The following is a 68286-nucleotide window of genomic DNA, read 5'->3' on the forward strand; positions in this document are numbered from 1 at the left end:
TACTTCCCTGGCACTGATGTGTGACAATGTGCATGGGGTATTGCCAAGAAGGGAGGCTCACCTGAACCTTAGCATTGAGAGTTTTTACTGGGGCTTGGTGACACACACATGACCACCTGCACGACTGACCTTGATCTCCAGCCTCTCCACAGATTGAGTAGATGCCACATGGCCAAAAGCGCCTACCATAAACCATAATGTTACCGTAGACTGGCTCTGAGTAAACAAAAACACTCAGGGAGGACACTCCAGCCCCCCAGAATCCTAGGGCAAAGGCTACCCCTCTCTTGGTGTCAAGTTAATCCTTTCTGCACAAGTGGGTCTTATCCTGGGCCCACTTCTATCTGTTCTGTGACCTTGATCCAATTACATCCCTTCCTTAGCCTTGGCTTCTGACATGTAGATGAGAATATCACCATCCACGTCACAGGGCTACCTTGAAAATTAAATGAAATCTACAGGAAGACCAGCCTAGCATTCAGTTCTGTCTAGTCTGTATTGGAAGTTAGTACAACTCTGAACAGGTGCAGCTATCATGGGAGGCAGGGGACCACAGAGAGCAACAGGCTAGGGGAGCTGCTCACCTGCCACAAGGAGACAGAAATGCTCCCCAACCCTAAGTGATCATGGAGAAGCTCAGCCCACAGTCATGCAATGCGTGCAGGAAACAAGCTGAGGCAGGGTAGGGCACAGCTGGTACCGAGCGAGGACTCATTTCCCTCCTCAGCATGAAAGGCCACACGGCCACCTCCAGCAGGGACTCATGGACAGCCTAGAGGTCACTAAACTCAGGGGGCACCTGCAGACTGGTCCAGCCCTTGAGGAAGGGTGGGAGGGCCCAGATCCAGCTATCAGTGGCCCTCTGGCTCAGATCTGATGCCCTGCCTGGGTCCTTCTGCCTTAGGGGTATGTACAGGGCCACCCACAAAGGTGTGGGCATGGGTACCACACATGCACACTGTGAGCATAACCTTACCCAGACTTACCATGACCTCTGGGTTAGGTGCTATTACCTATTTTACCTGGGGATACTGACTCAAGTCTTCCCTAACAGGCCAGGGTCCTCAGCTGTCTGATCCTCTGACACCAGTAGTTCATCTCCCTGATAACTGCCCAGAGCTATTGACAATTATTAATAATCACCCTGTGGTCTGAAATGACATTGTTCCCAAAAGCCCTTTGCCATCAGCAGGCTGACAACTCAGTTTCTAATCCTGTGAGCTGAGGAGGCAATAGGACACCTGCAAGGAGTTAACCCACCAGACACCCAGGCATGACTGTACAAATGGCCCAGTGGAAACATCCAGAACCAATGAGTCCCTTTGCCTGCACTCCCTCTCATTCTTATATGGGCTTGACACTTGGCCCCTGTGAAAATGTGTCACCAATTCATGTTGCCAGCCCTCTTAAGCCAAAACCAAACAGCCAAGAGAACTTGTCAAACCAAATGTTCTCTAGTTTTGCACAATGAAAACCACCAGCATCTTTTTTTTTTTTTTTCCAGGCATTTCCATTAAATATGCTTCTTCAGACTACACTGCCTCACCACACCTCCCTGGCCCCACTAGCCCTCCCAGCCAGAGCTTTAATGCTCCCTTCCAGGCCACAATCCTTTGGGGATGCCACTGGTTTAGAGGACATTGACACTGATGGGAGGAAGGACCCCCAGAGCAGGGGTTCTTAACAAACAACCCAATGAGAAAACATCTGGGCCACAAGCAGCGACAGGGCAGAAGATATGAAAGGAGAGATGGTTCCTATAAAAACCAACACAGAGAAATACAGGTTTCCTGAGTAATCAGTCAAATGCAACACCAGCCAAAGTCATGCCTATTTAATTAGCAAGCAGAGGTTAAAATTACAATATCCTGTACAGGGGGGATGTGTGGAACTCAGACATGCTCTGCTCAAGTTTACATCCTGACACAGAAGATAAATGTTTACAATGATTCAGTGCTGGTGACATGGTATATTGGGTCAGCCACCCTACTTATATACATCAGTGTCCATGTCATGCAGGAATCCATCCCTCCACCTAAACAGCTATTTGGCTGACAAGAATTGTCTGAAGTAACTATTCTGGAACACCAGAGTCTAGTCAAACACTTATGTGCAGCTTCCAGGAGTGAACCTGATGAAGACGGTAGTAAATTTCAGCAGATTTCAGTGAAATTCCACCTACCATGCCCACCTCTTATCCCATGGCATGCAGCCATGTGGATAGCAGTCTGAATTCCTGGTGTGGCTTGCTGGAGCCAGTATGGACAATAAGGGCCTGGTCCTCCAAATATCAGGGTTGTGTGTTTTGATGGTTTATTGCCATTTTTTCAATCACTGAGGGGCTGGCATAGGTTTAGCTGCCATTGTTTTAAATGCTGAAATAGTTTCTGGGAGAGAGTAGAAAGATTAGAGATAATGCTTGTTTCTTCCATTTTTGGGAGACAGACACCTAACAAAATCTTTTTCAGGATGCTGGATGACCACACACATAGCAGAACAGAACAGAAACATCAGGAACCACACACATCAAAGAATAAACACTTTGCAAAAAAATAAATTGAAAAAGTCACAGATGGCTCTAGCCATCAACAAGCAAGATTCATCAATCTCTGAGAGTTGGGAGACTCAGAATTTCAGAACGCTCAAAATGTCCAGTTCTCAACAAAAAAATATTACAAAATATACAAAGAAACAGTAAAGTATGGCCCATTCACAGAGAAAAAAAATAACTTGACAGAAAACCCTCCTGAGGAAGTCCAGACACTGGAATTATTAGTCAAGGATTTTAAATTAATGGTATTAAATATGTTGAATATGCTAAAAGAAGCTCTAGAGAAAAAAACTAAAGGAAATCAATAAAATGATATATGAATATTAATAAAGAGACATAACTTATAAAAAGAAACCAAACAAATTCTGGAGCTGAAAGTACAATAACTAAAATGAAAAACTCACTGGGGCAGTTCAACAGATTTGAACAGGCAGAAAAAAGGATCAGTGAATTTGAAGAAAGGGCAACTGAAATTACCCAGTATGAGAAGCAGAAAGAAAACATAATGAAGAAAAACAGATCCAAGAAACCTATGAAATGTGATGAAAAGTACCAAAGTACACATTATACAATTCCAAGAAGGAAAGGACAGAAAGGAGCAGAAAAAGGTATTTGAAGAAATAATGGCTAGAAACTTCAAAATCTGAGGAGACATGAAAATACTTGTCTAAGAAATTCAGTGAACTCCGAACAGGATAAACTAAAAGAGACCCACACTGAGACACATTATAGTCAAATTGCCAAAACCCAAAGATAATGAAAATGTTGAAAGAAGCAACAGAGAAACAATTCCACATGCACAAAGGAGCCTCAGTAGGATTAACAACTGATTTCTCTGAAGCCAGAAGGCAGTGGAGGGGTGGGGGGTGGGGGGGGTATTAATAAACTTGAAAGGAACAAAGTTGTCAACCAAGAATTCAATATCCAAAAAAACTATCCTTCAAGAATGAAGGTGAAATGAAGACATTTCCACATAAAGGAGCACCTGGATGGCTCAGTTGGTTGTGTCCGACTTCAGCTCAGGTCATGATCTCACGGTTTGTGGGTTCGGGGCCCACATCAGGCTCCATGCTGACAGTGTGGGGGACTGCTTGGGATTCTCTCTCCATCTCTCTGTCCCTCCCCCATTTGCACTTTCTCTCTCAAAATAAATGAATATACTTAAAAAAAAAAAAAAAAGAGGAAATGATGGGGCGCCTGGGTGGCTCAGTCAGTTAAGTGTCCAACTTCAGCTCAGGTCATGATCTCACGGTCCGTGAGTTCGAGCCCCACGTCGGGCTCTGCTCTGACAGCTCAGAGCCTGGAGCCTGCTTCAGATCTGTGTCTCCCTCTCTCTATGACCCTCCCCCATTCATGCTCTGTCTCTCTCTGTCTCAAAAATAAACTTTAAAAAAAAAAAAGGAAATGAATTGTTTAGAAATTCTGGAGGTCTAATAACTTTTAGGGAGAGGAAAGAAGGAAGGAAGGAAGGAAGGAAGGAAGGAAAGAAAGAAGGAAGGAAGGAAGGAAGGGTGGGTAGGAGGGAGGAAAGTTGACAGAGCTCATTAACAGTACACCTGCTCTACAAAAAATACTTTTCAGGAGGCACCTGGGTGGCTCAGTCAGTTAGGCGTCCGACTTCGGCTCAGGTCATGATCTCGTGGTCTGTGAGTTCGAGCCCCGCGTCAGGCTCTGTGCTGACAGCTTAGAGGCTGTAGCCTGTTTCAGATTCTGTGTCTCCCTCTCTCTCTCTGACCCTCCCCCATTCATGCTGTCTCTCCCTGTCTCAAAAATAAATAAACGTTAAAAATTTTTTGAAAAAAAAAAAATGCTTTTCAGGCTGAAATGAAAGTACATTGCACAGTAAATCAAAGCCATAGGAAAAAATAAAGAACACTAGTAAAAGTAAATAGGTAACTATAAAAGATAGTATTACTTCACTTCTGTTACAGTTTGTAATTTTTCCTACATGATTTGATATTCAACTGCATAAAATAATAATCATAAGTCTCTTAGTGGGCATAAAACATAAATGTGTGATCTATGACCATAACAATGTGAAGGGGGAAGGTCAGCATTAAATATGAAGAGTGTTTATACTATTAAAATTAAGCCAGTATTATTCAAACTAGGTTGTTCTATTGGGGCACCTGGGGGGCTCCATTGGTGGAGTGTCCAACTTCGGCTCAGGACATGATCTCACAGCTCATGGGTTTGCAGCCTGCGTCGGGCTCTGTGCTTACAGCTCAGAGCCTGGAGCCTGCTTCTGATTCTGTGTGTGTCTCTATCTGCCTCTACCCGCTCGTGCTGTCTCTCTCTGTGTCTCTCGAAAATAAACATTAATAAATAAAATCTTAAAAAAAAAAAAAAAAAAAAAAAGAGGGCACCTGGGTGGCACCATCGGTTAAGCAACAGACTCTTGATTTCTGCTCAGGTCATGATCTCACAGTTCATGGGTTCAAGCCCCACATTGGGCTCTGCACTAAGTGTGGAGACTGCTTGGGATTCTCTCTCCCTCTCTCTGCCCTTCCCCCTCTCACACGGTCTCTCTCAAAGTTAACTTAAAAAGAACAAACAAGTTGAAGGACTCATTTCCTATTCTAAACTTCCTAGAAAGCCACAGTTATCAACAGTATGGTGCTGGCATATAGATGAATTGAACAGAACCCAGAAATAAACCCTTGCACATATCAATTGATTTTAGATAAGGGCACAAGACCATTTGTTATGAACTGTTTGTGTTCCCTCCCCCCGTCCCCATTTAAACATTGAAGCTCTAACCCCCAATGGGACTGTATTTGTAGACAGGGCCTGTCAACTGGTGATAAAGTTTAAATAAAGTCATAAATATGGGACCTAATCTGATAGGGCTGATGCCCTTATAGAAGTAAGAGACATCTGAGATCTCCTTCTCTACCATGTGAGAGCACAGTGAGAAGGCAGCTGTTTGCAAGCCAGGAAGAAAATCCTCACCAGGGTTGAATCAACCAGCACCTTGATCTTGGACTTAGTCTTCAGAACTATGACAGATTTGTTTTTGATAAATTTGGTTTTTAAGCCACCAGTTCTATGGTATTTTTATGGCAGCCTGAGCCAATACAGGCATACCTCGTTTTATCATGCTTTGCTTTATTGTGTTTCTTACAAACTGAAGATCTGTGACAATCCCATGTCAAGCAAGTCTATTGGCAGTATTCTCCCAACAGCATTTATTCACTTTGTGTCTGTCACATTTTGGTAATTTTTGCAATACTTCAAACTTTTTCATCATTATTACATTTGTTATGGTAACCTGTGACCGTGATAATGATTCACATGATGACTACCATTTGTTTGAAATAAACTGTTCAAGGTATGTACGCTGGTTTTTTAGACATGCTATTGCACACTTAATACGCTGTCCCGTAAATGTAACTTTCATATGAAATGGAAAACCACAAATTCATTTCACTTGCTTTTACGGACATATGTGCTTTATCACAGTGGTCTGAAACTGAGCCCTCAAGATCTCTGAGGTATGCCTATACACCATCCGATAAGGAAAGCCAAGTCTTTTCAAAAAATGTTGTAGGATGGGGCGCCTAGGTGGCTCAGTCGGTTAAGCACCTGACTCTTGGTTTTGGTCATGATCTCACAGTTTGTCGGTTCAAGCCCCACATTAGACTCTGCGCTGACGCACAGAGCCTGCTTAGGATTCTCTCTCCCCTTCTCTTTGCCACTCCACAACTTGTACTCTTGCTCTCAAACATATATGAATAAACTTTTAAAAACAATGTTGTAGGGAAAATTGGAGGTCTACTTCCAAAAGAAGGAATTTGGACTCTTACCTTATACCATATTAAAAAATTAGCTTAAAATGGATCAAAGACCTAAAACTACAAACCTCAGAAAAAAACAGAGGGGCAAATCTTCCTAACCTCGGACTTGGCAATTTCTTGAGTAGGACACACAAAGCACAGGCAACAAAAGAAAAAAATACACTGAACTTCATAAAAATTAAAAACTTTTGTGCAACAAAGGACACTAATAACAGTAGACAGAACTCACAGAATTAGAGTAAATATTTCCAAATCATATACCTGATAAGGGATTACTATGCAAAACATACAAAGAACTCCTACACCTCAACAATAAGAAAGAACCCAATTCAAAAGTTGGCAAAGGACTAGGACAGACATTTCTCCAAAGATGATATACAAATGGCCAATAAGTGCCTGAAAAGATGTTCAACATCATTAGTCATCAGGGAAATGCAAACCAAAACCACAATGAGATACCACTTCACACTTATTAGTATAGATATTATTTTTAAAAATGGAAAAATTGGGGTGCCTGGCTGGCTCAGTCAGAAGAGCATGCGACTCTTGATCTCAGGGTTGTGAGTTCAAGACCCATGTTGTGTATAGAAATAAATATATCAAACTTTAAAAAATGGAAAATAACAAATGTTGGCAAGGATGTGGAGAAATCTATTCATTGCTGGTGGGACTATAAAACGGTACAGCCACTGTGTGGAAAAGTCTGGCCGCTCCTCAAAAAGTTAAACGTGGAATTACCATATGATCCAGCAATTTCACTCCCAGGATTATACCCCAAAGTACTGAAAGGATCCAAAAAATACTTGTATACAACACCCAAGTGCCCATTAAGAGATGAATGGATAAATAAAACATGGTATCTACAAATCAAGGTCATATTTTTCAGGCATAAAAAAATGACATTCTGATACAGGTTACAACATGGATAAATCTTGAGGACATTATGCAAAGCGAAATAAGCTAGATATAAAGGGCAGATACTATATGACTCCATACCTGAAGAAGCCAGAATAGGCAAATTCACAGACAGAAAACAGAACAGACTGTCAGCAGCCGAGAGAAAGGGAGAGTTATTATTTAATGCGTACAGAGTTTCTGTTTCAGATCATAAAACGGTTCTGGAAATAGTGGTGATGGTTATACAACATTGTGAGTGTATTTAATGCCACTGAGCTGTACACCTAAAAACAGTAAGATGGTAAGTTTTAGGTTATGTGTATTTTACCACAATATCACCTCTATTAAGATACACGGAAAAGCATGAACATTATGCTAATCTTTTTAAATTACAATATGTAAATATGTAGAATTTTTCCAGTGTGAGTTTTCTAGGATCGGGGAAATAACAAAGGTGAAGATCCTCTGTGCTGCAATGACAAGCACGTAGTATTTTCTTTTGACAACGTGCTGAACTGTGTGAAAGGAAGCTTATACTAAATCAGCAGTAATGGATTCATTTTCTAAACGGGGGGAATCACAAGAACTTCTTTTTGCCTACCTCTCTCTCAATTTCTCTAAAATGAACATGCACGGCTTCGGGATTAAGGAAAGAGTTTCGTTTGTTTTTAATTAGAAATGCCCTTCATCTGTGACAACACTGTACGGACAATAAATAAAGGGGTGGGGTGGGTCATATGGAGAAGTGCACAGCAGAACTCATGGGCCCTCGTCCACAGTCACCTCGCAAAGTCCTCCCGGAGGTGAATCCTCTGATGCTGGCACATGTTGGAACTGTGCCGGAAGGCCTTCCCACACTTGCTGCACTTGTAGGGCTTCTCCCCAGTGTGGATCCTCCGGTGCTGGATGAGGTAAGTACCCTGGCTAAAGGCTTTCTTGCAATCGCTGCATTTGTACGGCTTCTCTCCGTGGTGTGACCTTTGGTGGTGGATGAGTCTGGAACTGTTGTGGAAGGCCTTCCCACACTCACTGCACTTGTACGGCTTCTCTCCCGTGTGGATCCTCTGATGCTGAATAAGGTGTGTGCTTTGGCTGAAGACTTTGCCACAGTCATTACACTCATAGGGCTTCTCTCCAGTGTGGCTTCTCTGATGTTCAACCAGTTTGGTTTTTTGGATGAAGGCTTTCTCACATTCATTGCATTTATAGGGTTTCTCCCCAGTGTGAATTCTTTGATGTTGGATAAGGTTAGAACTTTGGGTAAAGCCTTTGCCACATTCTTTGCACTCAAATGGCTTCTCTCCAGTGTGAGTCCGACGATGCCGGATGAGGATTGAGCCATCGCTGAAGGCTTTCCCACAGTCATTGCACTTATAGGGTTTCTCTCCAGTGTGGATTCTCTGGTGGTAAATAAGGGAAGAATAGGCACTGAAGTGTTTCCCACAATCACCACACTTGTAGGGCTTCTCCCCGGTGTGAATCCTCTGATGCTTCATGAGGTTGGGCCTTTGGTTGAATGTCTTCCCGCACTCACCACACCGGTAGGGGATCTCCCCTGAATGCATCCTTCGGTGACTGATGAACTCGCAGCTCTGGCCGAAGGCTTTCCCACACTCTTCACACTTGTAGGGCTTTTCTTCACTATGAAGCCGCTGGTGCTTGACGAGGTTAGCACTGTACCTGAAGGCTTTCCCACAGTAACCACAATGATGCAATTTTTTCCCAAGAGGAATTATCTCAGCTTCTTTAGCCAGATTTGCACTGAAGAATTCCCCGGAATCATGGACTACATTTATCTTTTTTGTCCTGTGTACACGCTTATGGTTATTGAGGTATGATCTCTGTTCAAAACTTTGTTCACATATATCACATTTGTGAGGTCTCTGGTCAGAGATCGGGCTTGACTGGAAGCTGAGGCTCCCTGCAGACTCCTGGATGCTCTCCTCATTAGTCCATGTGACTGGCCTCAGGCATCTCTGTTCCACAGGCTCGTCCAGGCTGTCCTCTGGCTCCCGGACACACGCACGGGCCTCTCCGGGCTCAGGTCCCTGGGAAACGGCACTCTGGAGTCGATCCAGTTCTTCCCCATCAAGCATTTCTCCTGAAGACAACTCACTGTACTCAGTCCTGGTCCCACGAGCTGAAACAACAAACACATCTCTGGACCACCTGTTCTGACTTCAGAAGGAAGGTACGAAGATGCTGCCAACCATCGGTGCCGTACCGATTCCACCATCTCCAGGGTTACAACACCTTGCAGAGAGGAGAGCCGGTAGCTCAGAGGCTTAAAGAACTTACCCAAGGCTGCAGTCATGTGGCAGTGCAAGTATTTAAACCAGGCCTGACGAATTCTTCCTGCCCGCCTTCTGCCCACAAAACCTTCCTAAGTGGGGCTATAGGGCACAGGTCCTCATTACAAAGGGACAGAACATGGAAGCTTCATGCCACCATGGAGACCAGGGGGCCCTGAGAGTCACAGAGGACATCTGACAAAGAAGTTAAGTGAGGCCACTTAACAACAGCTAATTCACCCCAAAATTCAGGGTAGGAAAACCAGGTGCCTCCTCAGGACATCAGAAGGCCAACCTCGTGCCAACCGTGGGCCTTGGTGTCCCTGAGCTCCCCCTAGCAGGCTATACCCATTCCTGTGTCTTTTCTCAGGGGCCTGAGAGGCAATTACCAGCCCCTTAAACTCAAGGTGCCACACAGAATGGTTCCTGATACCTTCCTGATACCCTCAAGCCTCCTCTCCTTCCTGCCTTGACCAGACATTCATACACCAACTACCCTTGCAGAAACATACCACCAGAAAGGCACTTTCTGTGAACCAAGAGAAACATCCACAACGACCCCAAAACGGGGACAACCAAATGTCAACAAGAATGGAAAATATCTTGGAGTGCCTGGGTGGCTGTCGGTTAAGCATCCAACTCTTGATTTCAGCTCAGGTCATGATCTCACAGTTCGTGGATTCGAGCCCCACATCAGTGTGGAGCCTACTTGGGATTCTCTCTCTCCCACTCTTTCTGCCCCTCCCCTGCTCTCTCTCTCTCTCAAAATAAATTAAAAAAAAAAAAAAAAGGAAAATAATTTGTGGTAGATTCACATGGCAGAACATCATGTGGCAACGCAAGAGAACAAACTGAGTACACCACAGCAGCCCTCACAACGTTCAGATGCGTGAGACAAGACACAGAGCTAAGGGGCAGAGTGCGGTCCCCAGGAGTCAGAGAGAAGCGTCCTGTGAGGAGCAGTGGGAAATGACAGGAGGCCCAGTGGGCTCCCAGGGAACTAGAAAAGTTCTACATCTTGATCTGGAAGAGGATTTTTATAAAAATTCACTGAGTTATAAACAAGATTTACCCTGGTTCTAGAAGTATTTATATTTGAATAAACAAATTTACAAAAGAGAAATTCAAGTCCTTTGAACCAAGAGTTGCTTCTTAGGACATCACCAAGACGTGCAAAATAACGCTTATCAGAGTTGTTCATGGCAATGAAACTACAGAGCACCCTTCCCACTGGCACTTCCAACAAAACCAGTGACTTGTGCATAAAGATGGACACTCACTGAGTGAAAAAGGAGGTGACAGCAGTACACTTGGGAGCACTGCATCCCTGTCAAGAAGCAGCATTCGTATGGGCGTGAAACAGCACAAGAAAGGTGAGAGTAGGAACACACTGGTATCTGGGTGATGACATATTCTCTCTTTCTTGTAATGGTCCGTGGTTGCCAAGTGGCAATTTTAGTAAAGGAGAATGAAGCGATGGTCTCCATACTATGGCCCTGCCTGACCCTCCTCACAGGGCATGAGCTCTGGAGGGCAGGGCTCCATGAGGTCCCATGGACCCAGCCTTCCCTCACAGCACACCCGAATGCCCTTCCCTCTTCTCCTCTGCCAACAATGCCCCCTCTCACCCTCCTAGAAGATTCAGCTCAAGAATTACCACAATGAGGTACTCAGAATAATGCTGCCCCAAGGCACCTTGTTCTCAATTCCGGAACCATTAACCATACACCCTGGACTCCAACAGATGCCTGTTCAGCAGCTGTTGGGGAAGAGGCCCCCCTTCACGCACCTGAGACACTGACTCTCGGTCGCCCTTTCCCTTTGGCACCCTGTGCATCCAGGACCCATGGTTCATCCCCTCGCTCCAACTGTGTGATCACCCCAGGCTTGGGACCTGCACGTCCAGCTCCTAAGAAGAAAACAGGGCCTGGGGTTGGTGCCAAGGAACAGGGCTGCACTGAGCATGATCTCACAACATCTCCTTCCTGCGGCAGGAAGAGAAGCACAGGCAAAGTGGGGTGATGGGGAGTCTGGACACTCTGGAGGGCTGGGGGCAGTCGTAAAGAGGCAAATTGAACACAGGGAACAAAAGTGCAGAGGGCTCTCTCCTCTTGGAAGGTACACAATCCCTCTGGGGAGGGACCTGTCTCGGGTCTGGAGCAGGAGGCACTCTTATCTGGGAGCTCAGAGTCAGATGACAGAAGCACAGACCCAGCCCTGCCTGACCCCTCCTCTAGCAGACCAGGCCTGCCCAGGACCAGGGGGAAGAGGCCCCCAGCCCAACCCCTGCTGAGCCCTCAGTTCCCGGGGCTGTTCCCTGAGCTGCATCCTAGTGAGGGGCCTTACCCAGGGAGACCAGATTCCTGTAGGTCTCCAGCATCACGTCCCTGTAGAGGCCCCTCTGAGTAGGGCCCAGACGGCCCCACTCCTCCCGGGAGAATAGCACGGCCACGTCCTCAAAGGTCACCTCAGCCTGGAATGACAAGGGCTGCTGCAGGCCCAGGTGCGACTCAGCAGGGGCCCTGGGGGCAGGTGCCGCAGAAGCATTCTAGGAGCAGCAGCACGGGGCAGCTACAGGAATGATCCCCCAGCATGACCCAGGGGAGTGGCCCGGGCCCTTGGCTGCTAAGCCAGCTAACTAAGGAAGGCCGGGGGAATCCCAGGGTCACTCCTCCTCTGCTCAACGCCCCAGACCAGACATGCCTCACAGTGCCTGCTGAGGCCGCAGAAGCAGGAAAGCCCTGTGTGGAGACTTCACACCTCCCAGGGAAAACGGATGCTCACCTGGGGCAGGGCAGACAGGTGCAAAGTTGCCATCGCCTGGCACCCTGGTCTTCCAAGGGGAGGAAGTCAGCTGTAAGCCACACTGGTGCTGAGGGAAGAGAAAGGAACACGTGGAGGCCCAGCCTGGCCTCTCCTGTGGGCACCTTCAGGACCATGTTCATCCCCATCAGGGCACAGCTGGCCTCCCAGGCTGACTCTGCTCCCTGCCTGGGGCGACCCTGCCCAACTTGGCACCCAGTACACAGACACGTGCACAACTCCTCGGGTCATCTGCTCCCCTCAACCTCCCTGACACGCCAAGCTGTCTCGTTCAGGAGAAAGACGGAGATACCCATTCACTTTACATGAAAGAGTAAAGACAACACGTTAAGTATCGAGGAGAAAGAGAAAAAGAAAATCAATGGAAGGCATAGAACAAAGTCAAAGTACAGATGGCAAAAAATACAACAGTAGTAGAAACAATTCAGTGGATGAGTAACGATAAGAAATAAAACAATTAAACTCACCTACTAGAAGCACAAGACTCCAACAGATGCACACAACGCATCTACATAACCTAAAATAAAGTAACACAAAGGCTGAATGTAAGACAGATTAAACAAACACTAATTAAAATAAAGCTGTAGAAGATATATACCTTTTCTTTGCCTTTAAAGCTCTTTATTGAAATATGACATTTATGAAGAAGAGTTGAGAAATCCTGAACACACAGCTCCGGGGGCAATCACAAGGGCCCACACCCACAGAACCAGCACCAACGTCAGCCCTCCTGCCCCTGCAGGCACTGCTTCCTCCCTGAACTCCCAAGAGTGAAGCTCTACCCTGAATGCCACCACCACAGATCAGCTGTGCCTCTGGTGAGTTTTTTATCAAAGGAAATATAAGCTGTCTATACTCCTGACTTCTTCCCCTCATTCATGATATTTGTGAGCTTTTAATATGCATTGCTATGTGTGGATCAGCATTTACTTAAACCAATTAAAACAGAACTGAAAGCAAAAATTATAGGAACAAAAATAACAACACACGTTAATAAAAGGAAAACCCACCAAAAAGACGTAATTACAGACATGTATGTATCTACCAACAAAATCCAAATGTAGAAAGCCAATGCTCTAACTGAAGCAGCAAAGAGGAACCTGGCAAAGCTCCACTGGAATGAGAGATTCTAACACATATCCCTCAGAAGCAAGAGGACTGAGTAGAGAACTGCCACTTAAAACATAGAGAATAGACACTTTCCAAGATGCACATCCAAAACTATTAAAATAACATCACGAACCAGGCAACAATGAAAGTTTCAACAACTTCCAAAGGCTGACATCATTCGGAAAAACATTCTCTCACCAGACTGCTGTTATGCTGGAAATATATGCTAAAAACAAGTACCCCTTTCCAGAAAACCATAAAAATGGAAACAAAGGCCACCTAACAAAAAAATATACATTCTTTAAAAATTTTGTTTTAATGTTTATTTATTTGGAGAGAGAGAGCACGAGCAGGGGAGGGACACAGAGAGAGAGGGAGACAGAGAATCCCAAGCAAGCTCCGCACCATCAGTGCAGAGCCCAACGAGGGGCTTGAACTCACCAAACAAGAGATCATGACCCGAGCTGAATCCAATAATCAGACATTTAACCAACTGAGCCACACAGATGCCCCGAAAAATGTGCATTCTTAATGCACTTATTTTAGCATAAGAGAGACTGAAATAAACTATCTAAACATTCAATAAGAAATTAGACACAGACTGAGAAAAGTGGATTCAAGGAAAGATTAAAAAAAAAAAAAAAAAAAAAAGAACACCACTCAATTTAAAGAAACAAAATAATATCTGGGGCACCTGGGTAGCTCAACTGGTTAAGAGTCTGATTTGATTTCAGCTCGAGTCATGACCTGACCTCACAGTTTGTGAAATTGAGCCCCGAGATGGGCTCCACACTGACAGTGTGGGAGCTTGCTTGGGATTCTTTCTCTCTCTCCTCTCTCTGCCCTGCACCCCCCTTGTGTGTGCTCTCTCTCTCCCTCTCTCAAAATAAGTAAACATTTTAAAATACATAAAATAAAGAAACAGAAAATAACACTGGTCCTTTAGAATGCTAATAACAAATATCTGGCAAGTCCAATGAGGGGGATGCAACAGAAAAGATAGAAAAAGAAATACTAAAGTCAGGGAGGGGGGCACCTCAGTGGCTCAGTCAGTTAACCGCCCAACTCTTGATTTGGGCTGTCATGATTCGAGGGTTGTGGGATCAAGCCCTGTGTCAGGCTCCATGCTGAGTATGGACCCTGCTTAAGATTCTCTCTCTCCCTCTCCCTCTCCCTCTCTCTCTCTCTCTCTCTCTCTGCCCCTAGCCCCTCTCCCCTACTGACGAAATGACATGAAATGACATGAAATGACATGAAATGACATGAAATGACATGAAATGACATGAAATGAAGTGAGGGACACAACTCTACATACCATACATTCAACAATGGCCATCAAGTGTTGTCCAAAATGCCAGGGACAAAATGGTAAAACTTCACTGAAGGACATCAAAAAGACCTACGGAGAAACAGACAGTATTCATAAATAGGAGGATTCGATTTCATAAAAATGTCAACTCTGCTCAAATAAACCTATTAATTCTGTGCAATCAAAACTGCAACAGGACATAACACGAAACCCGACAAAAATGACTAAATATCAAAATAATCCACGATGAACTAAGACAATGCCAAAAAAGAACTAAGGTAGGCAGAGGCATGCCCTACCACTTATCAAGACTTACTGTAAGGCTACGGTAATAAAAGCAAAGTGTAAGCAAAGTAAAGAAGATAAGGAACAGACCCATGCATATGTTAATGACATGCTATTCATAATGGTACCAACACAACTGATTTTCCTTAGGAAAATAAAATTCAATCCCTGCCTCCTATGGCCAACAAAAATATATTTTAAGCACATAGAAGACCTAAATATTTTTTTTTTTTCAAATTACAGCTACTCTAGGAAAATAATACACAAAATACAGTCCATAGAGGGAAAGTTGCTTAATTTTACTCCAAAAATTTTCTGTACAAAACACAAAATTAAAAGACAAGATGCAGAGTGAAAGATATTTGCAGACATAATACATAAAAAAAGATACACAGAATATATCTTAAAACACACACACACACACAAAGGAAAAGACCATTCATTTAAGAAACTAAACACAGAATGACTTGGTATGTCACAGATGATGAAATCAAAGAGTCCATTAAACATTTGAAACGATCTTCAACGTCATTGAGAATTGGAGAAATGCAAATTCAAGACTTCTCTCCCCACAGTTTGGGAAAAATATAAAATGCTTCGCAATATCAAATGTTGAAGACATAAAGAACAATGAGATTCTCAGGGTCCTGTGGGAGTATAAACTGGTACAGTTACTCTGGAAATCCACCTGGCACCACCTGGAAGAGCTGAAACCCTGTAAATTCAGTCAGGAAACCTAATTCTAGGTATGTGCCCTATAAAAACTCTTGCTAATGCACACAACAAGATACACAAGAATGTTACCATGTGGCTGCGTGTACCAAAACAAACAAACAAAAAAACACCCCAAAATCAGAAACTTCAGTATCTACTATCAGGGAACAGTCACGGTCACAGCGATTGAAAGAAATGAACCACATCAATGTCAGAGGCAATACAAAGCTATAAGGTTGAATGAAACTGTTAAGTGTAGAATATCAATAGTACATAATGTACGGTATGCAGACTTTTAAACACAAAAACTGTAGTGGGTATGTAAAGGTATAAGAAAATGTGTTGACAGCAAAATAATAATCAACAGAGTGAAAAGGCACCTAAGGAATGGGAGAAAATATTTACAAACCATGTATCTGATAAGGAACCAAGATCTAAAATATATAAAGACCTCACACAACTCCACAGGTTAAAAACCAAAAACCCAACTTAAAATGGGCAAAGAACCTAAATTTCTCCCTCAAAGCATACAAATGACCAACAGGTACATGAAAAAGTGCTCAACGTCACTAGAGAACTGCAAATAAAACCACAATGAGTTATCACCTCACACCTGTCACAATGAGCATTATCAAAAAGCAAAAGATAAGTGCTGGTGAGGATATGGAGAAAAGGGAGCCCTTGTGCACTGTCGGTGAGAACGTAAATTGGGGCAGCCATTATGGAAAACAACGCAGAGGTGCTTCAAAAAATTGAAAATAGAACTAGCACATGATCCACCAATCCCACATCTTGTTATATTATCCAAAGGAAATGAAATCACTCCCTGAAAGAGAGATCTGCACTCCCATGGTCACTGCAGCATTATTCACAATAGGCAAGACAAGGAAACAACCTAAGTGTCCAACGATAGATGTAGGGACACAAGATGTGGTACGTATACACAACGGAATGTGACTCAGCCACAAAGAATGAAATCTTGCCATTTGCTACAACATGGGTAAACCCGGAAAATATCATGCTAAGTGAAATAAACCAGACACAGAAGGACAAATACTACATGATCTCACTAACACGGGGTATCTAAGGGCCCAAATCACAGGAGCAGAGAGTAGAATGGTTTGGCTGCCAGGGTTTGGGGGTTGGGAAAAATGGAGACATATCCACCAGAGTACAAACTCTGAGTTGCGCTAGATGGGTAAGTTCTGGAGATACAACATACAGCACTGCGACTACAGTTAACATGACTGTATCGTAACTCTGAAACTTGCTCAGAGGGTAGATCTTAAATATCCTCACCACAGAAAAAACAAAAAAAGGGCACCTGGGTGGCTCAGTAGGTTAAGCATCTGACTCGATATCAGCTCCAGTCACGATCTCACTGCTAAGATTGAGACCTGCATCGGGCTCTGTGCAAGGAACATGCTTGTGATTCTCTCTCTCCCTCTCTCTCTGCCCCTCCCCTCCTAGTGCTCACTCTCCCTCAAAACGAAAAAAAGAAAACAAAAAAAGCAAATGGTGCCTATGTGAGGTGCTGGATGTGATTATCTCACAAGGGACACCTGTATCAAAACATCAAGTGTACACTTAAAACTTCCACAATTCCTGTTTGTCAATTACACCTCCATAAAACTAAAACAAAATAAAAAACTGCTGAAAGTATGTCCAAACTAAGGGTTGCTTAGGGAAGCAAATGGGACTGGGGACCCTGCCTCTAAGGGCAATTTCACTTCAACAGCTTTCTTAAAAAAAACAAAAAAACAAAAACTAGGAGCGCCTGGCTGGCTCAGTCAGTAGAGCATGCAACTCTTAACCTCTCAGGGTCATGAGTTCAAGCTCCAGTTCAAGACTCTCATGGGGTCTACTTTAAAAAAAAAAAAAGGAGGGGGGGACGCCTGGCTGGCTCAGTCCCTATAGTATGCTGCTTCCTTAACCTTGGGGACACAAGTTCAAGCCTCACATGGGGCATAGAGATTGTTTAAAACAAATAAATAATGTATTTTTTAAAAATTGAAAGCTTGAAATACACGTGGCAAACCCAGTCACTAGGGTTTGCTATAGGGTTTGCTAATCTATTCTCCATATTTTTAAGTTTTCTCTAAAAAAGATTTGTTTTAATGTTTTCAAAGCACAAAAGCATGGTGTATTTTTTTAAATAATTTTTTAAAATGTCTTCAGTTCCTGACCTTGAATAGAGGCCTCTAAGAAGACACATAAAAACGTGGCTGCTAGGGGAGCCTGAGTGGTTCAGTCAGTTGGGCGTCCGACTTCAGCTCAGGTCATGATCTCGCAGTCTGTGGGTTCCAGCCCCCATCGGGCTGTGTGATGACAGCTCCGAGCCTGGAGCCTGCTTCGGATTCTGTGTCTCCCTCTCTCTGCCCCTCCTACACTCACGTTCTGTCTGTCTGTCTGTCTGTCTCTCTCTCTAAGATAAAACAAACATTAAAAAAATTTCAAAAAAAAAAACAAACCCAAAAAACGTGGCTGTTAAGAGAAGTCCTTGGAGCGCCAGAGGCAAAAGAGGATGGTTAGGAAGGTACATCGGTGGGGCAGGCATTTCGGGGAATTGCTAAAGGCAAGAGGGAAGCGAGGGGCACGGGAAGGGGGATGGTAAATGGGAAGGACAAGAGCCGAGGAGAAAGAGTGTGTTTTGGCATTAACTGACCGAAGCTAGAGACCCGGTGAGGAGAGAGATGGGGCTAGGGACAGGGAACAGGACGACTCAGTGGAGAAGCGGGGGAGGGGGGGGTGGGCTGGGGAGGAGTGGGGAATACAACCTGGACCCACATGCGAGGGAAAGACTCGGCTCAAGCCGGGGGCTGTGGTAGCGGGGTTTATTTGGAGAGCTGGCTTACCGTCTGCGAGGTGGAGAGGAGCTGGCAAGGAGAGGGCCTCGAGTCACCAGGCCATGAGGGTCCCGGGCATCCGGGGACGCAGCCCTCTAGGGCGACCTGGGAAGAGGAATGCGGTGGAGAGACGCCGAGGCTCCCGGAGTCATAAAACCCGGGAAGGGGAGTCTCGGGCGGGGCAGGGGCCCGGCAAGGAATGACTCCCGGCCAGGGCGATCGGAGAGCGGGACGCCAGGCTTGGGGAGGACACCAGTCGGGCTTTGGGACCCATCGGAAAACGCCGGAGCAGGAACAGGGCTTTTCGTGAGGACTCCGAGAGTGGGGAGGGAGCCTGCCCGAGGGACGCCGGGCGGGAAAGGTCGTCGACAGCGGGGTGGGCCCCGGCCCGAGCATCGCGTTGCTACAGGGAAGCGCTGGCACCCCGCGCCCGGGAGACCTCGCGGTCACCGCCGCCCCCACCCAGCCACACTCACCTCAGCACCGCAGAGGAGCCGCCGCCGGGCCAGGCCCTAACAGCCCCACCCGCGGCAGCACGGCAACCCAACCGGAAGTGACCTCCCCACCCCGCGTCCGAAACCGGAGGTACCCTGGGGCCGCTCTGGGAAACGGACTCCTCGTCTCTGTAGTCTCCTTAAGGAACTGTAAACTCCGTGCCGGAAGCCGGGAGCGCTGCCACTGGGTGGCAGCCTGGAACCATGACCCCGAAGCTTCAGATCCGAGGCAAGGGGAGGCTTAGGAACCCATTTCGAAGATTAATAAACTACAGCAATTTTCAGGGGAAAGCTCTCTAGTAATTCCTCAAGGCACTGCCACCAACAAAAGAACAGGTCCTTTCCTTTACAGAGAATGGCAGAGAAGCCACGTGACGACCAAGAAAGATGCTTATTGGTTAGAGCCCCTTTAGTTCAGCACACTGAACGCAAGCTGCGTCCACTCTACCTGGGATAAGGGGTTCCCTGGTGCTTGCGAGTAGAACAAAGCCTCCCTGGGGCCACTTCTTGGCCAAGGATCCAGACCACTTTATCCAGAAGGGGAAAGCAGTGGCAGGCAGGTTATTCTACAGATCAGGTGACCAAGACTAGCCCTCTTTCGTTAAAGAGGAAACCCCAGCCTCCTGTATGTTCTACCCACTACCAAGGGCTAGCCCTGCTAGGTTCACTGCCTAGGTGTGGTGGGTGGTCAAGAGGCCAGTGGAGACCGGGAAAGCAAGACCTGTGGGCAAGGTTCATGCTAGAGACAAGTGCAGACCCCACCAAGAAGCCACCTGGCAACAACAAAAAGGTCTGCTCTCTGGTGGGAGACGCCTGACTGCACACAGCCTCTCGAAACAACCCTGAGGTGACTGGTTCTGATGCACTCTGGGAGATGGTCCCCAGGAACTCTCAGTCCCTTGCCTTCCTGCCCGTGGTCCGTACAAGGAGTGTTCTACTTCAAACAGCCACCCACCTCTCTGCCCCCAGCCTTCCTGCTTCAAGGTATCACTTACAGAGGGCTGCAGCCCCTGCTTTTTACACAGGTTCACAAAGGGAACCACTGGGGCAGGGAGCTCTGGGAAGCAAGTGTCCTGGTTCTGAGGCTGCCATTACCATCTCTGCGCCGGACTGGCTCAGCATTATCTGCCTTGGATCTACCACCTTTGATGAACTGTCAAAAGTTTGGGACAAGGTACCATAAGCCAAACAGGGAGCCCATTTGTCCTGAGAAACTAACCTATCCTGGTCCTGGCTTCCCACTGTAGGATGGCTTCCTGGCTCTCCAGCCTGCAGCTTCAGGAGCACCACTCTCACCCCAAAGAATCCATACCCTGACCTAGATCCTCCAAACACTCGAGAGAAGTTAACACAGATGTGGGCAGAATTCTCTGCTCTGTGTAGTGCACGGCACAGTAGTTTCCAGGAATCAAGGTGTGAAGATCCCTAGCACCCCACCTCTTCTTTCCAGAGCTTTCACTGTTCACTGGTGCATCTAACTTCATCTTCCTTCTCCTTACACAAAGAGCTCCATGGAGGTCCTCCCGGCAAAGACCCTTCCCTCTGAAACCACAAGCAAGCACAGCTTAGTGGCAAAAGGACAGATTTTATTGAGCTCCTCGTCCCTAGTTTTCTTTCTCCTGCACAGTCTTGGTTCCCCGCAGACGCCCGGTCCGGCGGGCAGCAATAAGACCCACTTTGCGGCCAGCAGGAGCATCTCTGCGGATAGTAGAGGGTTTGCCAATGTGCTGGTGGTTGCCACCTCCAAAAGGATGCTCCACAGGCTGCAAGCAGAAAAAAGTGGTATTAACATAGGGATGTGGACCCCGTCTACCTGAGGACTTGGTAAGAGCAGGATCAACTGACATGTGCCAACAAACCGTAACACAAAAAAGGCTCACGTTACGTACCCTCTACCACAGAGAGGAGACACTCCAGGAAAGCACCTGTCCATCCAGCCTCCCAGCCCCCAAATCTCTCAACACCCCAACTGCCCGATTTCTGGGTTACTTACATTCATGGCCACACCACGCACACGTGGCCAACAATTCCTCTTTGCCTTATACTTGTGGTAAGCACGCCCAGCCTTCAGAATGGGCTTGTCAATGCGGCCACCTCCAGCCACCACACCTGTTGGGGAAATCAGGCACCTGAGGGAGGTGCACCATACCCTCCCTCCCAGAACTTCAGGGCCCTATCAGGCTCTGAGCATCCTTGCCAGTACCCCACCCCCACACCAACCACCCTCTCACTACAGTCCTACACCATCACACAGTTCCCAAAATTTCATTAACGCCCCAAAACTACCACTGAGCATTAAGACCCTTCACAACCCAGTAGCCAACATTAAATTTTTCTGGATTTCTCAGGCAGCCAAGCCAAGCCTTTCCCCACGTCATCTGTAATGTCGACCTCAACCCATGATTCTCCAGGGAAGCTCCCACTTTGCTGTGTCGGAGCGGATCAATCTAACCTCCAAACACCAACAGGATGGCTAACCCAGCCTGACACTCGCATCTTGGCCAATTTTGCTTACTTCGTAGTAAACATACACTCAACAGCATCCCTTGGGTTTGCCACGAGAATAAAAAAATGTTGCCCAAACAGCAAAGTGAACCAGGGCTCAAATCTTCCTTAAAGCATTTCTTAGTAGCTTAAAAAAAGTTACACATCCCTGAAAAAGCTCTTAACTACATGGACATGACAGCAGGAATCACGGAAGGGCAGATTAGGCCACACTACAGACAAGTCTGACCAACAAGTCCCAAAGCCCAGCTCTAGCTGTTGACTTCACAGGCACACAGTGTTCAACTGCTGCCTGCCACTCACCAACCACAGCTCTGTTGGCTGAAGAAATTACTTTCTTTGAGCCGGAAGGCAGCTTCACTCGAGTCTTCTTGGTCTCTGGATTGTGGGAGATGACAGTGGCGTAGTTCCCGGAGGCTCGGGCCAACTTGCCCCGGTCACCAGGCTTCTCCTCCAGACAACACACAATAGTGCCCTCGGGCATAGTGCCCACCGGGAGCACATTGCCTATGTTGAGCTGGGCTGCAAGAAGCACCATAGGTCAGTACAGCAAAGTAGTCCCCCTTAACTACTGCTGATCGGAAGCAATGCAAACCCAAATCCCCAAGAAGGCCAGCACAGCCCACAACATCCAGCCTCCTCCTACACAGCTCTCTGGGCATCCCCTCTCGTGTGTTTAGCCAAACAGCTCTAAGTGAGACTTCTGCCTGGATGTTCCTCCTGACTTACGATGTAACCCTCCTCCCAGCAACCACAGGTCCAATCCCCTCCCCATCTCGACCTTCCACACCACACGCAAAGCTTACCCTTTTAAAAAAAAAAAAAAAAAATTTTTTTTAATTTGAGAAGAAAAACAAAAGTAAAAACAAAAACGTGCGCGCAAGCGAGTCAGGGGCAGAGAGAGGAGGAGAGAGAAAATCCCAAGGAGGCTCCACACTTGTCAGCGTCAGGGCCACCGCGGGGCTCGACGCCTCCAACCGAGATCAAGACCTGAACCGAAATCAAGAATCCGACGCTTAAGAGACGGGCAACCCAGGCGTCCGCGAAGCTTACCCTTCTTGCCGCAGTACACGAACTGGCCGGTGTGGATGCCCTCAGCAGCGATGAACAGCTCCGTCCGCTTCTTGAACCGGTACGGATCCCGAAAGACTACCTTGGCGAGGGGTGCACCGCGGCCCGGGTCGTGGATGATGTCCTGCGGGCCGAGGTGGCATGAGTGGCGGGTCCCGGCGGGGCGCCCCGTGTCCCCACCCGCCCGCACGGGATCCCCGCACCTTCACGATGCCCTTGATGTAGCCGTGTCGCTCAGCGAAGTCCACGGCTCGCAGACGCGCAGCGCCCTTGCGGTGCTTGACGTGCGCGCGGAACACCGAGCCGGCGCCCTTTCTCTGCCCACGGATGACGCGGCCCATGGCGGCTGTCTGGAGGCGGCTTACGGTCAGCGCCCGGGCGGCCCAGGCAGCCCCACCACCCTAGCTTCAGGGTCCCAGGTCCCCAGGATCCTCCCTCCAGGTCCCGACCCTTTCCCACCCCCATCCCTGGCCCTGCACCCCAGCTCTCTCTCAGGAATCCCGCCGGGGTCCCTAGCTGACCCCAGGGCAGCGGATGGCGGCGGATAATGCCAGAGCCGCCACGCCACATACACGTCCTACCTGCTGCCGAGCGCGGCCGGAAGAGGAGACACAGCGGAGGAGAGCGGCCTTATCTTCCGGGGCGGGGCCGAGAGCCCCTTGACCTTCCGGCACGGCCGTGAGCCCAGTGCACGCCGGGATTTGTAGTCATCGCGCGGGTGCCCGCGGCCCTTACCCAGCCGCCTGGCGCCAGGTCACGCAGGTGACCGGATCTCTTGCAGCGGGGTCCCCGTGGACGGGGCCCGGGAGGAGGCGGGAGGGATGTCCGGACTTCACAGAAGTCTCACGGAGGACGAGCGTCGCCCACTGAGCGGCCGAGGAGACTCCCCCCCCCCCCCCCCGCCCGAGAGGTTGGGTGACTTTCCAGGGTTACGCGGACCCGGATAGAGCGACTTACTCCGGGCGCGGAGTCGCAGGGGTCCTCTCTTGGCCTGGTGAATGCCCCCTTATATAGCTAGAGCTCCTTGCAGGGTTACTGGCTCCCGTCTAGGGCAAGGGCCGCTTTCTAGGGTGAGGCCCTTCCTTGTAGGGTTGTGGGCCCCCTTTTAAAATGGGTGGACCGTTTGGGGGAACGTGGTGGCTTACAGAAGACGGGGGTCTGGACGAAAAATAGCAAATGTTCAACCACCGCGGGTGCGGCCGTTCTGGGCACGTTGCGACTCTGTGCACTGATAGGTTTTCGGAGAGGTCAGAGTGGCCGTACCCGGATGTGGGTATTGGGGAGAGAGACGGGGGCACCCTGGTCTTTGCTTGGACGACCCGGGCAGGGCATGGTTGGCGACGGTCGAGGAGGCTGCCACGGACAGACTGGGCGACAGTAGAGGTGCGGGAGTTTCAGTTGGGATGGTGGGACCTCCGGGGAGGAGGAGTGTCGCCCTCCTGCTCCCTACACCACTCCCTCCCGGGCACGTGGAGGAGGGAAAGTGAGGCCAGGAAATGGAGAGGGCAGAACTGGGGGCTTGGGAAGGGGGAGAAGAAGAGAGTGAACCATGTCACCGCTGCGAGAATGAGGAAAGGGAGACTGGACAAATGACCCTGAGGTGAGGGAACAGGATGAGCCTGCTCAGAACCCTATAGGGAGGGGTGGGTGAGGTTGGAGTTGAGAAAGGGAACAGCTGGTGGGGGACCCTTGGAGTGTGAGCTGGAGACAAAGATCAAGTCTGCCAGGGCAGGGATCCCCCAGCTGGGCGTATGCTGCTGAGTGAGGACTTTCCGGAGTTCCGCCCCAGAGGAGTGGGAGGAGCCTTCAGGAAAGGGTGCCAGGGGTAAGACCTGGGGGTCACACAGAGTGAGAACTGCCCACAGGCAGGTCCAGGTAGAGCTTCTTGACTAGGGCTGTGGGTGTGCAGGGGAGACCAGTAGCGGGAGAGGTCGCAAGGTAAGGGGAGTGAGGACAGGGGTCCCAATGGGCAGAGACTTGCGCTCAGGACTTTGCAGTAGGGTGTTTGCTAGCAGCAGTGCAGTCAGGTAGGCCTTGGAGGGGCGGTGACAAGAATGACATCGTGAGAAAGTAAGAAGGGGGCCACGTGGCCACATGCTGAAGCGAAGAAGCAGAGGGGACTCGTGAGGCCCCAAGAGAGGCAACAGTTGGGTCAGCAGGGTTGGGGACTCAGGAGGCATCGCAGCCCTGGCAGGGCCAGGGGCTGAGGGTGATATGGGAAACAAAGGCAGAAGGAAATGGCAGATAAAGTTAAATTTCCTTATAAGCCACAGCCCATTGGCAAATACTTGCAGCAGGCAGAGTAAAATGTTTCTCCTTGAACTCCCTACTGTCTTAATGGTAATGCTTTGCTAGAGGGAAAAACAACCTTAGTTTGACAATAGCTAGGCCTCCAGTATCCTGTGAGTCTTCTCTAGCACATGAAAATCTCTTTGGGAACTTCCCCTGGACTCTACCTCCCCTGACTCCATGGTATAACCAGTCTCTCATGGTTCCCAGGAGAGCTCTTTCTGCTCACGGGTCCTGTCCCCGTGCTTTAATAAAATTACCTTTTTGCACCAAAGACATCTCAAGAATTCTTTCTTGGCTGTTGGCTCCTAACCCCATGAACCCCATTATCACCCCAAAAAACCTCATCAAGGGGCACCTGGGCCTCCTTGGGGCAGAGTGAGGGGTTTTGAGGTCAGCCCAGGATAGGCTCAGAGGACCAGAAAGGCACAGGGAGTGGCAGGGAGGTGGGGACGGTACTTGGACACTCAGGCTATGTGGTCCCTAAGAAGGTCTCAGATCTCTGGGATGAGATATGGTGGAGGAGGGCCCCCACTTTCTCTTTGCCCTAGAGCTCAATGCAGCCAGAAGGTGGCTAACCAGGCCTACTGCAGGACATGTGTTCAGAGCCTTGCCATAGGCAGATGGTCAGTAATGCCAGCCCAAGCGTTCCAGGGGATGAATGGCAGCTGTGAGCCCCCAGTGAAGGTTCTGGGCCCAGGGAAGCCCCAAGAAGTGCAGTTGGGGGCGGGGGGAGGCTTGCTTGCTTGGATGCTTCCTCCTGAAGGCCCACCTGGAGATGGCAGGCATGGACTGACTTAAGGGAGGGCAGCCAGTTCTGGGGCTCTCTGAGGTGCAGACACTTGCCTGATATTTATTGTGCCCCTGCCTCAAGCTCAGCGCATCTGTTCTTGCAGAGATGGGGATCCTGGCTGGTGCCCTCCCCCTTCAAAGTCCAGAGATCTCTGACTTGCCTCCATCTCGCTAGCCTGAATGTTAGTCCCCATGTGAGGGGCCGCCAAGCCCGGCACACAGCAGGGACTCCACAAATCTGGGTCACCTGATGATGGGGACCTCTCCAGGGGCAGCCACACTGGGCATGGGGGTTCTCAAGCCTTCAAGAGGGGCCCATCTGCCTTTGCTCATGCTGGTGAGCCAGCCACCTTTCCCATGCCATCCAAGGTTACCTCTTCCCAGCATTTCAAACTTTATTCTTAGTTCTTTATTTTCTTTTAAAGTTGCTTTTTAAATATTTTTTTTTGTCATGTACACACAAGAGTAATTTGGTTTAAAGTTTTGTTTTTTAACATTTATTCATTTTTGAGAGTGGGAGAGACAGAGCATGAGCTGGGGAGGGGCAGAGAGAGAGGGAGACACAGAATCCAAAGTAGGCTGCAGGCTCTGAGCTGCCAGCACAGAGCCCGACACGGGGCTCGAACTCACGGACCGCGAGACCGCGAGATCATGACCTGAGCTGAAGTCAGACGCTCAACCGACTGAGCCACCCAGGCGCCCCAAGAGTAATTTGGTTTAAACATGCACGACCACGACTCTCTTCTGTCTTTTTGCACTTGGCTCCCCGCCCCCACATCAGCTGCCCTCGGGCAAATAACAACACTATGCTTCTATTCTTTCGTGTGGGAACAATAATACTGTCTTTCATACGGTTATTGTGGGAGTTAAGTGAGTGGATATACACCAAGGACATAAAGTATGCCTACAAAAGTCATCAGGGCTAGAGAAGTCAGAGTGGACACACTTGGACACCAACCAGAGAGGTGTTTTGAGAGCGACCCGAAGAGAGCCCTAGGAGGCTTTGAGGTACCCAGACAAAATCAGCTTGTTGACATGGGTGCTAGCTTCACAGGATATTCAGGGTGTGAAAATTCATCTGGCAGTATGCAAAAGGTATTTGTAACTCCTTCCTATGTATTCTACTTTTAAAAATACTGTTTTTTTGTAAGTGTGCATGAAAACTAGTAAAAATTCTTGGGATGTCTTTAGACCTCCAAAAGCTGTGGAAGGGGTGGTGTCCAACTCCGTACCTCCAAGCAGAAAAGGGGAGCCCAGCTAATACCTGGGGTAAAATTGGAGTAAAGGATAATTCTTATATATAAATATCCAAAGCAAAACAAAAATGAGGAAAATATACATGTTGAGACAAACCAAACAAAATTTAAGTGAAAAAAAGAAGAATCAGTTCTTTCATTCATGTTTTTAGTATCTGCATATATGCGCTGAAAGGTTCTAAGTGTATGTAAACAGGCATACCTCATTTTATTTTTTGCTGATACTGTGTTTTTTACAAATTAAAGGTCTGTGGCAACCCTGAATTGAGCAAGACTGTTGGTGCCCTTTTTCCAACACCATTTGCTCACTTATGTCTCTGTCACGTTTTGGTAATTCTCGAAATGTTTTAAACTTTTTCATTATTATTTGTTATAGTGATCAGTGATAGGACTTGCCGAAAGCTCAGATGATGGTTAGCATTTTTTAGCAACGTAGATATAGATATAGATATACATACACATATACATATATATACATATACATATAGTTATAAGTTATTTATTTGAGAGGGAGAGCACAAGCTTAAGCAGAGGAGGGGCAGAGAGAGGGGAGAGAAAGAATCCCAAGCAGTCTCTGTGATGTCAACGTGGATCCTGATGTGGGGCTCCAACTCACAAACCATGAGATCAAGAGTCAGACACTCAACCTACTGAGCCACCCAGGCACCCCTAGCAATAAAATATTTTAAAATTAAAGTATGTATGTTGCTTTTTTAGACCTAATGCTATTGCATGCTTAATAGACTACTGCATAAACATAACTTTGTTATGTACTGGGAAACCAAGAAATTCGTTTGGTTTGTTTCATTGTCATTATTCACTTTATTGCAGTGGTCTGGAACCAAACTTGCAATATCTCCAAGGTATGCCTGTATATATATGTAAATTTATTTGTATCCTGCAAAGTATTTTCATTTTCTTTCAATTCCAAGTATGATTTTCTCTTCCTCCCGTGAGTTATTTTGCAGGTTGCTGTTTAGTTTCTAAGCATATTTGTTTAAACTATTTAGCCATATCTAAATGTAATATCTTATTTTCAGATAATGTAGTTTGTATGATGCCAATTACTTGCAATATAGATGCCTCCCGGGGCCCCTGGGTAGCTCAGGTTACGATCTCACGGCTTGTGAGTGGCTTGTGAGTTCGAGCCCAAGGTCAGGCTCTGTGCTGACAGCTCAGAGCCTAGGGCCTTCTTCGGATTCTGTGTCTCCCTCTCTATCTGATCCTCCCCCACTCGCACTCTGTCTCTTTCTCTCTCTCTCTCTCAGAAATAAATAAACATTAAAAATATTTAAAATATAGATGCCTCCTTTGCTGCCTTGTAGATTTTGGCTATTGTGTCCCTCTTCAAAAAGGTGGTCTCTGCTTTTGTCCCCCCTCCCCTTTATAAAAATAAGAAAACATTTAAAGAAAAATATACGAGATTTCATCGCATAAGACTAAATAGTTTTGCTTAAGTTCTTTTAAAATTACTATATGTGTAAGCATTTATTCATAAGCATAGATTTGTGCGTGTGCTGGGTCACACTGTAAAGCATTTTTTACTGTGTCACAAAAGTTTGAAAGACACGATCGTAGAGAAGGTTTTTCAACTGTAGGGGAAGAGGGTGAAGGATACACAGGACCTCTCTGTACTGCCTTTGCAACTTGCATGATTTTATAATTATCTAACAACAAAAAGTTGAAAGAGAAAGGACGCTGCCTCAGCACCCGGTCGTCTGGAATGATGCTCGACTTTTCCATTGGCCTTTCTCGAGGTCTCGCGTGGACGCGTCTGCTCTCAGGCTTGGGGGCTCTGCGCCGGGATCCCCGACTCCCGCAGCGGGCTCGCCCCTCGGATTTGGGGGTTCACGGGAGATCAGGTCCAGAACAGCGCCCCGCCCTCAGCGGCCCTCTTCCATCACCAGCCTCGCGCCGTAGGAGCCAAAAGGCGCCCACCGAGGCGCGTGGTCCTCCGAGCTTCCTAGAGCGGCGCTGAGACCCGTTTCCGGGGGCGGGCCGGAACCGGACCGCCTGCTCCCGGCGCCCTCTGCGCGCGGTCCGGGATAGTGGCCCAGGGTGAGTAGGTCCTGGCCGCGGGGCGGGGACCGGAGTGGGGTGAGTGCGGTTCTCTGAACCCGGCCTGGCTGAGGCTGTGGTCCGCACAGAGGCCGCGCTGAGCACCGCGGGGCGCTGACCTGCAGCCGGCGCCGCCCCCTCGTTTTTCCTTCGTTCTGGGCCTTAGGGAGGGTCTGGAGTCCGGTTCCCACCGGCTGGCGCGGCAAGTGTGCGGGCCGGTCCCGCAGAGCCTGGGTGGCTGCGCAGAGCTGAGGCTGCAGTGGTGGGAGACCTGGGAGGACCGGTTCTGTCCGGGTTGCGTCCCCCTCGCGCCTGCAGTTGCCTGAGCACACCCGCTCGTGAGCAGCTCGTGCCGGCTGGCCACCCCATGCGCTGCCTCTCCCCTGCACCCTCGTTTTCCAACCAATTGTCAGCCCGACGCCCTTGCTTTATACCCTGTGCGGTTCTTCGCCCCCGCCCCCTCTTCGCGGAGTTGCCTCATTCATTGGACAACTAGCATTCGGACAACTGGCATACTTACCTTGTCCTGAGGACCCTTCTAGTGCTGGGGATACTGCAGTGAAGGGGTAACATCCCTGACCTCATGAGGCATCTGTTGTAATAGAAGTGAGGCATTAATGCAATAGAGGCAACAAACAAGAAAGTAATTTTTTTTGAGAGAGAGTGTAATCGAGTGAGGGAGGGGGCAGAGAAAGAGCATCTTAATTAAGCCAGCTCCATGCCCAGTTGTGCTCAATCCCACCACCGTGAGATCTTGACCTGAGCTGAAATCAAGAGACGGATGCTTAACCGAGCCACCCAGGTGCTCTGAGAAAATAGTTTTTGATGATTTCAAGGGCTATGAAGAAAATGAACCAAGAGGATAGGTTTGTGAGAGTTAAAGAGTTAGGGGTGGCTGTAGGTGAGCAGGGAAGGTCTCTGCAAGAAGTTAACATTTGAACTGAAACCTGGTGGCTGACAGGCCTTGCTAAGCCCTTGTAAGCAAAGGAAAGTGCATCAGAATGGCATTGGCTAATTTGAGTAACAGAGAGAACGCCAGCTTGGCTGCAGTGTAGTACGCAAGGGGGTAGGTGAGGGAGTGGAGCAAGGTGCCCCAGTCCCCTGAGGAACAGAGGTTTTATTCAAAATTGGAGGGAAAGAATGACTCCTGCTGGTCCTCCAGGCCCCAATTAAATGTAATCCCCTCAAGAAGCCCTCCCTGATCCCCCATGTAAGTTAGCGCTCCCCTTCCCCTTGATATTTTCTGTCTCAGGACTCCGAGCAGGAACCTGTTTTGTTATCATTGTATCCTCTCCTCCACTTTTTTCAACTTAGCGCTGTTTTTCTCACATTAAAGACTCATTCCCTGGCTCCAAAGATAGGACTAAAATCAGGTCTTTTCCCCTCTAACCAGGTGGCCCCTCCCTGAGGACAAGCATTCCCCAGAAATAAGCAAAGAGACAGGCATGGTAACTTACCCTCCTAACTGTGGAGAGTGGTATGTGTTGAGTTGACAGCCAGGTCTTCTGAGATGCTCCTCCTCTTAAGATGCTGTGGCTGTCTTGTTGGGGTGAGGAGGACAATAGCTCTGTCAACAGGGGCAGCAGCAATGGTCCACGCAGACTGCCCTGGACAGACAGCCCAGTGCGGTGTCTAGTAGTGGTGTGGCCCTGCTCTTTGCATTTGCCGTTTGTGCTGTCTGGGCACAGATGACTCACCAAGCCTCTCAGATCATCTTCTGTAGCCTGTTATACTCTCACGTTAAAAGGGCCTTCCTGCCAGATGTTAACCTCATAGCATCATAACTGCAGGATTTCTGCTGTTGCCAAAAGGGACATCGCTTTACAAAGCGGCAGCTACTTAGGAGGCTCAAGCCCCACAGAAGAGGGTACTCTAGATACCTCCACCCAATACACAGGAGCTCAAGTGTCCATTGAGGAGGGGACACAGAGACCAGAGTCTACTCTGAGCACCTAGCCAGAGCAGATCGTATTTACTGGCTTCTATAAATAATTTTTCCTCAACTGCGACACATATTTCAAAATAAGCAATAAGTCTTAGAGAAATCAGAAAAATGAGAAGAAGGAAAATAAAAACTACCTTGGAAGAAACTAAGGCTAATGGGCTGGGGTATGTGCTGCCAGATTTATTTTTTTGCTTAGAGTTTGCTTATTTCACGTGGTAATGCAGTAACAATGTTTTCTGGTGTTCCACAACATGGTTTTACTGGTTGCAGAATCACCCACTGTCAGGGAACCACTCATTCATTCCACAAATCCTTGCTGTGTATCAGGCCCTCCCCCAGGCCCTGGGGGTACAGCATGAATAACCAGACTGCAGGCCTCATCTCATGGGGGAAGGTGGATAAGAAGCAAGTAAGTTGACTGCATTATGTCCGATAACAGGTGCTATGGATGAAAATAAAACGGAATGAGGATAGGGAAGGAATTCTGCGGTGGGGATGGCATTTTATTTATTTATTTAAGTTTATTTATTTTGAGAGAGAGCACACATACATGTGAGGGAAGGGTGGGGGGGGTGGGGGGTGGGAGAGAGAGAACCCCAAGCAGGCTCCAGTCTGTCAGTATGGAGCCTGACTCAGGGCTTGAACTCACAAACTGTGAGCTCGTGACCTGAGTGGAAATCAAGAGTCACACTCTTACCTGAGTGAGCTATCTAGACACCCGGGAATATCATTTGAAGTAGGATGGTCCCAGAAGACATCCCTGGGAAAACCAGGAGTGAGAGGTGGAGGCTTGTGGGTGAGCAGGTCTCAGGTTGTGGCTTCTTGGGATGTGAGGGGTCGTCTGGGCTGACCGGGATGTGCTTGCCTCATGTCTCACGCTTTCCTGTCTCTTCTGTATCTGGGTGGTCCTTCTGGGAGACAGGGACAGGGGTGGATGGGCCTTAGGCCTGGGCTCTTCCTACTCAACACTCACCGTCCCCAGCGCCTGCCTTTCCCCTGAAGGGGACCTTGGAATGGCGGTGCCACTTGCGACGCCCAGACTCCAGGTGAGTGTCCCCTCTGAGCCTTTAGGCTGCCTTCATCCCCATCCTCAGCTTTTCAGCCCTGAGGACCTCCCCAGGGGGCCCCAGGCCCACCCATGTAGCTCCCACTCCTGCAGGTGGGTCACAGGGATGGATTCGGTAAGCCAAGGGTCAGCCTCCTCCCTTCGAAGACTCACAGTGGCTCTGTCAACTCCTTCCTGAGGCTTTGGGCAGAAGTAGGCTGCCCACAGTCTCCTGAAGCCCCTGAGCTTCAAGGGTCAGCAAGCAAGGTCAGGGGCCCTGTCCCTCCCCAGCACCTGCCTCCATCTGGTGTGAATGGTCAGACCTTCTTGGTGCACACAGCCTTTGGCTTCTCCACTAAGAGCAGAGAACCAGAGAACAGGACAGGAACTCTCCCCACCAGTGTGGAGGCTCGGCCACCAGCATCTCGAGGGTGCCCCTACCCAGGCCAAGGTTGAGACCCTCACTTCTCCCGTGGCTTTGGCAATAGGGCTGTTCCACTTTTCCTTGGAGAGTGTTGAGGTGTACCCCCTCCCCCCCCATGCCAGGCCTTAGGAATGCAGCAGTGACCATACAGAAGCCTTGACTTCCCAGAGCTGAACAGGTGTCCTAAATATCCCTGACATGGTCTCCGCATCTCCTGCCCAGATAGCCCCAGACAGCAGAGTTTGTGGTTGCAGGAGGCCGTTGTGTTTGAGGACGTGGCTGTGTACTTCACGAGAATAGAGTGGAGTTGCCTGGCCCCCGACCAGCGGGCACTGTACAGGGACGTGATGCTGGAGAACTACGGGCACGTGGCCTCACTGGGTGAGGCTTCCCCTTCCATCCTGGGGCTGGGCTCAGACACAACCCTGCTTCTTCCACCGGCCTCCTGGGGGAGTTGGTTCCTTTCCAAATTCAAAGCCTAACATGTTCAGAGGGGAAATTGGAGGGGTTCCCCCTCATCTCTCCATGGCCACCCAGCTGCCCTGCTCCTGGGAAAGTAGGTGTTCCAACCCACCCCAAGTGTGTTTCCTCTGAGGCCTCCAGCCAGGCAGCCAGACACCCTTCCTCCTGCTCCCTGACACATGCTGCTCTCCTCCCTGCACGTAGGCTTTCTCGTTGCCAAACCAGCGCTGATCTCCCTCTTGGAACAAGGGGAGGAACCAGGGGCTTTGATTCTGCAGGTGGCTGAGGAGCAAGGGACTGTGGCCAACCTGTGCCCAGGTAAGTGCAAGGCACAGCAAGGCCTGGCCTTCACACAGCTCCTTGTAGCCCCCTGGTGCTTGGAAGGCTGTACGTTTAGTTCCTCACAGCATGGCCAAATTTCTTACTAAACACCTTGCTTGTCATCCGAGGTCACCCAGGACTAACTTGTACAAGAAACCCAAGTGCATGAACATCCTTCCTGGTGCCCCGAGGTGTCGGGCCAGATCTGTGGGGGCAGTGGGTGTGTGAGGAAGACCCAGCAGGGAAGACCCTTGAGCTGCTTTGATCCTTCCAGCTCCCTGTGGCTCACATGCCAAGGCCTGAGTTTGGGACTGCACAGGCTGCAGAAAGGGAGGAAAGGTGGCCTGCGGTCCATGGGGCCTGTATGGGCAGGACTCTGACCTGTCTACTGAGTGGATGACCTGTGAGTGAGTGCCGGGAGGAAGAGGTGAGCAAAGGATAGCAGTACCCCACACCCTGCAGGACCCACTCCTGCATCAGGCCTGCTCCCTACCCCCCAACCTCTGCCCCAGTACTTTGGGCAAAGCTCTGCCCTCCCCTGTCCTCCTGATGCCCCTCCCTGGTCATGAGTTCCCCTCTTGAGCTAACCTCCCACAGTGCTTAAGCCCTTAATGAACCTTCCTTTGGGTCCTCTTATACAAACCCTGATTTTACAGTTTCTTTCTTGCAAGAAGTTTCCAAACCTCTCTACCACTTTGACATGAGGATTCTGTCTTCAAATCAGAGTTCCTTTTGTGAACGTAGAGGCGAGGTCACCTTTCCATTTTCTGTTCATTCTTCCAGATTCTAGGATGGAGGCTGGGGTCAAGGAGTCTTCTCCGGGGAGAGTGTCCTCTAAGCAGTTAGGACTGTTGGGCACAGTTTGGGGGCGCCTCCCCGAGGAGAGGAATGGCCGTCCTAAAGATGGGTCAGATAAACGACAGCTCGACCCCCAGGCAGGCGGCCTTGGTGGGGAACTTAGCACATCCCCGGGGACCCTGGAGGAAAAACAGCCAGGCTTGGGCCCTGCAGAGGCTGCTGGGGAGAGAGTGTACAGGTGTGCTTGCGGCAAGGCGTTCAAGTACAACTCGCTGCTGCTCAGGCACCAGGTCATCCACACGGGGGCCAAGCCCTACCAGTGCACCGAGTGTGGCAAGGCCTTCAAGCAGAGCTCCATCCTCCTGAGACACCAGCTCATCCACACTGAGGAGAAGCCCTACCAGTGCAGCGAGTGCGGGAAGGCCTTCCGGCAGAGCACTCAGCTGACCGCACACCACAGGGTCCACACGCGGGAGAAGCCCTACGAGTGCGGCGAGTGCGGGAAGGCCTTTGGCCGCAGCTCCCGGCTCCGGCAGCACCAGAAGTTCCACACGGGAGAAAAGCCGTACGAGTGCGGCGAGTGCGGGAAGGCCTTCTGCCGCAGGTTCACCCTCAACGAGCACGGCCGCATCCACAGCGGGGAGCGGCCGTACACGTGCCTGCAGTGCGGGCAGCGCTTCATCCGCGGGTCGTCGCTCCTCAAACACCACCGGCTGCACGCCGGGGACGGCCCCCGAGACGACGGCGGCCGCCAGAACCCCCAGCCCGGCGCCGCACAGAAGACCGCCTCGGGCGACAGGCCGCTCGAGTGCCCCGTGTGCCAGAAGCCCTTCAAGCACAACTCCTTGCTCCTCCTGCACCAGAGGCTGCACACGGGCGAGAAGCCATTCGAGTGCAGGGAATGCGGCAAAGCCTTCAGCCGGAAGTCCAACCTCACTCTGCACCAGAAGACCCACACCAAGCAGAAGCCCTTTGCCTGCACGGAGTGTGGCAAGGCTTTCCGCAGGAGCTACACGCTGAATGAGCACTACCGGCTCCACAGCGCCGAGAGGCCCTACCGGTGCCGGGCCTGTGGCGGGGCCTGCAGCCGGCCGTCAGCCCCCATCCAACACCAGAAAGCCCACGGGCCCGCGTGTTCCCGGGAGGGTGGGGAGGACAGACGGGTGCCCCACTGGGCTCCCCGTTGAGTTGATGAAAGGCGGAGAACTCATCCAGGAGGGGGCCCCAAGGCAGAAGGCTGTCGGTCCTCCCCGCTTGGCTGTGAGAAGGGTCAGGGCCAGGGCTGTGGTCGAGCAGCCCGAGGGAAGGGCAGTGAGGAAGGCTGAGCCAGAGCGGGTCCCCCCACAACGGCTGAGCCCAGATGCCCGCGGGAGAGCGGCGTTTCTCAACCGTCCAAGTCTGCGCCTGGAGGCACACGCGGGCTCCAACTCGAGTGGGGGTTGGGGGTGGGTTTCGTTTTCTCTTTCCACTCCTCGGGTTTCCAAATATTGACTTGTGATGGGGGGAGGGGAGCGGAATCTGTTGGCTTTTTTTTTTTTTTTGGATGTTCATTTGTTACTAGAATTGACCAAGATCAGACTGTTGGCAGGGGACCCAGCCACCTAGTGGGGCAGAGGACTAGAATCCACACAGCACCTGCCACGGAGATGTTGGGAACTCTCAGGTAGACCCAGGGTTTGTTGACAAGCCACGGCAAAGCTGGAGGGGTAGTGGTGGCTGAAGCAGGACTCGGGAGTGGGGTCTGCAGGCTCCCAGGCAGTGCCTTGGGAGCCCCAGCCAGGCTAAGTGTGATCCCTCAGCAGGCCTGTCGGCAGAAGGTATTCACTGGGGAGAAGCTTCCCTGGGTGGCCGCTGGTGAGAGGGGCCATCTCTTAGTGACCCTTCTTCTTCATCAGCCCCCCGACCCCAGGAGCCCCGAGAACACTGAGGGGCTTCTACAGCATCTTACAAAAGGTGTGCCAGAAAGGAACCCACCAGCCCCAAGCAGAACTACCAGTGAATGTGTATTTTTTAATCATTTTTCCCCCAAATATAAATTTATTTTAGGACATTTGGGAAATGCAAGAACTTAGAAATGTAAAAAACTGCCCTTTGGTCTCACTCTTCAGGGATCACTACAGCGATGTTTGGTGTGTTTTCTTAGCCTCTTTTTAAAAATTTTAATGCTTATTTATTTATTTTGAGACAGAGAGAACATGAGTTGGGGAGGCACAGAGAGAGGGGAGAGAGAATCCCAAGCAGTTTCTGCGCTCTCAGCAGAGCTCGATCTCATGAATCACAAGACATGACCAAAACCGAGATCAAGAGTTGGACAGTTAACTGACTGAGCCACCCAGGCACCCCCTTAGCCTCTTAAAAAAAATTTTTTTTAATGTTTATTTATTGTCGGGAGACACAGGGAGACACAGAATCTAACCCAGGCTGCAGGCTCTTGCTGTCAGCACAGAACCCCGACGTGGGGCTCGAACCCACGAGACTATGACCTGAACCAAAGTCGGATGCTTAACCAAGTGAGTCACGCAGGTGCCTCCCCACCCACTGACTCTAATGCACATGTATGGTATTTGTTTTACAAATCGGGGTTTACTTTGCTTAGAACCGTGTCCCTGCTGACTGGTTTAGGTAGCAGCTTCCTTACTGTCACACATCTGTCCTTTCCTCACACCTTCACTGTATTTGTTGGCCCCGTAGCAGACCTGTGCACATTTGCTTGTGGCTGAGGTGGACTTTCCCCATCAGGGTTACAGATGTGGAGGGACTGTTTTTAACCATTTGATTAATCATGAAAAATGCCAGTCTTGTTTTCATTTATATTTCTTGGCCTTTTCGTGAGTAAATTCCCTGTAAGCTCTTGTACCTATTTTTATTAGGTTTTTAAGCCTCTGTGTTGAGCTCCAATCCCTTTCCCTTAATACCTGTTTCTTCAACTGTGATACAAACCACAGGTCTTTTGGTGGTGGGTGAGCATGGGAGAGATGGGACAGAAACTGCGTCATACACTTGAGGAAGTGATATATTACAAATATTTTTTCCCAGTTCCTTATTTGCTATTAATTATGAGGTTTTTAATAAGAAAATACATGTTCCCTATGGGCAAAACTGTCTTGTTGTGATTAGGAAGGCCTTGTCCACCCCAGGATTTTATAAAACACTTTCTTTACTTTGGTTAAGTTACAGAAATACTACATATTTGCAGTAAAACAATAACGAAATCTCAATACAAAAATAGGAAATATTTCCCTCTTCCCTTGTCCCACATTCCCACCTTACTCCCCAGACATACACCTGTTAAGTCTGGGTAGTTCATTCCAGACTTTTTTCTCTACATTTCAAATATTCAGCGTATGTGTGCCTGTGTTTTTACAAACAGGATTACTCTAGTGTTTGAAAGGACTTTAAGTGTGTCAAGTCACCGGGCTAAACTGCCCCCAGAATTCCTTTTCAGCTGAATTCCTGAGTGGCAGGCTATGCAGGAGGAAGGAAATGGCGGTCATTTGTAGCTCACACACCTACCTAATACTTAGACACTAACCCAAAGGCTGTTGTGATTTTGCAGATGTGATTAAAGCACCTAATCAACTGATTTTAAGTATCCTGGTAGGTCTGGAGTAATCAGTTAGAAGGCCTTTAAAAGCTTAGGTTGGGGCGCCTGGGTGGCTCAGCTAGTTGAGCGTCCAACTCTTGATTTCAACTCAGGTCATGATCTTGGTTTGTGGGATTGAGCCCTGAGTCAGGCTCCAAGCTGCCCTTGCCCACCTCTCTCTCTCTCTCTCATTCCTCTCAAAATAAATAAATTAGCTAACTAAATAAGCAAGCAAACAAGCTTAGGTTTCCCCATGCCTCCAGCCTGTGGAAAAGCATCAGCTGGTGATCTTGTCAGCAAATCCTCGAAGTATTTGCAAAATGTGGTTTTCTCACTAAGTAAACTAAGAATATACTTGAAGAGGTGCCCTTTTTCAAAGCACAAAGCCAGTTTTCAGCCCTGACTTTTTTCCAAAATTTTAAAAAAACTGTGGTAAAATATACACAGTGTTTGCCATCTTAACCATTTTTAAGTATACAGTTTGGTGGTATTAAGTGTATTCATACGGTGGACCCATCACAACCATCCATCTTGAGAACCCTTTTCATTTTGTAAAACTGAAACCATCCCCATTAAACAAGTCCCCATTCCCTTCTCCCAGATCCTGGTAACTGCCATTCTACTTCATGTCCCTATGATTTCTGACTACTCTAGGAACCTCATCTTAGTGGAGTAAAATAGTATTTGTCCTTTTGTGCCTGCTGATTTCACAGAGTATAATGTCCTCTGAATTTATCAATGTTGTAGCATGTGATACAATGTCTTTCCTTTTAAAAGGTTGAGTAATATTTACTATTGTATGGTTGGACATTTTCCTTATCCACTCATCTGTCATGGAGACTTGCATTGCTTCCACCTTTTGGCGACTGTAACTAAGATTGCTGTGAACATGGGTGTACAAACATCTCTTCCAGACCCTGCTTTCAATTCCTTTGTGTATTCACCCAGAAGTGAATTGCTAGGTCATAAAGTAATGGTGTTTAATTTTTTTTACTGTTTTCTACAGTGGCTGCATCATTCTACACCCCGACCAGCAGTGCACGAGGTTCCCTTTCTCCAAATGCTCGTCAACACTTGTTTTTTGTTGTTTTGATAGTAGCAATCCCAATGGGTGTGAGCCCTGACTTTTTTTAAACAGCAGTATTCAAATGGACACTAACAGGAAGCAGCTCTCCTCTGAAAAAGAATTCAAAAGTATCAGTGACATCTGGTAGAGTGAATTTTGTAAAAGGTGTGTCTCTGAGTACCACTTCAGCCATATTTCAGTTCCATTCTAATTAAACTTGAACTCCCGTTCTGAGTGCAGGAAATCCACATAATTTTTGGAAATCCTGTTTTTCAGTTTTTATGTTCCTTTAAAGAAAAATAAGTTTGCTGACTCAGGTTACTCAGTCTTTCAAACAGGTTTCTATTGAGCATGTGATCCTTGTTGAGCACAGAAGAGATGCATGATGGAAACATCACAGGCTCTGCTTTTGAGGGACCTAGGCCTGAGTAGGAGAAAAGGAGTCACACAGGAGAGGGAGGAGATGGGGCCTCAGGAAGAGCCTGGTGCCAACAGACAGCCCAGGGGTGGGGACAAGGTCTCTCTGTGCTGGACACAGGCCCTTGTCACCAACCTCCTCAGGCCCTCTTGGCCCTGCTTCCAACTCCCTTTTTGTTCTCAGGATTCCCAGCTCCTGACCTTCTCAGGCTGGGGGATTAGGGAAATTCTGCTTCTGTGCAAGGCCCTTGGGTCTATTGGTTCCTCCCACCAGCTTTGGAGCCAAGCAGGCCTAGATCCAAAAGACATTCCTAGAAATAGCAAACAACCCTTTAGAGCAAGGCTTTGATACAAGCCAACAAATCCAGAGCCCACACTCCCAACTATCTCCTTTATCAAACTCACACACCAAGGCAAAGCTCCTCCTGCCCTAATTCATCCCAGAGCCGCTTATCAATTAGAAATCACATTTCTACCCTGGAGCTTGCTGAAATTATTCAAACTATCTGACCCTAATTTTACTTAGTGTACCTGCCCTGCATTGCCCGTTCCTTCCTGCAGAAACCCCAATAAAGGCTCTGGGCCACACTGTACCCTCCCTCTCTCCTGCCTCCTGACTTATGCTGGTGCTTCCCAGTGTGGCCCTTCATGTTGTGCCCTGCCTTCTAGAGAAACTGAGTATAATTATCTTCCTTCATGACAATCATTTCCAAGTCTGCATGTCTTACCATACCAGACTAAAACAAGCCCTAGGTATATTGTAGTGTATCATGAGACTCCTGAGTGCCCAAGGATGGCCTGTGGAGAAGCTCTGTTCCAGTTTGTTGAAAGTATTATTGCTCTGGACTACCTACTAGGATACAGAAAAAGTCCTTAGAAACACGTCTTCTTGTAAGTGATTAAGGTAGACTTTTTCCCTAGTTACATTTATGATGTGGAATCCTATTCCCAGGCTGGAAATAGCTGGAAAGCAATCTGGGCTGGCTCAGAGAAGGGACACACTGACCATTCATAGTGTTTAGGCCTCTGGCTATGAACAGTTGGTTTGTTTGCTCATTGGGCCCAGGTTCAGTGAGGATTGTGGGACTGGGGCATGGAGGTCCTGGAATGGCCTGCAATGGATAGAAGAAATCCCCATCACTGCTGCCCCGCCCGCCCCCCCCCCCCCGCAGCACCCGCAGGGCCTTAGCACCCTGGTATCTGCACCCCCAACACCGCCCAGGTGTGGGGTGGGTGGGCGCTCTGTACCAGGCTCTCGTGCTGGCTGAAACAGCTCTATCCTAAGGGTCTTTGCCTCCCCTTCTTGCTCTTTGAGTCATCTTGAGAATGACCCTACCCGTCTACCTAGAACAGGCTAGCCTGGGGCCAGGACTCCCCCAGCTTTCGATGCTGCTGTGTGAAGACTCCAGTTGGAAGGCTCCCAGTAGGTAGGTGGGACCAGAAGTGTGCTCAGCGCACCCGGGTTTCTTTCTGGAAGCGCTTTGGTTGGGGATTAGTACCTGGAGGGCGGCTGGGAAGCAGGTATGTTCCCTGTCCTTCCCAATTCTCTATTCACTCGTTTATTCATCATTTGCACAGATGCTCCCTGTGCGTAACCAGAGAGGATGTGGGACTGGTAGAGTTGAGTTAGGAGCGGCGGTGTTGCAGGCTGTGAGCGCTAGGACCGAGAGGCTCGGGAAAGGAGCTGATCTCGCCGGAGAACCCCGCAAGGCCCGCTTTTCCCTAGTACCTCCCCTCGGAGTCGGGGCGGGGGGCTGACTCAGTCCATCTCCTCCCGTAGGGTTTGCGCCAGACTTCACCGCGGCTGTCAGGGACCCCGATATTTGGGTCGTCGACGAGTCGAGTGCTAGGTCTCTTCTACCGAAAAAGTTCTGCGCATTCTCTGCCCCGCCCTTCCCGCCGCCGCCGGGGCGCATTCTTCCGCTTTAGGTGCCCTGCGCCGCCCGCCCAGCTTCAGCGGTGTCCGCGGCCTGGACCACGTGCCCCAACCACCCAGACAATACCTGCTGTCTCCACTCGGCTCCTCTGCCCTCCTCCCAAGCTAGCCGCTCCCCCGTGCCCACTCCGCCCGTGGTCGGGGCGTCTCCGTTGCCCGGTGCCTGGACCGTGCCCAGCGGGAGCTGCCTTCTGTAGAAAAGCCCGGGCACAGATCCGGTGCGGGGTCCAGCGTCCCCGAGGTGATAAGAGGTAGGCGGGGCCGGGCCCGGGCCACCTCAGGCTCTCCACCCGCTTCGCCAGGACCCCCTCCGCCCTTTGGCCTGCACTTCCGCCACCTTCCGCGGGCCCACCCCTCCCTTGACCCCAGCCCCGCCCCTCCCTTGACCCCAGCCCCGCCCCTTCCCCAGCGCCGGGGCGGGGCGGCTGGGAACCATCGAGACGGCCGAGCCTCCGAGCCGCCCAGAACGCCCGGAAGTCTGTGAGAAGAAGAGGGAGCGTGAGCCCGAGGCCCGTTTCCGGTTTTGTCCCGCGTTTCGAGGCTCGGGCGGCCCACGGGGAGGGTGAGTGGGCGCGTCCGGCGCGGACTCGGGTTGGGGCACCTTACGTGCTCATCGCCCTCGGACGGAGTGGCAACGGCCGACCCCCGCGTCCTCCCGCCTCCGGCACTGCGGGCCCGGCGATCCCCTGCCTCCCCGCTGGGAAGCGCGGATGTCGCGAGCGGCTTGGGGAGGCCATGGGCGCCTGGCGTGGGAGGTGGTCGAACTGCGGCCGCCTTGGCCCGCGGAGGCAGGAGGCATTTGGGCGAGTCCTGCAGGCCCGGCGCGGGATTCACCCGCGGCCTCCCACGAGGTGTAGGCCTGCTCGAGAGGGGATCCCTGATTCTCCTTTCTGCATAACTACAGCTTCTCAAGTCGTCTTTTCCCCTCATTTACTGCCCGTGGGACAGTGGTAAAAAAAGGGCTGTGCCTAGGGTAGGGTGGGGTGTTTCCCTTCTCAGGGCCTGTCCGTTTCTACTGGGAACCTGGGATCCAGCGCTTCCAGATTCACTCTTGGCCCGTCGCAGGTGGGGGCCCACCCGACAGTGCTCACTACTGCCTGGGTCGGCTTCACTATGCCCACGGCCTGGAGCTTCCGCCCACAAGCCACTTTCTGAGCCAGAAGCTCCCATAGGAAGCCCACTTCTCATTCAGACTGCCTAGGGGAATGCCTGGGATTGGGGCCAAGGCGGGGGCGGGGGGGGGCGGGGATTCTGAATCCGTTCCTTTTCCTAGTGTAATCCACTGTTCTGGCGTCATCCTCCAGTCACACCACCACTTCCCCTTGCTGCTTGTGAACAGCTCCATGGACTCATTCTGCCCATTCTGTTTTGCTTCAGTCCCTTTGCACATGCCTTCCCTGCTGCCTTTGGCGCCCTCCCTACCTCCATCCTCTTGGCCTAGTTAGCTCCCCTGGGAAGTGACTCATCATTAAACCAGAGTTTCCTAGTTTAAATGCTTTCAGAGTTTTCTTGCACTGGTCATGGTTGTGATGTTGTGTTTGTATCGTTAACCCTTTAGACTGTGCTTCATGATGGGAAAGTTCTCAAGCGTTGTGCACTGCTACATCCCCATTGCTTAGTCTAGCACTTACCACGTGTGGCAACCACCCCTTCTGTGTCTGGAGTGATTCCCACACACCACACACTCTGAAGGATGAAGCTTTGGTGGGGAGTGGGGGAAGATACTTAAGTGCTGTGGCTATGTTGGTTCCACCTTATGTCCTTGCTAATGAACATCTGGGGTTAAAGGCAAAGGATTGGAGAACACAGTACCCTCTCAATTAGCCAGGAAGTCAGGGCTAGGGGTCCTCCAGTACCCTGATCTCTGATCCTTTCACAACTGCCAACAGGTCTCATCCAGGACACATGGATGCCCACCCACCGAGCCTCATGGTAGGAGTCTGACTGCCTCCGTTCCCTCACTTGCTCTGTGAGGGCCCCTACCTTTTCTTCTGAGAACCCACCCTGCCCACTGGGCCTTGGCCTAGACCCTCCATTGGCCCCTTGTGGCCATTCCCAAGCTCAGGCAAGCCCATCCTCTGCCCAGACTGGGGCCCATCTGAGGCTCTTGTGGGGGGAGGTTTGTAGGTCTGGCCCCTTCCCCCTCCTTCATACTGCCTACTCCCCTTGGTTTTAGAGCTAAAGGGGCTTGGTGACTGTCTTGCCCAGCCCTGTGGTACATGTGGCTGAGACGCACCATGAGGTGGAGCCAGGATGGGGCTGGCACCCAGGTTTCCCTGGGGTGCTGGTGTATGTTTTTTCAGGAGGCTGTGACGTTCGGTGATGTGGCCGTGCACTTCTCGAGGGAGGAGTGGCAGTGTCTGGACCCTGGCCAGAGGGCCCTCTACAAGGAAGTGATGCTGGAGAACCACAGCAGTGTGGCTGGACTAGGTGAGGCTGCATCTTGGGACCCCCCCCCCCCCCCGCATCATTGGTCAACACCCACCCAGCCAGGCCCTTGTCAGGGCTGTGGTTATGGGGGCCGTGGGTCTTTGTGGGTCAAGAGCTGACCCTGGGAGGTGTTGTGGTGAGTTTTGTGCATTGTAAATAACTTTTCCCGTTCTCTTGTGTTTGTCAACTTTTTTAAAAAAAATTTTGATGCTTATTTTTGAGAAAGCGAGAGAATGCAAGCAGGGGAGGGGCAAAGAGAGAGGGAGACAGAATCTGAAGCAGGCTCCAGGCTCTGAGCTGTCAGAACAGAGCCCCACGTCGGGCTGAAACTCACGAAGCATGAGATCATGACCTGAGCCGAAGTCAGGTACTTAACTGAATCGGGTGTCCCAGTGTTTGTTAACTTTGTGAGGTCAGATTTTAATGAATCAAATCCATTAGTTTTTGCCTTATGGGTTGTATCTTTGAAATTTTATTTAAAAGTTCTTTCCTCTCCAAGGTCATAGAGACAGTTTGTACGTTCGCCTGGGGACTTTATCTTTCTTGTTTAGATCTTGGCACCACATTTGTGTCTGGAGTTAGGTAGGAGTCTTGCTTTATTTTTGTTTATACACTGAGCCATTTCCTGGTATCACCGCCTAAGCAGCCCGTTGTCTTCCGTTGATTTGTGGAGCCACCTTTTTTCATGTGTGTGACTGTGTTTCTGAGCTGGCCTCGTAGTGTGTCTTAAAGCCTGGTAGGACAACTTCCCCTTTTTATTCTTTCATAAAACTTTGCTTATCTACTCGTGGGTAATAAGGTAATTCTTTCATATAAGTTTATAGTAAGTGAGTTATTCAATACTTGGAACTGGAATTTTTATTGGGAGTGCTTTGAATTTCTAGAACTAACAAGAGAAGAACTGATCTCTTCCTCATTAACTGTTCCCACCCAAGACCATGGAATGTGTCTCCATTTAATCTCTGTAATTTATTAGAATTCTAGAAATTTAGGGGCGCCTGGGTGGCTCGGTCGGTTAAGCGTCCGACTTCATTTCAAGTCATGATCTCACGGTCCGTGAGTTCGAGCCCCGCGTCGGGCTCTGTGCTGACAGCTCAGAGCCTGGAGCCCGTTTCAGATTCTGTGTCTCCCTCTCTCTCTGCCCCTCCCCTGTTCATGCTCTGTCTCTGTCTCAAAAATAAATAAACGTTAAAAAAATTAAAAAAAAAAAAAAAAGAATTCTAGAAATTTATTAGATTTTCTCCAGAGTGGTCTGGTCCCTTCTAAATGCTTTATTTTTGGTTGCTTTGTGAATGTATCTTTTTTTATGTTGCTATATCTTTAACTGAGTATAGCTGCTCTACAGAAATGCTTGTATTTGGTAACTTTGTTGAACTTCCTGCTGCTCTGGTGCTGTATTCTAGGAGGAGTCACCTGCAGCTGAACCAGTGGTGGTTTCCCCCTTGGTGCCCCCAGTGTCCTGGCCTTTAGCTGTGCCCAGAGCCACAGTGGTGTGTCAGACAGGACTTATGTGGATATGCCTGTTTTGTTCCTTATTTAATTTTTTTTATTTGAGAGAAAGTGAACGTGTGCAAGTCGGGAAGAGGGGTAGAGTGAGAGAGGGAGAGAACCTTAGGCAGGCACCATGCTCAACAAGGAGCCCTACTTGGGGCTCGAGCCCACAGCCCTGGGATCATGACCTGAGCCAAAATCAAGAGTTGGTCTCTCAACCAGATGAACCACCCAGGCGCCCTTTGTTCCTCGTGTTAAAGGGAATACTTCAGGGCACCTGGGGGGTTAGGGTTACTTCAGCTCAGGTCATGATCTCAACGGTTCGTGGGTTTGAGCCCCATGTCAAACTTTGTGCTTTGGATTCTTGGTCTCTCTCTCTGCCCCTCCCCCACTTGTGTTCTCTCTCAAAAATAAACATAGAAAAAAATCTAAAAGGAAGATTTCTAGGGGCACCTGGCTTGGTCTGTGGAGCGTGCATCTCCTTCATCTTGGGATTGTGAGTTCCAGCCCACGTTGGGTGTGGAGATGACTTAAAAAATAAATTAAAAAATAACTAAATAAAAAGACCCCCCCCTTTTTAAAAAAAAAAAAAAAAAGGAATACATTTAATTAACATCAGAAGTTGGCTAATCATAATCGTAAACAAATTCTTTTTCTGCATCAATTGAAGTGTTTGTATGATTTTTTCACCTTATTAGTCTAGTAAATTTTAGTAACGTGTTTTGTATTTCTGGAGTAAACTCTACTTAAATTATATTTTACGTATAAATTTCAGTACTATTTTGGATTCAGCTAGACAGTATTATGTTTCAGAGTTTTGCTTCCCTGTTCATGAGCAAAATTGACTTTTAATATGTTTCTTTTTATTGTTTTTTGTTGTTGTTTTTTTTTTTTAATGTTTATTTTTTGAGAGAGAGAGAGACAGAGAGACAGAGCATGAGTGGGTGAGGGAAAGAGAGAGAGGGAGACACAGAATCTGAAGCAGGCTTCAAGCTGTCAGCACAGAGCCCAATGTAGGGCTTGAACCCACAGACTGTGAGATCATGATCTGACCTGAGGTTGGATGTTTAACTGACTCAGCCACCCAGGCACCCCTGGGTTTTTTTTGTTTGTTTTTTGTTTGTTTGTTTGTTTTTGTGTTTTAATTTAAAAAAGGTTTAAAAAATTTTTTTTTTGAGGAAGAGAGAAAGAGAGTGTGAGCAGGGGAGAGGCAGAGAGAGAGGAAGACACAGAATCCGAAGCAGGCTCCAGGCTCTGAGCTGTCAACACAGAGCCCGACGCAGGGCTTGAACTCATGAACTGTGAGATGATGACCTGAGCTGAAGTCATTTGCTTAACTGAGCCATCCAGGTGCCCCTATATGTTTTCTTTTTGTGAATTTTCTATTTTTTTGGCAAATGGCCCTTGGCATATGCGTTTCATAAGATGAACTGGGCACATTTTGCTGTCTTTAATTTCTGGAAGAATTTATGTAGGTGGAATTACAGTGTTTGGTAAAACTCACCGGTAAAACTGTCTGGGCCTTGGGGCCTTGGGCCCTTGGGAAAGGAAGGTCTTGCGCTAGTGTTTTTTGCTTTTAGTTTTGTTTTTGTTTGTTTCTTTCTTTTTTTAATGTTTATTGATTTTTGAGAGACAAGGAAGGGGCAGAGAAAGAGGGAGACACAGAATGTGAAGAAGGCTCCAAGCTCTGAGCTGTCAGCACAGAGCCCGACGCGGGGCTCAAACTCACAAACCGTGAGATCATGACCTGAGCCATAGTCAGATGCCCAAGCGACTCAGCCACCCAGGCGCCCCTGGTTTTGTTTTTTAGTGAATAATATGTCAAGTTTGCAAGTTTCCTTTTGTGCTGATTTTGTCATTTTTAGTTTTCCTGTAAAGTGATGTGTTCGTTTAGATTTCCAAGTTTTTTAGCATCTGTTTGTTCATAATACTCTTTATTTATTTTTTTTTTTAATTTTTTTTTTTAACGTTTAATTTATTTTTGAGACAGAGACAGAGCATGAACGGGGGAGGGGCAGAGAGAGAGGGAGACACAGAATCGGAAGCAGGCTCCAGGCTCTGAGCCATCAGCCCAGAGCCCGATGCGGGGCTCGAACTCAAGGAACGCGAGATCGTGACCTAAGCTGAAGTCGGCTGCTTAACCGACTGAGCCACCCAGGCGCCCCTCATAATACTCTTTAATTTTTAGTCTGCATTGTGTGTGTAGTTGTTTTCCTTATTTATTTTATTTTTTCACTGTGTTGACCTCAATCAATTTTGCCACAAGAGCGGTCGTATTCATTTTTTCAGAGAACCAGGTTTTGGTTTGGCTGATCTTTCTCTGGGGGTGGGGGATAGTGTTGTTGCCTTTGTTCTCTATTTCATTGAATCCCACCCCACCTTTATTATTTTCTTCCTTTTTATTTATTTGGGTTTGCTGTGCTGTTTTGTTCCTAACTTCTTGAGTTTAATGTTTATCTCATTTGCGTTTTACTATGCTCATTTCTATAATAAATGTATTTAAAATGTAAAATTTTAGGGGCGCCTGGGTGGCGCAGTCGGTTAAGCGTCCGGCTTCAGCCAGGTCACGATCTCGCGGTCCGTGAGTTCGAGCCCCGCGTCAGGCTCTGGGCTGATGGCTCGGAGCCTGGAGCCTGTTTCCGATTCTGTGTCTCCCTCTCTCTCTGCCCCTACCCCGTTCATGCTCTGTCTCTCTCTGTCCCAGGAATGAATAAAAAACGTTGAAAAAAAAATTTAAAAAAAAAATAAAATGTAAAATTTTATTTGCAAATACTGTTTCAGCTTCATCCCATGAGTTTTGTAGTAAATAGAGCTGCTACTTAGTAATTCATTATTTAGTTTTTAAGTAGTTGTTTGTTTTTAGTTTTTTAATGTTTATTTTTGAGAGTGTGTGTGTGGTGTGTGTGTGTGTGTGTGTGTGGTGTGGGGGGGGGGGGGGGGGGGGGGGGGGGGGAGAAAAAAAAAAAAAATCTGAAGCAGGGTCCAGGCTCCGAGCTGTCAGCTCAGAGCCCGATGTGGGGCTCGAACCCATGAACCGCGAGATGATGACCTGAGCCGAAGGGAGATGCTTAACTGACTGAGCCATCCAGGCGCCCCAAGTACCTAATAGCTTTGAGCTCCGTGTTGTCATAACCTTCACATCCAATTATATTTTGGGTTGGGGCACAGTGTTGTATTGTCTTGTGGACATGACTCCCTTCACATTTGGCCTAGAGTTGTTTTCTTTGTACATTCCACATGTTCTTCGAGAGAGCACGTTTCCTGCTGAGCATGGAGTCCTATGTGCACCTGAGGCCTTTATCCTGCAGGGTCTCTCTGCTTGCCCTTCCCCACTCCCACAGCCGGAAACCTGGGGGAGGGAAACCCTGACCACAGGGCTCAGCACCCTCCGAATTAAAATCCATTCATTTGTCGGCTTACTTTTGTTGTTTCTGTCTTGCTTCTTGGCCACTCCTATCTCCTGGAATGTTCCTGCCCTCTGAACTGAGGGACAGGCCATCTCTGCTGAGGGAGGTGCTGGCAGTGCCTGGCTGCTTTCTCCTAAAGCTAGACCTGGCCTGTTCCTTGCAGATTCTTTGGTGATAGATCCCCTGAGGATCCTGGCCCTCGTGTGGACGGGGATGGGCTGGGAGTCCAGGTATCTCTCATTGTCCAACTTGAGCTGGACAGAGAGGGCCACTGTGTCCAGACCCTCTCCCCCTGATGTTCCCTTTGGAAGCTCTGCTTGTGCTCCAACAGCCCCCTGCCTCTTAATTCCTGGAAACCAAGAGCATTGGGCCCTGGGATGTACCCTCAGCCATGCTGACATGGTCCCCTTCTCTGCCATCCCCACAGCAGGATTCCTGGTCTTCAAGCCTGAGCTGATCTCCCGGTTGGAGCAGGGGCAGGAGCCATGGGTCCTTGACCTGAAGGGAGTCGAGGGGAGAGAGGTGGCAAGGACCTCCCTTACAGGTGAGGCTTAGGCCTGTGGCAAAGAGGTTTCCAGGTAAAGGAGTGAGGAGATGTTCGGGGAACCCATGCCCAGCAAGGGTTGAGGGTGGGAAGCTGAAGGCAGACCCCAGGGACCAGCCAAGAGGGCATGCCGGGCTGCCTGGGGGCACCACGGGGCCACAGGTGGGCCCGTTGACAGAACTATCGCCTGGTCGTAGGGTTGTATTGGGAGAGACTGAACTACAGAAAAGCAGGGACATGAGACTCTTACGTGTTCTAGCAAAAACAGAGTTTGCTTTTCAGGCATAGGTTCAATTTCCAATTTTACTGATGTTCTCGTTAAGCAAAGTGCAAAGGTAATGATCCAAGGGAAGCACTAAGCTTGGCTCTGAGCAGCCTCTCAGGCAAACATCAGTCATCCCTGAGACAGTTGCCTCCCACCTGCCAGCAGCTCCTCCAGAACTGCTTGGGCTCCTGGGTGACCCCAGCCTCTCACATCAGGCTGCAGGGCTGTGTTGGGTCCTAGGGCTGCTGTACCAAAGCACCACAAACTTGAGGCTTAAAACCACAGAGGTTATTTGTCTCACAATTCTGGAAGCCACACGGCCAAAATCGAGGCATCAGCAGGTTCGTGTCCTGAGGTATGAGTGTACGGGCAGGAGTGTTGGGAACATTGACCCCAGCCCCCAGCCTCCTTGGCTCTATAATTGAAGGCCCTGCCTTCCTGCTTAGACCCCTTTTTGATCCTTCCTGGGAAGGAGGTAAAGCTGTAGGCTAGCCCAGTTAAAACCCAGCTCCTACTAAGTATTTCCAAGGTGGAGGAGAGATTTCAAAGAGGGTACCGTGGCGGAAAAGCTAGCTGGCGCTTTTCCATGGGTTTGTACGCAGCAAATGGTCTTTATGGTGATGAGGCAGCAGCAAAGAAAACCTCCCCACAATAAATGCAGACTTGTCACAAGCCTGAGACATAGGGCAAGAGTACGGCCTCACAGATGAAAACATGTGGAGCATGTCAGAAAAATGTAAGTACCCAGAGATGTTATCTGTGCCTGGCTAGTGCAGCAGGTAACTGAGGAGTGGCCCAGAGCGGCAGCAGGTTGCAGAGCCACACCCCTAACCCACCACCACAGCTACCTTTGTCCCCGGCACAAGAGACCTTAGTGCCTGTCAGCCTGCAGGGACAACATCTGTTGTCTGAGGGAAAACCACTTCCAGAAGGAGGCTCTGTTTTTTAACATGTGCTTGTATCCTCTCACAGGTTGTTCAGAGCTTACAGAGAAGGGCTTTCGAGTTCTGGGGTAGGATGAGAACTCTAGGCTTCAGTTATGAGTCCCCGAGGGGCCCCGTGGGCGGTGTCATGCATAGATACACACAGCGAGGCACTAGTTAAAACGGTGAGGATAGATTTTTCTTAATCCATAGTGATAAGTTGCGATGGAGAAAGTCCAGTGTGAGTGAACTCGGCTTCCATTTTTCACACATGATCAGAGCAGGCAGGGGGCGAGTGGGGTTCAGCTAGAGCCAGGAAGTGATGGATTACAAGAGCGGAAGGGAGTGGACCCTCTGACACCTACCTGGGCTTGCTGACCTCTGCTTGTGGCATCTGGGTCTTGCCCTCCCACAGAAGTTGGGAGACGACCTGTCCCTCAGGTGTGGCTGGAATAAACAGATCGTTCTGACAGCCTTGAGTTTTCTCAGGCACACACCTTAAGGAGGGCTAGGGTCATCCTAGGGAGGAAACCTTTAGCTGTAAGTAGCGACGTTAGTCTTTTGTCCTTACGGGCCAAGGATGAGGCCTGGTCGAGAAAGGCTCAGAGGAGCCTGGCTGAGCTGGTCAAGAGAGGGCCTTTGTCAGAGAAGGTGTCACTAGTAAGTAGGGTCACGTAAAAATGGGCCGTGCTGGGTACAAGTGTGACGTGGGCCCAAAGAGGAGAGGGACCATGTGGCTAGCTGAGCCTGAGGGGAAGCCTGGTGCGTCAGGAGGCTTCTCATAGACTTGGTTGCAGAAAGCCAGATGGAGGCAGACTCCAGAGAGGAGTTGGGTAGGTTTGTGGCTGCTGAACCACGTGGATTATCTTTCTCCTTCCTGTGCAGCGGGAGGTTCTAGGCTCACAACTATGGACGTTTCCACTGTGCTCTTCCTTGGCGTCCACGGTGGCCTTTGTTTTCCAGCAGGAGGGAGAGGAGAGCAGTGCGTGTCCACTTTCTCATCTCCAGAGTGGAGGGAGGCCTGGGCAGAGGACTGAGTGAGCCAGCACCATATGGCCACTCCTGTCCTGTTGAAAGGTTGTGTGATTGTGCCCCAGAGGCCAGGTAGGAGATGCCCTGTGTCATAAGAGCACAGAGAGGTTGAAGGGGCATGTGTTGGGGGAACAGAATTGGGTTCATTCCTGATTCTGTAATTAGCTGTGTGACTGGGGAACCACAAGCTCCTTCTCTGACTCACTACTGATCTCATTGGATTGTCACAAAGACTAATTGAGGAACGGCCAGGAACTAAGTGTTCCTTATGCCCAGAAGATGCTCAGTATGTGATGGCCTCTTCCTCACCCTAGGACTGACTGAGAACTTCAGATCACCGAGCTGGAGAGGGGACTGACATTAAGAGCCACCAGGAACCCTGGAACTGGGCTCCTGGAGGATATTTCTGTGGGGTAGAAATGGACTGGTTATAACAGTGGTTATTGCACTGGTTATGAAGTTGGTTGTGATGTTAGTTATGACCCTGGGTGTGATCACAGACACCAAGGAGGTGTGTGAGTTTAGCAAGGGTACTCTCTGGGACTGCCGAGTAGGAGAGGGGCTGACACTTATTTGGAGAGTCCAGAAGGAAGGCAGATGTCAGGAAGGCCTCGTGGGGGCCAGTCAGGGGTGAGTGGACTGACCAGAACCCCAAGGGAATGAGAAGGCAGTATAGGCCACTGGGTGTGGCCTTCTGGAAGCTGTGGGGCTGACGTACATGATCGGGTGTGTATCAGAGAAGGTGGCTTAGCAGCAGCTGGAGGAAGCCAAATTCAGGTCTGGGGTCCTGCTCAGTACTACCCCCCTTCAGGCTCACCCAGGGTGTGCCCCACGGCAGCTGTCCAGCCTCATCTTCCTCGGAACCTGTCCGTTAACTCCCCTCACCACACCTCTGGATCCAGGAGCCTCTGGCACCTCAAGCCCAACCTGCCTCTTGCCACACTTGCCAGGCTCTCCAGCCCAGAACTTCCTTATGGATTTTCACTCATACCGGTTCCCCACGGGACGAGCCTCTGCTGACGTGTCCCCCCCGCCCCCCCCCCCACAGGAACACACGGTAGTTGAACGCATGAAGTAAAAGTGTCAACGAAGCTAAATCTTGAGAACTGTCCAAGGCCCAACTTCTGGTAGTGTTTTTCCATGTGGGTGTATCCTTGCCTGATGCAGCCTCCGCCACTGCCCCTGGTCTTTGTCCTTTCTCTGAGCACAGGGGATAAGAACCATTTTATTTCCTGTTTATTTCAGATTCTGCAGTTGGGATGACAAGTGAGCAGGCCTGTGAGGACGTGGATGCCCTAAAATCGGAACCCTGTGTGGCCATGGTCAGAAGCTCCCCACAAGGTTTTCCTCAGAGTTCTGGCTTTAGAGACACCGCTGATTCTGAGGTCTGGTCAGAGAGTAAGCCAAGCTCCCTCCTCCAGAAAAACTGCTTGAACACTGGCACTGTGGTTCCCAGGAAGACCTTCGCCAAGGAGGGTGCCCAGGGACGTGGCGAGCTGGAGGGCATTGGCGTACTGGGTTGTCACCCTGACAAAAGTAAGGGAGGTGCTGCAGAAGGGACATCCCGAAGATGTGATACGTGTGGCAGGAGTTTCAGATCGACTTCGGACATTGCTCTGCATCAGGAAATTAATACACCGAAGAAACCTAACAGATGTCCAGAGTGTAAAAAAAAATTACCTGATTGCTTGCAGGGGAAACCTCGAAGTAACTGCCATGGAGAGAAGCCGTATGAATGTGAGGAATGTGGGAAAGTCTTCAGGTTGTGCTCGCAGCTTAATCAGCATCAGAGAATCCACACTGGAGAGAAGCCATTCAAATGCATTGAGTGTGGAAAAGCTTTTCGTCTGAGCTCAAAACTTATTCAGCATCAAAGAATTCATACTGGAGAGAAGCCTTACAGGTGTGAGGAGTGTGGAAAGGCCTTTGGTCAGAGCTCCAGCCTCATCCACCACCAGAGGGTCCACACGGGAGAGAGGCCCTATGGCTGTCGGGAGTGTGGGAAGGCCTTCAGCCAACAGTCTCAGCTGGTCAGACACCAGAGGACCCACACTGGAGAGAGGCCCTACCAGTGCCAGGAGTGTGGGAAGGCCTTTAGCCAGAGCTCAACCCTGGCTCAACACCAGCGGATGCATGCCGGGGAGAAGCCTCAACTTCCAAGAAGCCCAGGTAGTCCCAGCCATGTTGCCCATCAGAGAATTCACACTGCAGAGAAACCGTTTAAGTGCGATGAGTGTGGGAAGGCCTTCAGGTGGGTGTCTCGCCTTAGTCAGCATCAGCTGACCCACACTGGAGAGAAACCTTATAAATGCAACAAGTGTGCAAAAGCCTTTGGTTGTAGCTCACGGCTTATTCGCCACCAGAGAACTCACACTGGAGAAAAACCATTCAAGTGTGATGAGTGTGGGAAAGGCTTTGTCCAGGGCTCACACCTAATTCAGCACCAGAGAATTCACACTGGAGAGAAACCCTACGAGTGTAGTGACTGTGGAAAAGCCTTCAGCCAGAGTTCAAGTCTCATTTACCATCAGAGAATCCATAAGGGAGAGAAGCCCTACGAGTGTGTCGAATGTGGAAAGGCTTTCAGTATGAGCACACAGCTCACGATACATCAAAGGGTCCACACTGGGGAGAGACCCTATAAGTGTACTGAATGTGGGAAGGCCTTCAGTCAAAACTCAACCCTTTTCCAACACCAGATAATTCACGCAGGAGTGAAGCCGTATGGATGTAGTGAGTGTGGGAAAGCCTTCAGCCGGAGTTCCTATCTTATTGAGCACCAGAGGATCCACACTCGTGCCCAGTGGTATCATGAATATGGGAATACCCTGGAAGCTTCTACCCATGTGAGCCGTAGAAAAGTCAGCACTGTAAAGAAACTGCATAAATGTAACGAATGTGAGAAAATATTCAGGTGGCGCTCACATCTAATCATTCATCAGAGAATTCACACTGGAGAGAAACCTTACAAATGTAACGAATGTGGCAAAGCTTTTAATCGGAGCTCACGGCTTACTCAGCATCAGAAAATTCACATGGGATAGACCACCTGTCTTTATAAATGTGTATAAATGTGAATAAACCTGCAGCCTTAACCTTAACGTATTTTATATGGGATCATTTATACTGACAAGAATTTAGAAGGTGGGGATAGATTCAGAATTGCTCCCTTAAGAAAGAAAATGTCCAAATTTGTACAAAGTGGATATATCTTTGCTGCAACGTGTGACCTTATCCCGCGCAGCAAAGCCTGTGTCCCTCAAGCCAGGGCGCACATGTGTAGACTTTGGAGTTCACAGAAGAAAGACCCCACATCCCGCGGATGAGGAAGTGTCATGGGAAAAGGCCCATGAGCCCTGCCAGACAAGTAGCTGAGAAGTTGCCCAAAGCGTCTTCCCTTAGCAGTTCCTTAGTCAGTTCCTCAGACTGGCTTCAGCAGTAAGGATGTGTTAGCTTGTGCTAGTGGAAGCCCAGAGGAAGCTGCCTTCTTCACCTGACTCCTTTTCCTCCAACTCCATCCCCATCAGAGCAACCCGGGGCTACAGCCAGAGGGCCTGGCACCAGCCTCTTCAGACAGGAGCTTGGATCAGTGCAGGCACTCCAGGAGTAGCACCTGCACCCAGGGACCTGCTCTGTGACTCTGGATGTCACTGTTCTCCGTGAAATCCAGAGTCTGTCTGCTTATCTGAGCATCGTTACAGGGTGACCATAAGAATTGAATGTGGGAGAGCTCCCTGCTCCCACACTGAGACCCCGAGCCAGCATCTCTAGCGGGACCCAGGGCAGACCTGGCCTCGGCACTGCAGAAACCGCTCATGTGAGCCCAGCGGAGCTACCCGGAGGCCAGGCTGCTTACCAGACTCCCCAGAACCGCTCCTGCCACACAAACTGCCAGAACCAGGAGGGTCTGCAAGCTGCATGTGAGCCCATTGCCTTTTCCCGGATGCTGGTGGAGGTGGAGACAGACTGCTGACCCGCAGAATGAGGCTAACAGTGTTGATGGTGGCCCCGCCCTCAGGGTCCTGGCCCTGCCAACTGTGAAAAAGTTCCAGGGGACCAGAAGTCTTAGACTGGCTACTACCCACGACCACTCACTCGAGACCTGCCGATCTTTGGTGTCATTGACAGTTCTCGGAGGGGTGAAATTTGGGCCAGGGACCCCTCCCCCTTGTCCCAATGGAGAGGCCCATTTCTCCCACATACAGAAAGGTAACCCAGAGGGACACAGGTCAGTCACTTCAGGATTTATTGCAACACTTGATTTGGGTCACCATCACCTGGTATGGTTAAGCCTGTGGGTAGGTCCTTGAGACACAGCCTCAATGGCCATGTGTGGTATGGCCCAACAGCAGGTTCTGGATTTGTATTAGGTGAAAATCAGGCTGGCTGATCCCTGTGTTTGCATTGGGAATTCCCCAACTTTCTGGCATTAGGAACAGCAGAGTTCAGGATGGTCAAGTCTGTGTGTTTGTGTTTCTAATACATGGACAGGGGTCTCGGCCCCACAGCAGGTCAGCCCAGTTGCCACCCACTGCTGCTCAGCCAGGCACAACGCGTGATATGTTCTTAGGCCACAGTGCTAGTCCTAGGAGTGAAGATTGTCCCCCTGGCCTGTACCTGCCCCTTTGGAAGTGGTGTTCCCAGCCCAGGTGTCAGGACGCCATGAAATCATTGTGCCCGTTTCAGTGGCTGTAACCGCCTCTCCACCTGTACCTACTGCACCCAGAAGTGTGTCCAAAAGGGTCATTGCCAGAGGACCAGGGACTTTTCGTGGGCCCACGTCCCTTAGGAAGGCAGTTTGGTCACTGAATGTGCCATTCCCAGAAAGGAAACCCGTCTCTGCCACTTCTGGGTAATGATGGGACAGAGGGGTGGAAAGTTACATGAACTCTTCCAGATTCCAGCCTGAGCATGGTGCTTTCTGTCTTCTAACAGCAGCCACAGGCCAGTCGAAAAGGGCCAGAGGATTCAACCTAAGTCTTCTTCACCTGGATTCTCTCTTTGGATTGATACGGTTCTAGATCAGGAGCTGACAGATTATAGCGTATGGGCAAAATGCAGTTTGCTGTCTGTTTATGCAGCCTGTGAAAATATGTATGATGCCATTAGACTGGGTGACTCTCTTGCCTTGGGAACTACACAAGCAGATCAAAAGCTAAGCCAGAGTCCATTCCTGTAAATGCACTCCTATCTGAGAAAATGAAATTTAAGAACACCTAATCACAGTCAACTAGATTTGCCCAAATAAGGCACCTGCTTAAGCCATAACCAGTCAAACAGTTTCCCAGTTTTGCTCCTGCGTCTATAAACACCTCTCCCTTTTCTCCTGCCAGCACAGCACTCCTGATTTTTCAGTGTGGTCCTGCCTGGCTCCAGGCAGTGTTTGTTCAAATATAAACTCTTCAAAAATTTAATGTACCTCAGTTTACCTCTTAAAAGGCCTAAAAGCTAAGAAGGGTTTTTACATTTTTAAATGGGAAAAATGACTATTTTATGACGTTTGAAAAGTATGTTGAAATCACATTTCAGTGTGACCAAATAAAGTTTATTGGAACAGAGCTGGCCCTTTTGTGTGCAGGCTGGCTCTGCCCACTCTTGTATTCAAGGGCCAAGTTCACACTTGCTGGTCTCGCCTTGTTAACTTGGGTAAAATCTTCATGCCCTCCAACCTTTGAGGAATTACTTTTCCTCTCAACTCTTAGTGCGGTTTGTTCATATAAATGTCCCAATACAACCAGGAATTCAATAGAAACCACTCTAGAGTTTACATTCCAGTCTAGAGCCTCCCCTGCACAAGTGTAGGGTGAGGAGTCCTTAGCTGCATCCACGTGAGACATGTGACACTGGCCTGCCCGGCAAGACTTTGTGAAATCAAGCTGCCTCAGCACCTAAAATGCCTGGAGCCCATGAAGAGCATCTGTGTGTGTCCTGTGAGCTGGTGGCCCTTTGGCAGAGGGGGTGGAGGAGGGCCACCTGTGGGATAGTGCAAGGTTTTGGGCATTCTGTTCTACTTTAAAAGGTATTTTCCAACATGGGCTTCAGTAGATGTAACAGTGAATGTTTTTAAGAATACCCAGAACTCTGGGGCGCCTGGGTGGCGCAGTCGGTTAAGCGTCCGACTTCAGCCAGGTCACGATCTCGCGGTCCGTGAGTTCGAGCCCCGCGTCAGGCTCTGGGCTGATGGCTCGGAGCCTGGAGCCTGTTTCCGATTCTGTGTCTCCCTCTCTCTCTGCCCCTCCCCCGTTCATGCTCTGTCTCTCTCTGTCCCAAAAATAAATAAAAAACGTTGAAAAAAAAATTAAAAAAAAAAAAAATACCCAGAACTCTATTTCAGAGTAGATATTAAAATACATACGATTTTTTTTTTTTTTGAAGCAGTAAGCCCATAATTTTGACTCGAAACTACTTTTTACTCAATCAGGCTAAGCTTTGATTCATGACATTGGATTGGAACCACCAAGCTTCCTGGAAGCTTCACAAAGGTGTGGGGGGTGCAGAGCCCAGGTGAGTTTACACAGTGTGCGTGGCGTGCACTCAGAACCTAGGAAATTTTTGTCGCACGAATGAATGCTGCGTTTGGGGAGCTTTGAGGTTGGGATGTTAGACACTGTCAGAAGAGGAAATGCACGAGCATCAAGAGTTTCCAAGAGGGACACCTGGCTGGCTCAGTCAGTGGAGCATGCAGCTCTTGATGTCGGGGTCGTGATTCAAGCCCCATGCATGTTGAGTGTAGAGATTATTTTTGAAAACTCTTTTCACAGAGATCTAAATAAGATCAAGAAAATGGAAAAGGGAAATTTTTCCAAGTACAAGTGTCCATTCTCTGTACAAGACCTTGTGCAGGCTGGAGACAAAGGTGGACCTCAAGGCCTGTGAGTGGTAAGGACTGACTACAGATGAGGGTAGACAGTTGCTCTGTAGCCTAGGGGAGTCATTTGGGCGCACAGGATCCACCCACCCCAGCCTGGCTGGGTTGAGGGCGGTATGGCAGAGCCACCTGCCACCTGGTTTTGCATGTCCCCAGAGACTGACAATGGTTTTTAATGCTTGAAAACAAGATGATTTTGTGACCTATGAAATTAAAAGTTCAGTGCCAGTAAGAAAGTAATTGTGCCCGTTCATTTACGTAGCGTCTGGCTGCTTGCAAGCAACATTGGCAGAGCCGACAACCCTTGTGACCTGCAAAGCTGAAATATTCCCTTGCAGCCGTCCCCTGCTGCAGCAGCTCTGCGGAGCAGCAGTGGGAAACGGAGGGAAGGCCACCTTGCAGGTGCTGTGGGAGGGACAGCGTGGTTAGGGCTGCCTTGTCCGGCCCACCGTGGATGGAGAACAATGCTCTGACCCCACTGTTACTGACTGAAAGACAAAAAGCACAGACTGTCTCTTCTGGTAAACGGCTGGTGAGTGGGCAGAACATTACACCCCCACGTGTCTGGAGCCCAGCAGGAGCGGATTGCATGTGACCAGGTGCTCTGCCTGCAAGGGGCTGAGGGCCCTCCCAGAGTCTGCTGACTCTCACAGCGGACACACCAATGCACCAAACTGCCAAGCAATCCCGGTCGGTCCGCTGCACAAGGATGGGGTAGGGAGTGGTCTCTGCAACCCACAGGCGGAGCAAGGGTGTGCAGATCTGGGCACTTGCCCACTATCTGACTCCTGGAACTCTGAGCCTCCATCGGCCTATCTGTGAGTGGAAGTGTCCTCTACCTGCAAGAGCTGCTGAGAGGCTCGAGGGGCTCCAAGTGAGAGCTCTGTCCTCCCTGCGAGGGCCTCTTGGGAAGGGGCTGTGTGTGTTTCTCATAGATGCCGACAGTAGGGTGGCCTGGGAAGTGCTTCTCTCTGCTCAGGTGTATTATTGAGGATCATGGGGCCCAGCCAAGTGGCCCTTCGGTGGCACTACAGCGTGGAGCTTCCTGCTGGGGGTTAAAAGCCTGGCTCAGATCCTAGGGTGCCATTCCTGGTTGCACCTACCAAATTCCAAGAATCCTGCACAGCAGAAGCCCCCGAATCTCCATGGCTTTCAGCCCTAAACGTGTGTCCTCCTGGGGCCAATAGCCACTCAAGGCACGTGAGCCAGCAGGGAGAGCCTCTTGAAGCCCCCCCCCCCCCCGGCTGAATCTCCTTACCCCTCCCAGTCACTTGCCCAGTCAGTAGACCAGGGACACTGCCACAGGGAAGCCCCATCCAGGTGGGGAGGGAAGGTGGACAGCACCCCCACCAGCTGTTTGACATCGGGCAACTCTCTAACCTCTAAGCGTTACCACCTGTGAAGCGGGGGAACGTCACACTTGTGAGTTAAAGTTGTACCTAGACTGCTCAGCACCTGTTGGTTACACCTGTAATTTCTTTGTGCATCACCAGGGACTGGCCCGTGAAGGTTGAGGAGGCTGTGCTTTGGCAATAATATCAAGGGCTTTAAAATGTTCTGCCTCATCTGTTCCCACTTCTAAACAGTTTCAATATAAAATGGTTTTACCACTAATGTCGCTGTGATATTTTTAAAAAATTTTCTGAACGTTTATTTTTGTAGGAGAGAGAGACAGAGCGTGAGCAGGGGAGGGGCAGAGAGAGAGGGAGACACAGAATCCGAAGCAGGCTCCAGGCTCCGAGCTGTCAGCACAGGGCCCTGTGCAGGGCTTGAACTCACGGACTGCAAGATCACGACATGACCGGAGCTGAAGTCGAACGCTTAACTGACTGAGCCACCCAGGCACCCCCACTGTGATTTTTAAAAGAAAAAAAGAATACAAAAGCTGCTGTGGTCTGTGTCCTCCCACCCCCACCCCCCTGGCCAAAATCTATATATTGAAACCCTAATGCCCAATGTGATGCTATGAGGGTTTGGGGCATATGGGAGGTGATTGGGATGGGTTCAGAGCCTCATGAATGGGATTAGTGCCCTTACAGAGAGACCCAAGAGAGCTCCCTCACCCCTTTAACCTTGTGAGGACACAGGGAGAAGTCTGCAGCCCTGAAGAAGGCCCTAACCCAGCCATATCGGCATCCCGATCCCAGCCTCCCAGCCTCCAGAGCTATGGGAAATCGATGTTTCAGCCACCCAGCCTGTGGTGTGTGTTTGTCTAGGTAAAATTCAGCACATCCACCAAGGGGAATGGCAGGTTTTGCAGCCATTAGCCACGACTGTCATGCTCAGGAGGGGTTAAGTGAACAGAGCTAACACAGACACACAGCACAAGTGTGAAGTCTGATGAACACAGTTTCCATGGCTGTCTATGGGCAAAGGGACTTTTAAATTTTTTTTTTTTTTTGAGTTTCTCCAAATGTCTCATGAGTACATATTGCCTGAACATGTCCGATGGTCATGAAAGAAACACCCAGCATAGAAAGCCTCCACTGGTTGGGCAGACCTGGCACTTAGCACATGCTTCTAGGGTGGGCCAGGTAGCAGTTTGGATGGCCCAGTCCAGCTCGCATCCTTGGGGAAGCAGGGCCGAAAGATGGCAGCGGATGCTGAATGAGACCCACAGGGTGCATCCCTGCTTAGCCAGGTCTGGGCCTTGCCTGGGGGGCTCGGCCTCTGAAACCCTAACTCTGAGTGTGTAGCACCACCCCACCTTGTTGTCAGCTTCCCGTGCAGCCGCCTCCTCTCTCTGCCCTTGGTGCACACCTAACTTGCCATGACCCTGTCTCAGGGAAAAGACTCAACGGAGATGGCGGGAGTGTTCTGTAAATGGCAGTGAGCAAGCACTGCCGATCTTGATGGAGCCTGACACAGAGCAGGGGCGCAGGAAGGGGGTGCTGGGTAAGGGCAGGGGTTCCAACACAGATGCATCAGGGTGACTGATGGGCACCCCAAGATCATTAGCTGTTTTCAGAGGAAGTTTTTCCATGAGACTTGTGTGACCTGGTCGCCCAGGAGAAAGCAGACCGTGAAGGCAGGGACACTGCAGGGGGAACAAGGCCCTACAGCAAATGTCTACGCAAAGAGCAGGACCCCAAGTTCCCCTACCTGGCAGGGAGGGGTTATGCTGGAAGGTGCAAGGTGGCCATGGGCCCTGAACATTCCCACAGAGTCACCCAGGAAAGATCCCGCTCCCCTCTACCCTGCACGCTCTCACTGCTAACGACTGAATCGTGTCCCCCGGCCAAAGTTCGTGTGGAAGCCTTGACCCCCAGTATGACTGTTGATGGAGATGGTGCCTTTAGGGAGGGGGTTAAGGGTAAATGGAGTCATAAGGGTGGGGCCCTGATGCATCAGGACTGGTGTCCTCAGTGAGAGCTCTCTTCTCTCATACACGCACGCTTCCTGAGGAAAGGCTGTCTGCAGACTAGGGACAGAAGCCTCTCACACTGTGATCTCTGACTTCCAGCCTCTGGAACTGTGAGGAAATACAGTTATGCTGTTCAAGCCATTTAATCTATGATATTTTGCTATGGCAACCTGAGCTGCCCAAGACACCCACCTAGAGGATCCCAGGAGAGGCCCCCGTTTCCCTCTCCAGATGCCAACTCAGCCCTGGCAACAGCCTCTCCACCAGGCTCCCCGACCCTGCCCTTGTGCTCTGCTCTCAACACAGCATCCAGTGAGATTATTTATTTAATTTTATGTATGTATGTGTGTGTGTGTGTGTGTGTATGTATGATTTAAAGTGTTCCCCTGTGATTTTTTTTTTTAATTTTTTTTTAACGTTTATTTATTTTTGAGACAGAGAGAGACAGCATGAACGGAGGAGGGTCAGAGAGAGGGAGACCCAGAATCCGAAACAGGCTCCAGGCCCTGAGCTGTCAGCACAGAGCCCGACGCGGGGCTCGACCTCACGGACCGCGAGATCATGACCTGAGCCGAAGTCGGCCGCTTAACCAACTGAGCCACCCAGGCGCCCCCGTGAGATTCTTTTACAACTGTCAAGGGCGCCTGGGTGGCTCAGCCGGTTAAGCGTCAATTTCTGATTTCCACTCAGGTCATGACCTCACACGGAGCCTGCTTGAGATTCTGTCTCCTTGTGTCCTCCCCTGCGTGCGTGTGTGCTCTCTCTCAAAAAAACTGGGAAAGAAAAGTTATTAAAACAATTGTCAGAGCCCACCCACTCTGCTCAGAACTGAGGCCCTGGGGGCCTCCACAGCCCCTCACCCAGCCGCAGCTCCACGGTCATGCACTGCCAGCTGCCCCTCCCCAGAGCCCCCATTCCTCAGACTGCTCTGTTCCCCTACCTCCTTCGGATCTTTGCTCTTAGACCATGTCCTCAAGAAGGCCCACACCATGACCCAATTTAAGATGACAGCCCAGCTCTTCCATAACCCTGCCTCCCTTCACAGGGACCCTGCTCTATTTCTGCATCTCTCACCCTTCTCTAACAAGATACTGGTCATTTTTTACTACGCATTTTACAATGTCACCCCCTCAGCACTAGAATGTTGGCTCCACGAGGTCCAAGATTTAAGGCAGGGGAATGAATTGTCCCCCCCTAAGACATAAGGTTCATAAAAGCAAATGAGCAGAGAGCTCAAATGCTACATGGAGCCAGGCCGAGTGACCACAGTGTCCGCACCAAGGCCTTGGCCTGGACCCCAGATGATAGCCGGACCACATGTGGCCACACCAGAGCAGCAGGTGCCCTCACCCAGCAACACGAGCAGCAGCCAGGGGACGGGTGGCAGTTTGGTGCCCACCCAGGGGAACGTGTTTGGTTTTGTTTTTTTATAGTTGCTTTATTTCCAGTACAAAGGGAAGAAAAAGTTGTCTTTCTTAATTAAACAGAGAATGACATCATTACATTCAAACAGCTCCCTGAAAAATGCTTCCTGGAAGGACAGGCTTCACTTTGGAGATGCCTATCGGGGCCAGCCACCCCCAAGGGACTGGACTGGGACTGCAAGCACGGGTCAGTCCTGCAGTCTGAGCTCACACCTCTTCTCCAGGTCCGCCATCTCCTTCAGGACTAGGGCCACGCCGTACCTCAGCTCCTGGAACTTGGCTGTGGGGACCTCGAAGCGGTATGCTGACCCATCTGAAAGCTTCAGCTGCATTAGGACACTCGGCTGCAGGGAGCGGGCCAGGGCACTGGTGGAGATTGCCACGTCCACCCTCCACCACAAGCTGGCAACGTGGGGCAGCCAGGTCCCCCGCCGCCTGGCCACAGAGTTGAGGAGAAGCCGCTGGCTCCCAAACACCACGCTGGACAAGTCCGTGACCAGGTCCTGGGGGATGCAGAGCTCCCGGAGCTGGTCTTTGAAGGCGTCGGGCTTCAGGCTGGCTGGGGGCAGCCGGAGGGCCTGCTGGAGCAGTGTGTTGGTGCCGGCTAGGAGGGCGCCCAGCCTTTCCTCCGGCAGGTCTGCGCCAGCCCTGAGGCGCTGCACAGCCTCCCGACAGTCCTCTCCCTGCAGACTGCTGACCACCAGCTTCAGCAACTTTCTGAATGTGCCCCTGTCCAGGTCCCCCAGGAGCCGGGGCATTGCTGCCACTTCTGGGGGGAGCTGGGCCCCCAGGAAACTCACCCGGCTGCTGTGACTGTCACCAGGGTAATGCAGGTATGGAGATGCAGTCCCCACAGCAGACATCGCGGTCTCCTCCCTCGTGATCAGGCGGCCCAGAGGAAAGGCCCCAGCTGCAACTGCCAAGGGCGGAGGGGGAAGAGAAGCCCAGTAACTCCTCTGTCCTTTGAAGGGCCAGCAAATGAGGACTGACATGGTCTCTGCCTTGGAGAGGCCGACGGCATGAACCACTGATGACAGCCCATGTTACGGGAGGTTCCCTGAGAGCAGGTGGCAGAGGGGTCCACTCGAATCCCGCGAAGAGGAGAGCCAGGAGTGGGCAGGGAAGGGAGACGGAGTGGGGAGGAGAAGAGAACCAGAAAACAAGAGAGCTCACATAAGATCTCCAAATCCATAATGGAGAAAAGAATGAAGGAGAAGAAAAGTCCAGAGAACACAGGGACACACAGCCATGGCTGCTGCCACTGCCCACGGTAAGATCATTCAACTTTGAATTCTCACAACAGCTCTGCCAGAGCCAGTTCCTATCCTCACCTTGTCTATAAGGAAACCGGGGCTCAAACACAACTGCCAGGGCCTAGAACCAGGCCCGTCTATCAAAACTTCTCACTGTTTCCACAGCACAGGGGAAACCAGACAGTCACTCAGGCAGGAGGGGCTGAGGTACCTGGAGAAAGGTCTGTGTCATTACCTGAAGGGACAGTATAATGTCATGACACATCGCAGGTGACCGAGCCACACACCTGCTTATACAGGATGAGGGAGCACCGCCCACCTCAGCAGCTCCAAGTGCTTGAACAGAGCTCAGCCGGGCACAGATCCTGCCCCCAAGGCTCCCACCAGGCCCAGGGCGAGATGCGGCACCGCGGAGGCTGGGGAAGCCCCGGGGGCACGGAAAGCCCTCTACGGGGTTCATCGCGCCCATTCTCCTCGGAAGGCCGGGCCTCCCCTCACCCTGCCTGTCAGAGATCATCCACTGACAAACAAGGGGTCGTCCCCCTCTGCCTGGCCACTATCAGGAACTGCCTTCCACTCGCCCCGGCCGCCGCGCTGCGCAGGCCCTGCTCCCCGGAGGCCGGCGTGCTGCCCCACGCTGACCCTCTCGGCCCACCGGCCCGGGGCAGGAGCTGACGGAGACGGCCCGATTGGAGTCGTGCCCCCTGCTCGCCGGGGCGGCCCTGGCCGCCCAAGAGCCGCCCGAGAGTCAGGCGCTGTCCGGCCCCGCCCCAAACGGCACCACATCTGCCTCTAGAGCTCCCCGGATGTGGCGGCCAAGGGGCCGCGTCGCAGTCCGCGGTCCCCTCCCGGGAAGATTGATCCCATTCCCCGCACCCCAAAACCCCGAGACTTCCCCGCACCTGAACGCGCAATCCGGCACACAGCGGCCTGGCGGAGAGCGGGACCCCTGCCACGCCGGAAGCAGGGCCAGGTCCTCAGAAGCCATCCAGAGACACTTCCGGGCAGCTCTAGGACCTCGGGAGGACCCGGCCCTCTGTGATCCGGGCATCTGTGCTGACGCTGAGGGCGTCGTAGCCGCTAATCTGTTAGCAAATTTTAAGTATACGATACAATATTGTTGATTACAGACACTACACTATGTAGCAGATCTCTAGAAATTATTTGCCTTGCAAAACTGCAAGTTTGTACCCTTTGACCATCACCTCCCTCATTTCTCCCTTTCCCCAACCCCTGGCCACCGTCGTTCCAATCTCTGTTTCTAGGAGTTTGACTATTTTAGATTCCAAATGTAAGGGAAATGATACAGAATTTGTCTTTCTGTGTCTGATTTATTTCACTTAGCATAATGCCCTCTAGGTTCATCCTCGTTGTCACAAATGGCAAGATTTCCTTCTTTTTTGAAGCTGAATAAAATTCCGTCGCGTGTGTGTGTGTGTGTGTGTGTGTGTGTATACACAAATATATATAACACATATAGTTTGCATATATATAAATGTGATATATATGTCATATTTTCTTTATCCACTTGGTTGATAGTTTGCTTCTATATCTTGTCTATTGTGAACAATGCCCCAGTGGACATGGGAGTGCTGATATTTCTTTTTTTTTTTTTTTTAATTTTTTTAACGTTTATTTATTTTTGAGACAGAGAGAGACAGCGCGTGAACAGGGGAGGGGCAGAGAGAGAGGGAGACACAGGATCTGAAACAGGCTCCAGGCTCTGAGCTGTCAGCACAGAGCCCGCCGCGGGGGCTCGAACTCACAGACCGTGAGATCATGACCTGAGCGAAGTCGGACGCCCAACTGACCGGGCCACCCAGGCGCCCCGGGAGTGCTGATATTTCTTAGAGATCCTGCTTTCAATTCTTTTGGATAAATACCCAGAAGTGGGATTTTTAACTTTTTGAGGAATCTTCATACTGTTTTCCATAACGGCTGTAGCAATTTACTGTCCCACCAACAGTGCACAAGAGTTCCCTTTTCTCCACAGCCTTGTCAACACTTGTTAGGTTTTTGTTTTGTTTTGTTTCGTTTTGTTTTGTTTTGTAATAGCCACCCTAACAAGTCTGAGGTTTTGATTTACATTTCCCTGGTGATTAGTGATATTGAACACTTTTTTTTTTTTTAATTTTTTTTTTCAACGTTTATTTATTTTTGGGACAGAGAGAGACAGAGCATGAACGGGGGAGGGACAGAGAGAGAGGGAGACACAGAATCGGAAACAGGCTCCAGGCTCTGAGCCATCAGCCCAGAGCCTGACGCGGGGCTCGAACTCACGGACCGTGAGATCGTGACCTGGCTGAAGTCGGACGCTTAACCGACTGCGCCACCCAGGCGCCCCTTGAACACTTTTTCATGTGCCTGTTAGCCATATGTATAAGTCTTCTTTGGAGAAATGTCTTTTCAGGCCTGTAGCCCATTAAAAAAATTTTTTTTTAAGTTTATTTACTTTTGACAGAGACAGAGTGCAAGCATGAGCTGGGGAGGGGCAAAGAGAGAGGGAGACACAGAATCCAAAGCAGGTTCCAGGCTCTGAGCTGTCAGCACAGAGCCTGATGCAGGGCTTGAACCCACGAACCGTGAAATCATGACCTGGGCCGAAGTCGGACACTTAACCGACTGAGCCACCCAGGCACCCCAAGAGTCTCTTATGTTTTGTCCCCTACTTGTTTTTATATTATTTTTGCTTCCCTTCCCTGTGTTCATCTGTTTTGTATCTTAAATTCCTCATGAGTGAAGTCATATATTTGTCTTTCTCTGATTAATTTCGCTTAGCATAATATACTCTAGTTCCATCCACGTTGTTGCAAATGGCAAGATTTCATTCTTTTTGATTGCTGAGTAATACTCCATTGTGTGTGTGTGTGTGTGTGTGTGTGTGTGTGTGTACACACCATATCTTCTTTATCCATTCATCCATTGAAGAACATTTGAGCCCTTTCCATACTTTGGCTATTGTTGATAGTGTTGCTATAAACATTGGGGTGCATGTGCCCCTTCAAAACAGCACACCTGTGTCCCTTGGATAAATAGCTAGTAGTGCAATTGCTAGGTCGTAAGGTAGTTCTTTATTTTTTAAATGTTTATTTATTTATTTTTGAGAGAGCGAGAATACAAGCAGGGGAAAGGGAGAGAGAGAGGGAGACACAGAATCCGAAGCAGGCTCCAGGCTCTGAGCTGTGAGCACAGAGCCCAACATGGGGCTCAAACCCACGAACTGTTGAATCATGACCTGAGCGGAAATTGGATGCCTAATCGACTCAGCCCCCGTAGGGTAGTTCTATTTTTAATTTTTTGAGGAACCTCCAGACTGTTTTCCAGAGCGGCTGCACCAGCTTGCATTCCCACCAACAATGCAAAAGAGATCCTCTTTCTCCGCATCCTTGCCAACATCTGTTGTTGCCTGAGTTGTTAATGTTAGCCGCTCTGACAGGTATAAGGTGGTAACTCATTGTGGTTTTGATTTGTATTTCCCTGATGATGAGGGATGTTGAGCATTTTTTCATGTGTTGATGGCCTCTGGATGTCTTCTTTGGAGAAGTGTCTATTCATGTCTTTTGCCCATTTTTTTCACTGGATTATTGGTTTTTTTGGGTGTTGAGTTTGATAAGTTCTTTATAGATTTTGGATACTAACCCTTTATCTGATAGGTCGTTAGCGAATATCTTCTCCCATTCCATTGGTTGCCTTTTAGTTTTGCTGATTGTTTCCTTCGCTGTGCAGAAGGCTTTTATATTGATGAGGTCCCAGTAGTTCATTTTTGCTTTGGTTTCCCTTGCCTCCAGAGACGTGTTGAGTAAGAAGTTATTGTGGCTGAGGTCAAAGAGGATTTTGCCTGCTTCCTCCTCTAGGATTTTGATGGCTTCTATCTTAGGTTTAGGTCTTTCATCCATTTGGAAGTCATTTTGTGTCTGGTGTAAAGAAGTGGTCCAGGTTCATTCTTCTTCATGTCGCTGTGCAGTTTTCCCAGCACCACTTGCTGAAGAGACTGTCTTTATTCCAGTGGCTATTCTTTCCTGCTTTGTTAAAGATTAGTTGGCCATACATTTGTGGGTCCATTTCTGGGTTCTCTTTATTCTGTTCCATTGATCTGAGTGTCTGTTTTTGTGTCAGTACCATACTGTCTTGATGATGACAGCTTTGTAGTATAGCTTGAAGTCCGGGATTGTGATGCCTCCTGCTTTGGTTTTCTTTTCC

The 68286-nt window shown here is 49.8% G+C and overlaps 5 protein-coding genes and 1 long non-coding RNA gene across 12 annotated transcripts; 2 read left to right on the forward strand and 4 right to left on the reverse strand.

Moving 5' to 3' along the window:
• Positions 1-5617: 5617 nt before the first annotated feature.
• Positions 5618-19470, reverse strand: ZNF34 (zinc finger protein 34). 3 transcript variants are annotated; one of them, XM_049632713.1, is made up of 9 exons: positions 19100-19470; positions 18633-18728; positions 17964-18194; positions 14785-14868; positions 12827-12876; positions 12321-12408; positions 11883-12009; positions 11326-11445; positions 5618-9385 (listed from the first exon to the last, which is right to left on the reverse strand). In XM_049632713.1, exons 6-9 carry the CDS (start codon positions 12351-12353, stop codon positions 8025-8027), a joined length of 1641 nt encoding a protein of 546 aa, XP_049488670.1. In that variant the 5' UTR covers positions 12354-12408; positions 12827-12876; positions 14785-14868; positions 17964-18194; positions 18633-18728; positions 19100-19470; the 3' UTR covers positions 5618-8024. The 3 variants fall into 3 exon arrangements, with proteins under 3 accessions (XP_049488670.1, XP_049488668.1, XP_049488669.1); XM_049632711.1 differs by lacking the exon at positions 17964-18194; XM_049632712.1 differs by lacking the exon at positions 17964-18194 and having other exon boundaries at positions 12321-12402; positions 12823-12876.
• A 1212-nt stretch (positions 19471-20682) lies between these two features.
• Positions 20683-23368, reverse strand: RPL8 (ribosomal protein L8). Its single transcript, XM_049632717.1, has 6 exons — positions 23275-23368; positions 22897-23043; positions 22676-22817; positions 21926-22144; positions 21111-21226; positions 20683-20880 (listed from the first exon to the last, which is right to left on the reverse strand). Exons 2-6 carry the CDS (start codon positions 23032-23034, stop codon positions 20722-20724), a joined length of 774 nt encoding a protein of 257 aa, XP_049488674.1. The 5' UTR covers positions 23035-23043; positions 23275-23368; the 3' UTR covers positions 20683-20721.
• A 5297-nt stretch (positions 23369-28665) lies between these two features.
• LOC125924283 (uncharacterized) lies at positions 28666-31955 on the reverse strand. The gene is made up of 3 exons (XR_007458344.1): positions 31731-31955; positions 30546-30628; positions 28666-29680 (listed from the first exon to the last, which is right to left on the reverse strand). It is a non-coding gene; the product is annotated as an uncharacterized LOC125924283 (long non-coding RNA).
• Positions 31956-32699: 744 nt separating this feature from the next.
• Positions 32700-38656, forward strand: ZNF517 (zinc finger protein 517; the record flags this gene model as incomplete). The annotated part of the gene is made up of 3 exons (XM_049633724.1): positions 32700-32883; positions 33169-33282; positions 34069-38656. Coding segments are annotated over 3 exons (1500 nt in total), but the record flags the coding sequence as incomplete, so codon positions are not given.
• Positions 38657-41478: 2822 nt separating this feature from the next.
• ZNF7 (zinc finger protein 7) lies at positions 41479-54278 on the forward strand. Of its 3 annotated transcripts, none has more exons than XM_049632706.1 (5): positions 41479-41647; positions 42975-43017; positions 43389-43515; positions 48841-48957; positions 52423-54278. In XM_049632706.1, the coding sequence occupies exons 2-5, from the start codon at positions 42991-42993 to the stop codon at positions 54219-54221; spliced, it is 2070 nt and encodes a 689-aa protein (XP_049488663.1). In that variant the 5' UTR covers positions 41479-41647; positions 42975-42990; the 3' UTR covers positions 54222-54278. The 3 variants fall into 3 exon arrangements, with proteins under 3 accessions (XP_049488663.1, XP_049488661.1, XP_049488662.1); XM_049632705.1 differs by lacking the exon at positions 41479-41647 and adding an exon at positions 41661-42150; XM_049632704.1 differs by having other exon boundaries at positions 41536-41647; positions 42975-43515.
• An 8526-nt stretch (positions 54279-62804) lies between these two features.
• COMMD5 (COMM domain containing 5) lies at positions 62805-65067 on the reverse strand. 3 transcript variants are annotated; one of them, XM_049632714.1, is made up of 2 exons: positions 64989-65067; positions 62805-63749 (listed from the first exon to the last, which is right to left on the reverse strand). In XM_049632714.1, the coding sequence occupies exon 2, from the start codon at positions 63694-63696 to the stop codon at positions 63022-63024; it is 675 nt and encodes a 224-aa protein (XP_049488671.1). In that variant the 5' UTR covers positions 63697-63749; positions 64989-65067; the 3' UTR covers positions 62805-63021. The 3 variants fall into 3 exon arrangements, with proteins under 3 accessions (XP_049488671.1, XP_049488673.1, XP_049488672.1); XM_049632716.1 differs by lacking the exon at positions 64989-65067 and having other exon boundaries at positions 62807-63411; positions 63634-64920; XM_049632715.1 differs by lacking the exon at positions 64989-65067 and having other exon boundaries at positions 62807-63414; positions 63634-64920.
• Between the last annotated feature and the right edge of the window lie 3219 nt (positions 65068-68286).

Source organism: Panthera uncia, chromosome F2 (genome assembly GCF_023721935.1).
Source record: "Panthera uncia isolate 11264 chromosome F2, Puncia_PCG_1.0, whole genome shotgun sequence".
Classification (NCBI taxonomy): Eukaryota; Metazoa; Chordata; class Mammalia; order Carnivora; family Felidae; genus Panthera; species Panthera uncia.

What these genes read in the sequence shown, in the direction of transcription:
- ZNF34 (XM_049632711.1), bottom strand. Translation starts at nt 12,353, where the DNA reads ATGGCAACTTTGCACCTGTCTGCCCTGCCCCAG. An exon ending in CAGGAATCTGGTCTCCCTGG is followed by an intron (nt 11,446 to 11,882) that starts GTAAGGCCCCTC and finishes TTTTCTTCTTAG; the next exon opens with GAGCTGGACGTGCAGGTCCC. An exon ending in ACCGAGAGTCAGTGTCTCAG is followed by an intron (nt 9,386 to 11,325) that starts GTGCGTGAAGGG and finishes TTGTTGTTTCAG; the next exon opens with CTCGTGGGACCAGGACTGAG.
- RPL8 (XM_049632717.1), bottom strand. Translation starts at nt 23,034, where the DNA reads ATGGGCCGCGTCATCCGTGGGCAGAGAAAGGGCGCCGGCTCGGTGTTC. An exon ending in ACATCAAGGGCATCGTGAAG is followed by an intron (nt 22,818 to 22,896) that starts GTGCGGGGATCC and finishes CTCGGCCCGCAG; the next exon opens with GACATCATCCACGACCCGGG. An exon ending in CGTGTACTGCGGCAAGAAGG is followed by an intron (nt 22,145 to 22,675) that starts GTAAGCTTCGCG and finishes TGCTTCTTGCAG; the next exon opens with CCCAGCTCAACATAGGCAAT.
- ZNF7 (XM_049632704.1), top strand. Translation starts at nt 43,305, where the DNA reads ATGTGGCTGAGACGCACCATGAGGTGGAGCCAGGATGGGGCTGGCACC. An exon ending in CAGCAGTGTGGCTGGACTAG is followed by an intron (nt 43,516 to 48,840) that starts GTGAGGCTGCAT and finishes CCATCCCCACAG; the next exon opens with CAGGATTCCTGGTCTTCAAG. An exon ending in GGCAAGGACCTCCCTTACAG is followed by an intron (nt 48,958 to 52,422) that starts GTGAGGCTTAGG and finishes TGTTTATTTCAG; the next exon opens with ATTCTGCAGTTGGGATGACA.
- COMMD5 (XM_049632714.1), bottom strand. Translation starts at nt 63,696, where the DNA reads ATGTCTGCTGTGGGGACTGCATCTCCATACCTGCATTACCCTGGTGAC.